Source organism: Coregonus lavaretus (assembly GCF_964263955.1).
Source record: "Coregonus lavaretus genome assembly, contig: HAP1_SCAFFOLD_1499, whole genome shotgun sequence".
Taxonomy (NCBI): domain Eukaryota; kingdom Metazoa; phylum Chordata; class Actinopteri; order Salmoniformes; family Salmonidae; genus Coregonus; species Coregonus lavaretus.
In genome coordinates, this window is record NW_028156772.1 from 2,143 (window position 1) to 74,231 (window position 72,089).

Here is a 72,089-nt window from a genome sequence, read left to right on the forward strand (position 1 = left end):
ATTCTGACATTCACTAATGTTTTCTCATCTTGGATTTGTTCTTAGCTAAGAACAAAATCCACGCCCACTCAAGAGCATTCTTACGCACATTTGAGTGATGACAGTTTGCTCCAAATAATTGGTTACTGCATTTCATTTAATTCTACAGTCGTTTACAATGATAGTATTTTACTGTAATGTATTTCTGATAATTTGTTGGAGAAAAAAAAAATCATAGTATGCAAAGAAAAACACTAACACTGCAATTTACATCAGCCATTAAGCTGATTAAATCCTGCATTATGTGGTGATTGGTCGCGCTATTTATAGGGCTTAAAATGGGCCTGTTTCTGCACATCAGTCATGCAATCCAAATGGCACATCTATTGCTGCTTGACGAACATTGCCGAGCTCTGAGAAGGGAACGCATCTTTGAGGATCACGTTGATTTATTTGCAGAGACTGACGAGTCCTTTGATCGGACGGTTTTCGGCTTCCAAGACACGTTTTAATGGAGCTGTGTGATACTTTGGAGCCAGCGCTGCGAAGCCATACCCAACGGTCCAATCCCGTTACCGCCTCATGTGCAGGCACTCTCCACCTTGGGGATTTTTAGCCACTGGGACATTTCAGCGGGAGTTAGCAGACCGGGTGGGGCATATCACAGCCATCCATCAGCCGCGCTCTCCCACGAGTTGTGGATGGAATAAATAAATCAAATCAACTGGCCACACAATATATTTTCTTCCCCTACACAGCGCAACAACAGCTGCCGGTCAAGAGAGGGTTCTACTCTATTGCGGGTCTGCACAACGTAAATCAGGGCAATAGACTGCACTCACGTGCGCATTAAGGCGCTCTCACCAGACCCGTTCCCGTACCTCAACCGCAAGCAATATCACTCAAATCAATGTACAAGTCATCAAGCGACTCCGACAACCATCTCTTGAATGTGGTCTCCCGCTTCCCAGGAGGTGCACATGACTCTTATATATTTTGCAGGACAGTTCTGTGGGAATGCGCCCGGAACAAGGAGCTGCTGGAGACGCATGGCTCATTGGGAAGCACCGTTCAGTCATTTCAAATTCAAATTGTTGGTTTTAAAAAAAGTGGGTTTCTTCATTTAATTACTTGTTTCATTAGGAGATCTGGCGGTATGCCCTGGCTAATGACGCCACTAACAAACCCTCAGACGCACCAAGAGGCCTCTTCTAACCAGAGGCACACAGGCACCCGCTCCAGCATTGAGCGAACCATTGGTATTCTGAAGGGACGCTGGATGCGTTTGGACACAGCAGGGGGGAAGCTGCTTTACAAGCCAGAGAAGGTGAGTAGGACTACTTGTTTTATTCAGGTTTGAAAAATGGAGAACATGTTGTAGGATAATCTAATTCCAACAATTCATTTTATTGAGTTTTTCTAGCTTTTGATGATCTTTTACACTGTTTTTTTTAGGTTTGCAGAATAATCATGGCCTGTTGTGTGTTCCACAACATCGCTGTGAAGCGTGGTGTTCCACTTCTACTTCCGCCACCACACCAGGATGTGCCTCCTGACCCCATTGCTGGGACCAGACAACCGACTTGGCGTGGAAGTCAGACAACAAATCATTTCTCGTTTTTGATTTGTTTTGTCCTTTTAAATACCACGAATTAAACACATGAAATGACACAGGTTTCAGTGTGCGTTCTTTATATTTTAAAAAAAATGTGTGTTTATGTCTTTGAGTGTTTCTGATATTGTGGCCAGAGTAGAAGCGATTTCACAGAGACTTCGCGCAATCCGCTCCTGGTTATCCAAGACCTCATCGGAGATGACACGTGCAGTTGGACGGAACCTGGGGGCACATACAGAGGCAGGCCTACTGCAGGAAGGCCGAATGGTGTCAGGTTCCTCTTCACAGAGGGGTTGCCTGGATTGGAGATCTGTAAATAACAAAAACCATACTGAAAGTAAAACAATCACAGTGCACTGATTTTTGTAGAAGTTTCAGTTTGTTCAATATAGGCCTACTGCAAAAGCAATAGGATTTCAAACTGAATAAACTAGGAATTCAGGTGAGGACTCATTCACAGTCACATAGGCCCACATTTGGTTTGACAAACTGGTGTAAAATTCCTTTCCAATCGTTTCACCGTTGCTTTCAGTTAAATTATGGCATGAAATTGTATAAATTCAGAAAGACTTGCTTACCGTCTGATTCACTGGTGGGAGATTTACATTTACATTTCAGTCATTTAGCAGACGCTCTTATCCAGAGCGACTTACAGGAGCAATTAGGGTTAAGTGCCTTGCTCAAGGGCACATCGACAGATTTTTCACCTAGTCGGCTCGGGGATTAGAACCAGCGACCTTTCGGTTACTGGCACTACGCTCTTAACCACTAAGCTACCTGAAGATGGCCTTGGAGGATATGAAGCTGTTGATATAGGGCCCTGGTCAGTGTCCAGTTGTTCCGATGATGTCACACCTGAGAGTGCCTTCTCACCAATAATGGCCCCAATGCGCTGGTCAATCTCAGATACCTCAGGGCCTGCATGCCCCCCCTCCAGTTTAAGCATATGTCTCTTATGTTTGCCAATGGATTTTTTGGTCTCTGATTTTAAATCAAACCATTTCTTTTTTACATCTTCAAACGAGCGACGTTGTCCAGAAACAGAGTTCACGGAATCCGGTGATCTCCTTCCATGCCTCCGTTTTGTTGGTGCCTTTAAAACCACTGGAAACACTACTAAATATTATGCCTCGTTTGGCATTTTACCTGTTGCAGTAGAATTTATATTTCAGAATTACTGAAGTTCCTTTTTTCGTTTGGTGATCGGTGGACCACCACCGTCTGTGCGTCTTTTGGACATTCTCCAACTTTTCTTGCACACCGCCCTGAAGTGTCATGTCCTTATATGGGAATAATGCTAATTAGGAACAACTGGCACACGCTTTCAATTACGAAGACGTGGGATTCATCATTCCTAAGGAGACAGGTGCGAACAATTCTGTTGTTTAAGAACATGTCATGAATCCGACTTAAACATTTCTTAGGGAGTTTATTAAAGAACAAAGTTTAGAAAATTCTTACGTAGATATTGGTGAATGAGGCCCATGGTTTGCCAGAATATAGTTTTTGTTCAACTGTGTTACCCACTACAGTCAGCAGATGGCGATGTGAGTCTTTCAGGTGATGATTATTGCGTGACGTATATTCTAGTGGACGGGACGGGACGCTTTTTCAACAACAGCAATTCGACCACTTCGGTAGCGTGCTAGCCAACATAAAACCAAAATATTGAAGGTCTTTAGACCATTTTTGTGTATATTAACATCAGTGTTTTAAACACACTGTCTGTGTATTTACCAGTTACTCCATTTGATTTCATATTTACGTTATTAGTTATCTGGCCTCCTGTAGCTCAGTTGGGAGAGCATGGCGCTTGCAACGCCAGGATTGTGGGTTCGATTCCGACGGGGTGCCAGTATGAAAAATGTATGCACTCACTAACTGTAAGTCGCTCTGGATAAGAGCGTCTGCTAAATGACTATATATGTTTTAAAAAATCTGGCTAACTAACACTAGGCTAATGCTAACTAGCTAGCTAACATCCCCAACCATGAACTCACTACGCTACTCTCCTCCTGCTAAAGAAGAGGAGGTCTGTTGGACGGAGAAAGAAGCCCTCGTGAAAGAGGAGGAGGAAGAGGAGGCTGTTACAGTTAAACAAGAAGTAGAGGATGAAGCTGTTACAGTGAAAGAAGAGGAAGAAATTACAGTGAAAGAAGAGGAAGGAGGTTTCAGAGTGAAAGAGGAAGAGGCAGTTTTTGGAGTGAAGGAGGAGGGGGAGATTACTGTCACATTGGAGGAAGAAGAGGAGACTGGAGAGCTGATTAACACCAGTAAGTAGTATTTTAAAAACAGTGGCACAAACTCTGTAGTTGTTGAACTAATGTGTAGTCTTACAGACAGTTCAGCAAAGCATTATATAGACAGAAATGATTGCATGCATGCAAGGCCCATTGCGACCCAAACGACCAAAAACCTAATCCTACTCATTTAAATATCATAAAAGCATTAAGACAAATTCAAGTTATGAAGAGTATTTTCGAAGCTATTCTAATGAAGTGTTTAATATCCTAAATTTGTAGCTTTAAATAGGAATAATTAAGAATGTCAGAGTCAATGCTATTCTCAATCACATTTATTTTGAATGACAAATATTTTAGATCACAAGAAGTTAAACTGAGCAAACAGCACATCATTTTCAAGATATCAACAGTTGCTTCGGTAAAACTCTGAAGAATACATCTCAGAATAAACTCAATGTGGTGAATGCACAAGCTAAGATCTGATGCATCAATATCCATCCCATCCACAACAGTTATGGATGTTACGGATATCGTAACGGTGAAAAACCATCCTGACAATGAAAACAGAGAAACCAATTATAGACCATATAAAACCTTGATGAAAGTTAGCTTTAGAGTGAAATGTTCAAGATGATACGATGTTTTACAAAAACTTTTACTAAAAAACGTAATGGATGTTACCTGTCTATCCCAGTGATCCCCCTATCTTTAAAAGACTGTCGAACACGCAAACAAAACTCAAGACACTTCAATATGGTCTTCATTGCTTCATTAACATCTGATCTTCATAACTAATACTGGGAGACAGCTGTAAGTGAAAGAACCAGCTCTGTAAGCCCTTTGTAAAGGCTTTGAAATATGATTGAATGAAAAGCCTTTTTCTAGACTTGGCTTCCTACTCTGTAATTCTCAGGACATTTAATCCATACCCAGGCCTCCTTTAATACTCCATAATGTTTCATCATTAGATGCTACAGGCCTCGTTTAAGACCCCATAATGTTTCATCATTAGATGCTACAGGCCTCCTTTAAGACCCCATAATGTTTCATCATTAGATGCTACAGTCCTCCTTTAAGACTCCATAATGTTTCATCATTAGATGCTACAGTCCTCCTTTAAGACTCCATAATGTTTCATCATTAGATGCTACAGGCCTCCTTTAAGGCTCCATAATGTTTCATCATTAGATGCTACAGGCCTCCTTTAAGGCTCCATAATGTTTCATCATTAGATGCTAAAGTCCTCCATTAAGACTCCATAATGTTTCATCATTAGATGCTACAGTCCTCCTTTAAGACGCCATAATGTTTCATCATTAGATGCTACAGTCCTCCTTTAAGACTCCATAATGTTTCATCATTAGATGCTACAGTCCTCCTTTAAGACTCCATAATGTTTCATCTGTTGGTGAAGCCTCCTTTAAGACTCCATAATGTTTCATCTGTTGGTGAAGCCTCCTTTAAGACTCCACAATGTTTCATCTGTAGGTGAAGCCTCCTTTAAGACTCCATAATGTTTCATCTGTAGGTGAAGCCTCCTTTAAGACTCCATAATGTTTCATCTGTAGGTGCTACAAAAGCAAAAATTGAAAGATGAGAATTGGTGTCATATTAAGCTTTGCCTCTTGCTCTGTAGTATGATTAGTATTTTGATTTCAATAAAACATTTCTTACATAAATTTATTAATATTGAAAAATATTAACATTAATATTGAAAATATACACTTTTATTAGGCTAATTTGTCAATATATTGTTGAGCATAATATACTCTATGGACATATCAAAGTTCCAGCGTGGGATCTCTGCTTCTTTTAGTGATATGATCCATTTGGTAAGCATTACCAACATAATGGAAGTAAAAATGTATTTAAATAGTTTGCCCTCTGCTGGTGATTTGCAGGTCAAAGGAGGGCTGATTTGGATTCAACCTCCTAGCAAGAGAGTTGTGGAGGTTTCATTCAGGTCTCTATTTAAATAAACACTGTCTTTGGCAGGAGAAAGACCAGACTCAGAGGAAGCAGAGACGTCCAAACCAGCAAGACGACGCCACTGCTCCCACTGTGGAAAGGTTTTTAACCAGTTAGGGGACCTGAAACAACATGAGAGAATACACACAGGCGATAAACCTTTCCAATGCTCCAAGTGTGGAAAGAGGTTTGCCCATTTAGGGCATCTGAAAGAGCATAAGAGATTACACACAGGGGAGAAGCCTTACCAATGCTCCCTGTGTGTACAGAGATTTTCCTCATCAGGGTGCCTGAAATTCCATGAGAGGACGCACACAGGCGATAAACCTTTCCAATGCTCCCAGTGTGGAAATCGTTTTTCCTTGTTAGCGAGCCTGAAAAGACATGGGAGGACACACACAGGAGATAAGCCTCATTACTGCTCCCAGTGTGGAAAGAGTTTTAACCGGAAAGGACAACTGGAACAGCATGAGAGAATACACACAGGGGAGAAGCCCTACCACTGCTCCCAATGTGAAAAGAGTTTTGCCCGGTTAGGGGACCTGAGAAGACATGAGATGATGCACACAGGAGAGAAGCCTCATCACTGCTCCCAGTGTGGAAAGAGTTTTAACCAGTTAGGTCACATGAAAAGACATGAGAATACACACAGGAGATAAGGATGTAGGCTGCTGAACAGAAGGACATAGGACAGATGTAGGCTGAACAGTAGGACATAGGACAGATGTAGGTCCAATACATGGTGGATCAGTAGGCCGTAGAGACTCTGAATGTGTCTTGTGTATTGACTTTCCAGTGTTTTCCGTACTGCATGTATTATAGTGGATTGGGTTTGTGGATTTGTTTTCTGACTTCACAAAATGAATTTCCATGTAAATGGACAAAGTATATCGTATCGTACCGCTGCTCTCCTTTTGAGAAAAGTAAAATCCAGTTAGAGGAAGGTTTCCCAAACTCTACCCCAAAGGGTAGATCAGCTTTAATGTTGCAGATAGATTGTAGCTTCCGCACTCTTGGCATTCTCTCAACCAGCTTCATGAGGTAGTCACCTGGAATGCATTTCAATTAACAGGCGTGCCTTCTTAAAAGTACATTTGTGGAATTGATTTCCTTCTTAATGCGTTTGAGCCAATCAGTTGTGTTGTGACAAGGTAGGGGGGGGTATACAGATGATAGCCCTATTTGGTAAAAGACCAAGTCCATATTATGGCAAGAATATCTCAAATAAGCAAAGAGAAACGACAGTCCATCATTACTTTAAGACACATAAGGTCAGTCAATACTGAAAATTTCAAGAACTTTGAAAGTTTCTTCAAGTGCAGTCGCAAATACCATCATGCTCTATGATGAAACTGGCTCTCATGAAGACCGCCACAGGAAAGGAAGATGCAGAGTTACCTCTGCTGCAGAGGATAAGTTCATTAGAGTTAACTGCACCTCAGATTGCAGCCTGAATAAATGCTTCACGGAGTTCATGTAACAGACACATCTCAACATCAACTGTTCAGAGCAGACTGTGTGAATCAGGCCTTAATGTTCGAATTGCTGCAAAGAAACCACTACTAAAGTACACCAATAAGAAGATCAGACTTGCTTGGGCCACGAAACACGAGCAATGGGCATTAGGCTGGTGGAAATCTGTCCTTTTGTCTGATGAGTCCAAATTTGAAATGTTTGGTTCCAACCTCTGTGTCTTTGTGAGACGCAGAGTTGGTGAATGGATGATCTCCGCATGTGGGGTTCCCACAGTGAAGCATGGAGGAAGAGGTGTGATGGTGTGGGGGTGCTTTGCTGGTTACACTGTCTGTGATTTATTTAGAATTCAAGGCACACTTAACCAGCATGGCTACCACAGCATTCTGCAGCGATACGCCATCCCATCTGGTTCACGCTTACTGGGACAATCATTTGTTTTTCAACAGGACAATGACCCACAACACACCTCCAGGCTGTGTAAGGGCTATGTTACCAAGAAGGAGAGTGATGTAGTGCTGCATCAGATGACCTGGCCTCCACAATCCCCCGACCTCAACCCAATTGAGATGGTTTGGGATGCAAGTTGCACCGCAGAGTAAAGGAAACAAAGCCAACAAGTGCTCAGCATATGTGGGAACTCCTTCAACACTGTTGGAAAATAATTCCTCATGAAGCTGGTTGAGAGAATGCCAAGAGTGTGCAAAGCTGTCATCAAGGCAAAGGGTGGCTATTTGAAGAATCTCAAATATAAAATATATATTGATTTATTTAACACTTTTTGGTTACTACATGATTTCATAAGTGTTATTTCATATTTGATGTCTTCACTATTATTCAACAATGTATAAAATAGTACAAATAAAGAAAAACCCTTGAATGAGTAGGTGTGTCCAAACATTTGACTGGTACTGTACATCTACATGATGTATCGTTACACAATGTAGGCGCAGTATAGACCCAACTGCATATCTTGATATTGTTGTAACCTTATGTTTAAAATACTCACTCATTAAAAATCTGTTCTGATCAACACATGATTCTCTTTGTACTTTTACATATCATTTTATTCTTTAATAAAATACATGAAAAACTAACGTTTTGTTTGAAAATAAAATGAAGATTTTACCTAAATTTGTTACTTTTGGGCAATATACAATATTGATTGAGGAACTATTTGCTGAGGAATGTGACTGTTTTTCTGGATTGTCTGAACTGTATTTTACTTTGTTTTGTACTTTCCGATTTTGATTAGATTTGGTCTATAAATGTTATGTGCAGGAAAGAGACCCTGGTCTCAATGGTGGCTTCCTGTTTAAATAAAGGTAAAAAATATTGATTTATTTATTCATATTTATTGTATACAGTATATCAATGTAGAGCTCATGTAAACCATGATTGACCACACACTCCAGCACATTAGGTGGCGGCAAACACCCTAAAGGTTTGTTTGCGGACCACCATTATACCATAGAAAAAGATGCTTCTTCAACAACAACAACAACAACAAAGCTACTGATTCAACCACCTCGGTAGCTTGCTAGCTAATATAAAACCGAAACATTGAAGTTCTTTAGAACATTTTGGATATATTAATCTGAGTGTTTTGAACACAATTCTGTTTACGTATCTACTAGTTAAATTCAACTTAATTTTATTGTTCTATTTGTTGAGATTGATACTCAGCCTAGCACTAATGCTAATCGCTGATGCTAGTCACTAATTAGCTAACATCCCCAACCATGAACTTAGCTACTCCCCTGCTAAAGAAGAGGAGGATATTACAGTGAAAGAAGAGGAAGAACATTTTAGAGAGGAAGAGGATGCTATCTCAATAAAGGTGAAGGAGGAAGAGGAAGGAGAGGAGGAGGAGACTGAACATGACACCACTGAGTATAGCTGCTCTTGTCAAAATAAAAGCATGGCATGTGTGCACAAAAAAAGGAAGAACTTGTGGGGGACTTTTATTTTGACATGAGGTAAGCAGAGAAAGTGGGTATGGAACAGACTGTTTAATAGATATATATTCTGTCTCATTCCTCCCGTTTTAAGTACCAACAGTCCAGCCCACTGGTACAGTAGTGTATAGTACAGCACAGCAATGTTTCTGAAACTTACAGAAGGAAAATAACTAATCAGAAACTAAGTATTGATATCAGTTGTAAAATAACTCATCAGAAACTAAGTGTTGATATCAGTTGTAAAATAACTCATCAGAAACTAAGTGTTGATATTAGTTGTAAAATAACTCATCAGAAACTAAGTGTTGATATCCGTTGTAAAATAACTCATCAGAAACTAAATTGAAGTGCTGATATCAGTTGTAAAATAACTAATCAGAAACTAAGTGTTGATATCAGTTGTAAAATAACTCATCAGAAACTAAGTGTTGATATTAGTTGTAAAATAACTCATCAGAAACTAAGTGTTGATATTAGTTCTAAAATAAATCATCAGAAACTAAGTGTTGATATTAGTTGTAAAATAACTCATCAGAAACTAAATTGAAGTGTTGATATTAGTTGTAAAATAACTCATCTGAAACTAAATTGAAGTGCTGATATCAGTTGTAAAATAACTAATCAGAAACTAAGTGTTGATATCAGTTGTAAAATAACTCATCAGAAACTAAGTGTTGATATCAGTTGTAAAATAACTCATCAGAAACTAAATTGAAGTGCTGATATCAGTTGTAAAATAACTCATCAGAAACTAAGTGTTGATATCAGTTGTAAAATAACTAATCAGAAACTAAGTGTTGATATTAGTTGTAAAATAACTCATCAGAAACTAAATTGAAGTGCTGATATCAGTTGTAAAATAACTCATCTGAAACTAAGTGTTGATATCAGTTGTAAAATAACTCATCAGAAACGAAGTGTTGATATTAGTTGTAAAATAACTCATCAGAAACTAAGTGTTGATATTAGTTGTAAAATAACTCATCAGAAACTAAATTGAAGTGCTGATATCAGTTGTAAAATAACTAATCAGAAACTAAGTGTTGATATCAGTTGTAAAATAACTCATCAGAAACTAAGTGTTGATATCAGTTGTAGAATAACTCATCAGAAACTAAATTGAAGTGCTGATATCAGTTGTAAAATAACTCATCGGAAACTAATTGTTGATATCAGTTGTAAAATAACTCATCAGAAACTAAGTGTTGATATTAGTTGTAAAATAACTCATCAGAAACTAAGTGTTGATATTAGTTGTAAAATAACTCATCAGAAACTAAATTGAAGTGCTGATATCAGTTGTAAAATAACTCATCTGAAACTAAGTGTTGATATCAGTTGTAAAATAACTCATCAGAAACGAAGTGTTGATATTAGTTGTAAAATAACTCATCAGAAACTAAGTGTTGATATTAGTTGTAAAATAACTCATCAGAAACTAAGTGTTGATATTAGTTGTAAAATAACTCATCAGAAACTAAATTGAAGTGCTGATATCAGTTGTAAAATAACTCATCAGAAACTAAGTGTTGATATCAGTTGTAAAATAACTCATCAGAAACTAAATTGAAGTGCTGATATCAGTTGTAAAAGAACTCATCAGAAACTAAGTGTTGATATCAGTTGTAAAATAACTAATCAGGAACTAAGTGTTGATATTAGTTGTAAAATAACTCATCAGAAACTAAATTGAAGTGCTGGTATCAGTTGTAAAATAACTCATCTGAAACTAAGTGTTGATATCAGTTGTAAAATAACTCATCAGAAACGAAGTGTTGATATTAGTTGTAAAATAACTCATCAGAAACTAAGTGTTGATATTAGTTGTAAAATAACTCATCAGAAACTAAATTGAAGTGCTGATATCAGTTGTAAAATAACTCATCAGAAACTAAGTGTTGATATCAGTTGTAAAATAACTCATCAGAAACTAAATTGAAGTGTTGATATTAGTTGTAAAATAACTCATCAGAAACTAAATTGAAGTGCTGATATCAGTTGTAAAATTACTAATCAGAAACTAAGTGTTGATATCAGTGGTAAAATAACTCATCAGAATCTAAGTGTTGATATCAGTTGTAAAATAACTCATCAGAAACTAAATTGAAGTGCTGATATCAGTTGTAAAATAACTCATCAGAAACTAAATTGAAGTGTTGATATTAGTTGTAAAATAACTCATCAGAAACTAAATTGAAGTGCTGATATCAGTTGTAAAATTACTAATCAGAAACTAAGTGTTGATATCAGTGGTAAAATAACTCATCAGAATCTAAGTGTTGATATCAGTTGTAAAATAACTCATCAGAAACTAAATTGAAGTGCTGATATCAGTTGTAAAATAACTCATCAGAAACTAAGTGTTAATATTAGTTGTAAAATAACTCATCAGAAACTAAGTGTTGATATTAGTTCTAAAATAACTCATCATAAACTAAGTGCTGATATCAGTTGTAAAATAACTCATCTGAAACTAAGTGTTGATATTAGTTGTAAAATAACTCATCAGAAACTAAATTGAAGTGCTGATATCAGTTGTAAAATAACTCATCTGAAACTAAGTGTTGATATCAGTTGTAAAATATCTCATCAGAAACGAAGTGTTGATATTAGTTGTAAAATAACTCATCAGAAACTAAGTGTTGATATTAGTTCTAAAATAACTCATCAGAAACTAAGTGTTCATTTGCTTTTAAAATCTCAATGGTTTTAGTAGGTCCTTAATATTTAGCTATAAGGTATAGGGAGGCGGGGCACGTAGCCCTTTCCTGCAGTCAAATGTCCAAATCGCTCTCTGGTGGCCTCAAGGGTGGAATGTTATTCATATTTTTCAGAATTTCATAATTCATAAAATCTTACGAATGTAACTCTGAAAATCTGGTATTTCTATGTTAAACAATTTTGTTCTACAGTATTTCAGTGTTCATAGCACCCTATACTATTCAGGTCTGGAATTGGCCTTTAAAACAGACCAATAACATCACACTACCGTGCTATACTATTCATAATGTGACGAGATCCTGAGGCCCATTGTCGTGCCATTCATCCACCGCCATCACCTCATGTTTCAGCAGGATAATGCACGGCCCCATGTCGCAAGGATCTGTACTCAATTCCTGGAAGCTGAAACTGTCCCAGTTTTTTCCATGGCCTGCATATTCACCAGACATGTCACCCATTGAGCATGTTTGGGATGCTCTGTAATGACGTGTACGACAGCGTGTTCCAGTTCCCACCAATATGCAGCAGCTCGAGTGGGAAAACATTCCACAGGCCACAATCAACAGCCTGATCAACTCTATGTGAAGGTGTAACGCTGCATGAGGCAAATGGTCACACCAGGTACTGACTGGTTTCCTTATATGAACTGTAACTCAGTCAAATCTTTGAAATTGTTGCATGTTGCGTTTATATTTTTGTTCAGTGGTGAAGGATGTATTGCCCGAAGGAAATAGTAAAATTGTATTATACTGGGAAAGATGGGTTAGTCTGTGGACGTCTAAGGGTTGGAATTAAGATTAGAGTGATTGGTTGATTTGAGGATGCACTTGGAGTCCAGTACAAATAGGAGGAGGCTATAGGAGAACGCTACCATAGTGCCAACTGTAAAGTTTGGTGGATGAGGAATAATGGTCTGGGGCTGTTTGTCATGGTTCGGGCTAGGCCCCTTAGTTCCAGTGAAGGGAAATCTTAACGCTACAGCATACAATGACATTCTAAACGATTCTGTGCTCCCAACTTTGTGGCAACAGTTTGGGGAAGGCCCTTTCCTGTTTCAGCATGACAATGCCCCTGTGCACAAAGCGAGGTTCATGAAGAAATTATTTGTTGAGATTGGTGTGGAAGAACTTGACTGGCCTGGACAGAGCCCTGATCTCAACCCCATCGAACACCATTGGGATGAATTGGAACGCCGACTGCGAGCCAGGCCTAATCGCCCAACATCAGTGCCCGACCTCACTAATGCTATTGTTGCTGAATGGATGCAAGTCCCCACAGCAATGTTCCAACATCCAGTGCAAAGCCTTCCCAGAAGAGTGGAGGCTGTTATAGCAGCAAAGGAGGGACCAACTCCATATTAATGCCCATGATTTTGGAATGAGATTTTTCGATGAGCAGGTGTCCACATAATTTTGGTCATGTAGTGTATTTAATGTTTGACCCCATCCCTCAGCTATATACCAAAACAGTGGCAGGGTGCCAACTTTGTTGTTGTTTGAACTGCAGATTGCCTCTTTAGGTCTAGTAGCCTATCAAATAACAATAATGTACACTTAAAGTGTATCCTATACTGACTAGTCTATTTATCCATTAGGTCTAATAAATGGATCCTATACTGACTAGTCTATTTATCCATTAGGTCTAATAAATGGATCCTATACTGACTAGTCTATTTATCCATTAGGTCTAATAAATGTATCCTATACTGACTAGTCTATTTATCCATTAGGTCTAATATATGTATCCTATACTGACTAGTCTATTTATCAATTAGGTCTAATAAATATTGCCACTCCTATTTGCCATATCTTCAATCTAAGCCTACTAGAAAGTGTGTGCCCTCAGGCCTGGAGGGAAGCAAAAGTCATTCCGCTACCAAAGAATAGTAAAGCCCCCTTTACTGGCTCAAATAGCCGACCAATCAGCCTGTTACCAACCCTTAGTAACGTTTTGGGGAAAGTTGTGTTTGGCCAGATAAAATGCTATTTTACAGTAAGCAAATTGACAACAGACTTTTCAGCACACTTATAGGGAAGGGCATTCAACAAGCACAGCACTTACACAAATGACTGATGATTGGCTGAGAGAAATTGATGTTAAAAAGATTGTGGGGGCTGTTTTGTTAGACTTCAGTGCGGCTTTTGATATTATAGATCATATAGTCTGCTGATGGAATGGAATATTACTTTACTGATTACACTGTTTGACAGGTACAGTGGGGGGGAAAGTATTTAGTCAGCCACCAATTGTGCAAGTTCTCCCACTTAAAAAGATGAGAGAGGCCTGTAATTTTCATCATAGTTACACGTCAACTATGACAGACAAATTGAGATATTTTTTCTCCAGAAAATCACATTGTAGGATTTTTAATGAATTTATTTGCAAATTATGGTGGAAAATAAGTATTTGGTCACCTACAAACAAGCAAGATTTCTGGCTCTCACAGACCTGTAACTTCTTCTTTCAGAGGCTCCTCTGTCCTCCACTCGTTACCTGTATTAATGGCACCTGTTTGAACTTGTTATCAGTATAAAAGACACCTGTCCACAACCTCAAACAGTCACACTCCAAACTCCACTATGGCCAAGACCAAAGAGCTGTCAAAGGACACCAGAAACAAAATTGTAGACCTGCACCAGGCTGGGAAGACTGAATATGCAATAGGTAAGCAGCTTGGTTTGAAGAAATCAACTGTGGGAGCAATTATTAGGAAATGGAAGACATACAAGACCACTGATAATCTCCCTCGATCTGGGGCTCCACGCAAGATCTCACCCCGTGGGGTCAAAATGATCACAAGAACAGTGAGCAAAAATCCCAGAACCACACGGGGGGACCTAGTGAATGACCTGCAGAGAGCTTGGACCAAAGTAACAAAGCCTACCATCAGTAACACACTACACCGCCAGGGACTCAAATCCTGCAGTGCGAGACGTGTCCCCCTGCTTAAGCCAGTACATGTCCAGGCCCGTCTGAAGTTTGCTAGAGTGCATTTGGATGATCCAGAAGAGGATTGGGAGAATGTCATATGGTCAGATGAAACCAAAATATAACTTTTTGGTAAAAACTCAACTCGTCGTGTTTGGAGGACAAAGAATGCTGAATTGCATCCAAAGAGTGAAAACCTCCTTCCATCAGCAAGGGCATTGAAGATGAAACGTGGCTGGGTCTTTCAGCATGACAATGATCCCAAACACACCGCCCGGGCAACGAAGGAGTGGCTTCGTAAGAAGCATTTCAAGGTCCTGGAGTGGCCTAGCCAGTCTCCAGATCTCAACCCAATAGAAAATCTTTGGAGGGAGTTGAAAGTCCGTGTTGCCCAGCGACAGCCCCAAAACATCACTGCTCTAGAGGAGATCTGTATGGAGGAATGGGCCAAAATACCAGCAACAGTGTGTGAAAACCTTGTGAAGACTTTCAGAAAACGTTTGACCTGTGTCATTGCCAACAAAGGGTATATAACAAAGTATTGAGAAACTTTTGTAATTGACCAAATACTTATTTTCCACCATAATTTGCAAATAAATTCATTAAAAATCCTACAATGTGATTTGCTGGATTTTCTCATTTTGTCTGTCATAGTTGACGTGTACCTATGATGAAAATTACAGGCCTCTCTCATCTTTTTAAGTGGGAGAACTTGCACAATTGGTGGCTGACTAAATACTTTTTTCCCCCACTGTAACTAGCAACTGTAACGGATTACATTTAGAAAGTAACCCAACCAATCAACCCTACCAAGATTATTTTAAATGATAATTTTTTTGTAAACTGGCCTCGGGTTATTGAGGGATCTGATTAGGATTAAACCTCCTAGCAAGAGAGTTGTGGAGGTTTCATTCAGGTCTCTGTTTAAATAAACGCTCTGTCTTTGGCAGGAGAAAGACCAGACTCAGAGGAAGCAGAGATGTCCAAACCAGCAAGACGATTCCACTGCTCCCACTGTGGAAAAGGTTTTAATCAGTTAAGGGACCTGAAACGACATGTGAGAATACACACAGGGGAAAAGCCTCATCACTGCTCCCAGTGTGGAAAGAGTTTTAACCGGAAAGGACAACTGAAAGAGCATGAGAGAATACACACAGGGGAGAAGCGAGATAAACCTTTCCAATGCTCCCAATGTGGAAAGAGTTTTACCCAGTTAGCGAGCCTGAAAATACATGAGAGAATACACACAGGAGAGAAGCCTCATCACTGCTCCCAGTGTGGAAAGAGTTTTAACCTGAAAGGACAACTGAAAGAGCATGAGAGAATACACACAGGGGAGAAGCCCTACCACTGCTCCCAATGTGAAAAGAGTTTTGCCTGGTTAGCTAACCTGAGAAGACATGAGATGACGCATACAGGAGAGAAGCCTCATCACTGCTCCCAGTGTGGAAAGAGTTTTAACCGGTTATGTCACCTGAGAAGTCATGAGAATACACACAGGACATAAGGATGTAGGCTGCTGAACAGAAGGACATAGAACAGATTTAGGCTGAACAGTAGGACATAGGACAGATGTAGGTCCAATACATGGTGGATCAGTAGGCCGTGGAGACTCTGAATGTGTCTTGTGTATTGACTTTCCAGTGTTTTCCGTACTGCATGTATTATAGTGGATTGGGTTTGTGGATTTGTTTTCTGACTTCACAAAATGAATTTCCATGTAAATGGACAAAGTATATCGTATCGTACCGCTGCTCTCCTTTTGAGAAAAGAAAAATCCAGTTAGAGGAAGGTTTCCCAAACTCTACCCCAAAGGGTAGATCAGCTTTAATGTTGCAGATAGATTGTATCTTCCACACTCTTGGCATCCCGTCTCTCAACCAGCTTCATGAGGTAATCACCTGGAGCTACCACAGTATTCATCTCAACATCAACTGTTCAGAGGAGACTGCGTGAATCAGGCCTTCGTGGTCGAATTGCTTCAAAGAAACCACTACTAAAGGACACCAATAAGAAGAGGCTTGGGCCACGAAACACGAGCAATGGACATTAGGCTGGTGGAAATCTGTCATTTGGTCTGATGAGTCCAAATTTGAGATTTTTGGTTCCAACCTCTGTGTCTTTGTGAGATGCAGAGCAGGTGAACGGATGATCACCACATGTGTGGTTCCCACCGTGAAGCATGGAGGAGGTGGTGTGGGGGTACTTTGCTGGTGACACTGTCAGTGATTTTATTTAGAATTCAAGGCACACTTAACCAACATGGCTACCACAGCATTCTGCAGCGATACGCCATCCCATCTGGTTTACGCTTAGTGGGACTATCATTTGTTTTTCAACAGGACAATGACCCAACACACCTCCAGGCTGTGTAAGGGCTATGTTACCAAGAAGGAGAGTGATGTAGTGCTGCATCAGATGACCTGGCCTCCACAATCCCCCGACCTAAAACAAATTAAGATGGTTTGGGATGAGTTAGACTGCAGAGTAAAGGAAAAGCAGCCAACAAGTGCTCAGCATATGTGGGAACTCCTTCAAGACTGTTGGAAAAGCATTCCAGGTGAAGCTGGTTGAGAGAATGCCAAGAGTGTGCAAAGCTGTCATCAAGGCAAAGGGTGGCTATTTGAAGAATCTCAAATATAAAATATATATTGATTTATTTAACACTTTTTGGATACTACATGATTTCATATGTGTTATTTCATAGTTTTGATGTCTTCACTATTATTCTACAATGTATAAAATAGTACAAATGAAGAAAAACCCTTGAATGAGTAGGTGTGTCCAAACATTTGACTGGTACTGTACATCTACATGATGTATCGTTACACAATGTAGGCGCAGTATAGACCCAACTGCATATCTTGATATTATTGTAACCTTATGTTTAAAATACTCACTCATTATAAATCTGTAATGATCAACACATGATTCTCTTTGTACTTTTACATATCATTTTATTCTTTAATAAAATACATGAAAAACAAACGTTTTGTTTGAAGATAAAATAAAGATTTGACCTGACGTTATTACTAACTGCAGTCAGCAGGTGGCGATGTGGGTCTTTCAGGCAATGCTGCCATTGTGACGTATAATCTAGCGGGCAGAGGCTGCTGTCAAGAAACACTGGCATGTTTTATCATCGGACCCAGCTCTGCCAGCTTATTGTACAAAGGAGAGGTCGCAATTTACGCGACATGTTGGTCGATGCCAACTGCCAAAATGAGCCAGGCTCGTTTACGCCCTCTTCCGAACGGCAGCTATAAATGCAGAGGCTGCGCACAGTGCAACGATATGCCACCCACGGAAAGGAAAACGGTTCCAAATAAATGGCATTATTAGGTGCTCCTCCACCCATGTCATCTCCATGATTAAATGTCCATGTGGGCTGTGAATTCCTGAACATAAAAGTTCAACCGGAAGAAACGACAGGGATTATCCAGTCGCAGTACATTTTAATGACCAAAAACATCACATTTCTACCTTTTTAGATTTAGTGTCAAAGAGAAAGTCAAGGTATCAGACAGACGAGGCGATATAAATAACTCTTGAGCAAAAGATAATATTTGGGGATTTTCACCCTCCAGACATTATTCCCTAAAGGTCTAAATGATGAAATGTCCATGCATGTTATGTTGTAAATGAGAACGTGAACTAATGCCGCCACTTCAGACTACTCCGATGTTTTTTCTTGCACTGTACCCAATGAGTTATGAAAACTTACTTGATAGGTCGATGTGCTCGTTGTGGTTTTACAGACGTGTTTTAATACGTTTTATGTACACACTTCAATAGAATACTTATGAAAGGCACATTGTTTTATTTAGTAAAACTTGTTTATTTTCCCTCGACTCCAACCCCATTGGATGAGAGTAATGTAGCTGAAAAAGAAATATGTAAATGCTGGTTGATTTTTGTTTTGTACACAACAATTAAGAAATTGACAAAACTCGTAAATGGTATGAAATAAAACAAAAGTTGTTCATCAAGTATAGCAGTTTGAATTGCGTTAACACAAATGACTCGTAAATAAACCTTGTAGATGATAAAAGACGGGAATTAACGGTGAACATTGACCGGTGATGATACAACGGGGAATTGATCAACATGAACAAACAAAAGGTAGCCTAAACAACTCACGCTACGTCACAATACATGCGCACTATTTGTCTGGAGACAGAGACTTGCCTATAGTGCGTTTTCGCCTCACACCATTCCCTCCTTCTTCTCTAGACATCTGTTTGTATTATACTCAATATGCATAGCCCGATCTTTACAAGCAATAAGCCTCGGGGGAACTTTAAAAACGTGTTCGGGTATAAAGCAGTAGTCATTTATGAAAAACAAAGGAACATTCAAAGGACAAATGCGGAACATCGAAACCAATTTTTTTTTTTTACCGATTCATGTTTATTCATAAAAAGCAGAAGATAGTAAATATCATTAATCACAATGGTTAGTCTTTTCAAATTAACAGGACAACATTCTGAACGTATTCATATGACTACATTTATCCTAATCGGAAACATATGCCGCGGGGAGAAGTCAAAAGATCCTAGAAGTCGGGCTATAAATGGTCAAATCCAGAATAAATATAAGCTAGCCGAATTGTTCAGTCTTGATCTATGATCAAAATAGGCTGGGACGTGTTCGGGTTCCCTTACAGAAAAAAAAAATGCAATCAGAGAGCAGTATAACTGCAATTACTGCGTCCAAAATACCACAGTCGACTAAAGTTACTGAACTTTTACAGCAGTTTAAAAAAAAATGCAATATTTAGTTGTAAGGGTTCTGTTTAGGCTATAGGTTATGGGGAAGAACGCAACTGCACTGAAACGAATAGCCTGATTCAATGCAATTCCCCACTCCTGAACATCAAAACTGTGTTTATAGGCATAACATACCACTCAATAAGAAGAGGAAGAGGTCAAATCATGACATCAGTGATTTTCAGGTCGGAAAGTCGGAGATGTAGAAAGATTTCCGAATTGGAAATAAGAGTTGAATCACCATTGAAATATAATTGTTCCTAGTCAGAGCTTGTTTTTTTCTGAGCGACTTTAAAGGGGAAATAAGCAATTTGCTACATCCAATTTCAAACTTTTAAATTAATGATTTATGTACCCATTGACTCTTTAAGAATATAAACGTATACATGCCTAATGAGCTTAGTTCAACTGCCGTACCCCATCAGAAACCAACCTGTTTAACTCCATTGGTTTGTAAACATTGTAAACACTGTTCGCCTGAAAACGTGGATAAACTAGAATTTAAAATATCATCTTGCATCCAGAGCTCTGGGAATTTGAGAGTGGTTGTATTTCTCCAGACTCAGCTTTTTACCAAAACAGTGGTGGGGTTTCCGCTTTGTTATTGTTTGAACTGCAGATCCCCTGTAAAGGAAAAGTCATAACAGGGTTAATTATAACAGGGTTTATTATAGCAGGGTTTATTTTAATTATTGATAAACATGCACCTGTTTGGTAACTGACTGTTAGAACTGTAAAGGCTCCGTGGATTGATGAGGAATTGAAAAACTGTCTGGTTGAAAGAGACGGGGCAAAAGGAGTGGCTAATAAGTCTGGCTGCACATCTGACTGGTTGACTTAATGCAAATTGAGAGATTATGTGACTAAACTCAACAAAAAGAAGAAGAAAACTGTATTATGAAGCCAAGATCAATGATATAAAGAACGATGGAAAAGAAATTTGGAGTACTTTAACTGAAATATGGGTAGAATGACATTCAACTCCATCTTTCATCGAATCAGATGGCTTATTCATCACAAAACCATTTGATGTTGCCAATTATTTTAATGATTACTTAATTGGCAAAGTGGGCAAACTTAGGCAGGAAATGCCAACAATGAACAGTGAGGCATCGTATTGATGCATAAAAAAATAATAATAATGAAAGAAAAGCATTAAAAGTTTGAATTTTGTAAAGTTAGTGTGGGAGAGGTGGAAAAAGTATTGTTATCGATCAATAATGACAAACCTCCTGGCATTGACAACTTAAATGGAAAGCTACTGAGGATGGTAGCTGACTCTATAGCCACTCCTATCTGTCATATCTTTAATCTGAGCCTAGAGGAAAGCCAAAGTCATTCTGCTACCCAAGAATGGTAAAGCAGCCTTTACTGGTTCTAACAGTAGACCTACATTTATAAGCTTGCTGCCAGCTCTTAGCAAACTGTTGGAAAAAATGGTGTTTGACCAAATACAATGCTATTTCTCTGTAAACAAATTAACAACAGACTTTCAACATGCTTATAGGGAAGGGCACTCAACATGTACTGCACTGACACAAAGGACTGATGATTGGTTGAAAGAAATTGATAATAAGAAGATTGTGGGAGCTGTACTGTTAGATTTCAGTTCAGCCTTTGATATTATTGACCATAACCTGTTTTTGAAAAAACGTATGTTTTGGAACGGGTGGCCACTAATAAACTGGTCCTGAACATCTCTAAAACTAAGAGCATTGTATTTGGTACAAATCATTCCCTAAGTTCTAAACCTCAGCTGAATCTGGTAATGAATGGTGTGGCTGTTGAACAAGTTGAGGAGACTAAATTGCTTGGCGTTACCTTAGATTGTAAACTATCATGGTCAAAACATATAGATTCAATGGGCTCCCGAGTGGCGCAGCGGTCTAAGGCACTGCATCTCAGTGCTTGCGGTGTTACTACAGACCCCCTGGTTCGATTCCAGGCTGTATCACAACCGGCCGTGATTGGGAGTCCCATAGGGTGGCGCACAATTGGCCCAGCGTCGTCCGGGTTTGGTGGTGTAGGCCGTCATTGTAAATAAGAATTTGTTCTTAACTGACTTGCCTAGTTAAATAAAGGTTAAATAAAAAAGATGGGGAGAGGTCTGTCCGTAATAAAGAGATGCTCTGCTTTTTTGACACCACACTCCAAAAAGCAAGTTCTGCAGGCTCTAGTTTTGTTATTATTACCTGTAAGACAATTGGTTATTTACCAATTATTTGTTTACATTGTTTGCCAGAATATAGTTTTTGTTCAACTGCGTCACTCCAGTCAGCAGATGGCGATGTGAGTCTTTCAGGTGATGATTCTTGCGTGACGTATATTCTAGTGGACGGGACGGGAGGCTTTTTCAACAACAACAATTCAGCCGCCTTGGTAGCTTGCTAGCCAACATAAAACCAAAATATTGAAGCTCTTTAGACCATTTTTGTGTATATTAACATCAGTGTTTTAAACACACTGTCTGTGTATTTAGCAGTTACTCCATTTGATTTCATATTTACGTTATTAGCTATCTGGCTAAGTAACACTAGGCTAATGCTAACTAGCTAGATAACATCCCCAACCATGTGCTCACTAAGCTACTCTCCTCCTCCTAAAGAAGAGGAGGTCTGCTGGACAGAGAAAGACGTTACAGTGAAAGAAGAGGAGGAAGAGGAGGATGTCACAGTTAAAACAGAAGTAGAGGGTGAAGCTGTTGCCGTGAAAGAAGAGGAAGAAGTTACAGTGAAAGAGGAGGATGCAGTTTTTGGAGTGAAGGAGGAGGGGGAGATTACTGTCACATTGGAGGAAGAAGAGGAGACGGGAGAGCTGATTAACACCAGTAAGTAGTATTTTAAAAACAGTGGCACAAACTCTGTAGTTGTTGAACTATTGAACTAATGTGTCGTCTTAAAGACTGCGGTCAAGTGATCCGTCATTCGCAAAACGTGGTCAAGCCACCCACCCTTCTGTTTCCGCCTGAATTTTCTTACCGAATAGATACCACTTAACTGTACCGCGTGTTTTCTGGGAGGGAAACTGAGTCGGATGCTCTCTAATGCTCCGACAGAAACGATAGCTACAAATCATTCTAAAAATGACTTTGATATCACGGGTAGAGTGAGGCTGCAGAGGTTGCAGTAGCCTAACGTTGGTGCTGTTTAGGAAATGTTAAATTGTCAAAGCAAGACGTGTTTACGGTCATGATACACACACAGGAAGATCTAAATGAGCTTGATATGTTTTTAGTAAATCATGAATCCAGTGTGATGACCGTTGCTTACCATACGATCTCCATATTATGCCATCTTAAAATATGGGTTAATATAATTACTTATTCTATATTACAGTTAACTTTGAAGTAAAATTGGATGGTAAACATTTTGTCATGTCTGCCACTAGTCCGTCACTAATCCATGTTCATTAACATGGCGTTATGCTGGCTTCAACATGGGGGAACACTAGTTTACTGCTCAGTGCATTAGGAAAGGATTCAGACCCCTTAACTTTCTCCACATTTTGTTACGTTGAAGCCTTATTCTAAAATGGATTAGATAGTTTTTCCCCCTCATCAATCTACACACAATACCCCTTAATGACAAAGCAAAAACAGGGTTTTTGCACATTTATACAGAAACATACTGAAATATCACATTTACATAAGTATTCAGACCCTTTACTCAGTACGTTGTTGAAGTACATTTGGCAGTGACTACAGCCTCGAGTCTTCTTGGCTATGACGCTACAAGCTTGGCACACCTGTATTTGGGGAGTTTATCCCATTCTTCTCTGCAGATCCTCTCAAGCTTTGTCAGGTTGGATGGGGAGTGTCACTGCACAGCTATTTTCAGGTCTCTCCATAGATGTTCGATCAGGTTCAAGTCCGGGCTCTGGCTGGGCCACTCAAGGACATTCAGAGACTTGTCCCGATGCCACTCCTGCGTTGTCTTGGCTGTGTGCTTAGGGTCGTTGTCCTGTTGGAAGGTGAACATTCGCACCAGTCTGAGGTCATGAGCGCTCTGGAGCAGGTTTTCATCAAGGATCTCTCTGTACTTTGCTCCGTTCATCTTTCCCTCAATCCTGACAAGTCTCCCAGTCCCTGCCTCTGAAAAACATCCCCACAGCATGATGCTCCCACAACCATGCTTCACCGTAGGGATGGTGCCAGGTTTCTTCCAGATGTGACGCTTGGCATTCAGGCCAAAGAGTTCAATCTTGGTTTCATCAGACCAAATAATCTTGTTTCTCATGGTCTGAGAGTCTTTAGGTGCCTTTTGGCAAGCTCCAAGCGGGCTGTTATGTGCCTTTTACTGAGGAGTGGCTTCCGTCTGGCCACTCTACCATAAAGGCCTGATTGGTGGAGTGCTGCAGAGATGGTTGTCCTTCTGGAATGTTCTCCCATCTCCACAGAGGAACTCTGGAGCTCTGTCAGAGTGACCATCGGGTTCTTGGTCACCTCCCTGACCAAGGCCCTTCTCCCCTGATTGCTCAGTTTGGCCGGGCGGCCAGCTCTAGGATGAGTCTTGGTGGTTCCAAACTTCTTCCATTTAAGAATGATGGAAGCCACTGTGTTCTTGGGGAACTTCAATGCTGCAGACATTTTTTGGTACCCTTCCCCAGATCTGTGCCTCGACACAATCCTGTCTCGAAGCTCTACGGACAACTCCTTCGTCCTCCTTCATGGCTGTGCTTTTGCACTGACATGCACTGTCAACTGTGGGACCTTATGTAGACAGGTGTGTGCCTTTCCAAGTCATGTCCAATCAATTGAATTTACCACAGGTGGACTCCAATTAAGTTGTAGAAACAACTCAAGTATGATCAATGAAAACAGGATGCACTGGAGATCAATTTGGATTCACTTTTTCATTATGGGGTATTGTGTGTAGATTGAGGAGGGGAAAAAAAACAATTTAATCAATTTTAGAATAAGGCTGTAATGTAACAAAATGTGGAAAAAGTCAAGGGGTCTGAATACTTTCCGAATGCGCTGTAGACAGAGCTAAGAGTCTCACCAAAGCAGTGCAAAATATCCGGTTAGAAATGATTATTTTCTCTCTTGAACATTGGATGATCTGGGCCAATAGCTGAAGTGTATTTTTATAGCGGACACTCCGGTGTCTTATTGCCCACATGTTCTATCCTCTCTATTTGATATGAATATGACTTGGCCCATTAAGACACTCAGGTTAATGCAGGTTAGATTTCCTCTCTATTTGATATGAATATGACTTGGCCCATTAAGACACTCAGGTTAATGCAGGTTAGATTTCCTCTCTATTTGATATGAATATGACTTGGCCCATTAAGACACTCAGGTTAATGCAGGTTAGATTTCTCGTGCCGCGCTATTTCATGATCAATCAATGAATGAATCTAACCGAGTTCTAGGCTATATCATAAAGTTAGAAGTTATTTTTCTATAACCTAAAACATGGGATACCTAAAGTAATAATGAGACAGAGAAGGAACAATAGCAAGATATAAAAATCACATGAGAAATTCGAACAAACCGTACAGTTCAGCAAAGCATTATATAGACAGAAATGATGCATGCATGCAAGGCCCCTTGCGAACCAAACGACGAAAAACCTAATCCTACTCAAATAAAACCTAATCCTACTTTAAATATCATAAAAGCATTAAGACAAATTCAAGTTATGAAGAGTATTCATAACTAATACTGGGAGACAGCTGTAAGTGGAAGAACCAGCTCTGTAAGCCCTTTGTAAAAGCTTTGAAATATGATTGAATGAAAAGCCTTTTTCTAGACTTGGCTTCCTACTCTGTAATTCTCAGGACATTTAATCCATACCCAGGCCTCCTTTAAGACCCCATAATGTTTCATCATTAGATGCTACAGTCCTCCTTTAAGACTCCATAATGTTTCATCATTTGATGCTACAGTCCTCCTTTAAGACTCCATAATGTTTCATCATTAGATGCTACAGTCCTCCTTTAAGACTCCATAATGTTTCATCATTAGATGCTACAGTCCTCCTTTAAGACTCCATAATGTTTCATCTGTAGGTGAAGCCTTCTTTAAGACTCCATCATGTTTCATCTGTAGGTGAAGCCTCCTTTAAGACTCCATAATGTTTCATCGTTAGATGCTACAGTCCTACTTTAAGACTCCATAATGTTTCATCTGTAGGTGAAGCCTTCTTTAAGACTCCATCATGTTTCATCTGGAGGTGAAGCCTCCTTTAAGACTCCATAATGTTTCATCATTAGATGCTACAGTCCTCCTTTAAGACTCCATAATGTTTCATCTGTAGGTGAAGCCTCTAAGACTCCATAATGTTTCATCTGTAGGTGAAGCCTTCTTTAAGACTCCATCATGTTTCATCTGTAGGTGAAGCCTCCTTTAAGACTCCATAATGTTTCATCGTTAGATGCTACAGTCCTCCTTTAAGACTCCATAATGTTTCATCTGTAGGTGAAGCCTCCTTTAAGACTCCATAATGTTTCATCTGTAGGTGAAGCCTCTAAGACTCCATAATGTTTCATCTGTAGGTGAAGCCTTCTTTAAGACTCCATCATGTTTCATCTGTAGGTGAAGCCTCCTTTAAGACTCCATAATGTTTCATCATTAGATGCTACAGTCCTCCTTTAATACTCCATAAAATGTAATCATTAGATGCTACAGTCCTCCTTTAAGACTCCATAATGTTTAATCATTAGATGCTACAGTCCTCCTTTAATACTCCATAATGTTTCATCATTAGATGCTACAGTCCTCCTTTAAGAATCCATAATGTTTCATCATTAGATGCTACAGTCCTCCTTTAAGACTCCATAATGTTTCATCATTAGATGCTCCAGTCCTCCTTTAATACTCCATAATGTTTCATCATTAGATGCTACAGTCCTCCTTTAAGACTCCATAATGTTTCATCATTAGATGCTCCAGTCCTCCTTTAATACTCCATAATGTTTCATCATTAGATGCTACAGTCCTCCTTTAAGACTCCATAATGTTTCATCATTAGATGCTACAGTCCTCCTTTAAGACTCCATAATGTTTCATCATTAGATGCTACACTCCTCCTTTAAGACTCCATAATGTTTCATCTGTAGGTGAAGCCTCCTTTAAGACTCCATAATGTTTAATCATTAGATGCTACAGTCCTCCTTTAATACTCCATAATGTTTCATCATTAGATGCTACAGTCCTCCTTTAAGAATCCATAATGTTTCATCATTAGATGCTACAGTCCTCCTTTAAGACTCCATAATGTTTCATCATTAGATGCTCCAGTCCTCCTTTAATACTCCATAATGTTTCATCATTAGATGCTACAGTCCTCCTTTAAGACTCCATAATGTTTCATCATTAGATGCTCCAGTCCTCCTTTAATACTCCATAATGTTTCATCATTAGATGCTACAGTCCTCCTTTAAGACTCCATAATGTTTCATCATTAGATGCTACAGTCCTCCTTTAAGACTCCATAATGTTTCATCATTAGATGCTACACTCCTCCTTTAAGACTCCATAATGTTTCATCTGTAGGTGAAGCCTCCTTTAAGACTCCATAATGTTTCATCTGTAGGTGAAGCCTCCTTTAAGACTCCATAATGTTTCATCTGTAGGTGAAGCCTTCTTTTAGACTCCATAATGTTTCATCTGTAGGTGAAGCCTTCTTTAAGACTCCATCATGTTTCATCTGTAGGTGAAGCCTCCTTTAAGACTCCATAATGTTTCATCATTAGATGCTACCGTCCTCCTTTAAGACTCCATAATGTTTCATCATTAGATGCTACAGTCCTCCTTTAAGACTCCATAATGTTTCATCATTAGATGCTACAGTCCTCCTTTAAGACTCCATAATGTTTCATCATTAGATGCTACAGGCCTCCTATAAGACTCCATAATGTTTCATCATTAGATGCTACAGTCCTCCTTTAAGACTCCATAATGCTTCATCATTAGATGCTACAGTCCTCCTTTAAGACTCCATAATGTTTCATCATTAGATGATACAGTCCTCCTTTAAGACTCCATAATGTTTCATCATTAGATGCTACAGGCCTCCTTTAAGACTCCATAATGTTTCATCATTAGATGCTACAGTCCTCCTTTAAGACTCCACAATGTTTCATCATTAGATACTACAGTCCTCCTTTAAGACTCCATAATGTTTCATCTGTAGGTGAAGCCTCCTTTAAGACTCCATAATGTTTCATCTGTAGGTGAAGCCTCCTTTAAGACTCCATCATGTTTCATCTGTAGGTGAAGCCTCCTTTAATACTCCATAATGTTTCATCTGTAGGTGAAGCCTCCTTTAAGACTCCATAATGTTTCATCTGTAGGTGAAGCCTCCTTTAAGACTCCATAATGTTTCATCTGTAGGTGAAGCCTCCTTTAAGACTCCATAATGTTTCATCTGTAGGTGAAGCTTCCTTTAAGACTCCATAATGTTTCATCTGTAGGTGAAGCCTCCTTTAAGACTCCATAATGTTTCATCTGTAGGTGCTACAAAAGCAAAAATTGAAAGATGAGAATTGGTTTCATATTAATTGTATGAGTATGTAATTTCCCAAATGTTTTATGGATACAATATACAGGTAACACTTGAGTCAATGAGGGATACAACGTATATTGAAAGCAGCTTCACACAGCTGTGGTTCCTGAGATAATTAAGCAATTAACATCCAGTCATGCTTAGGGTCATGTATAAAAATGCCCAGTTGACCATTATCTTGGCTACCATGGCTATAAGAAGAGATCTCAGAGACTTTGAAAGAGGTGTCTCAAAGGAGCGTAGGGGGTTTAAAGGGAGTTTGTGTCTCAGTCACTGGATCTCAACCTAATTTAACCCTTATGGGAGATTCTGGAGCGGCGCCTGAGACAGCGTTTTCCACCACCATCAACAAAACATAAAATTATTGAATTTCTCATCAAGGAATTGTGTTGCATCCCTCCAATAGAGCTCCAGAAACATGCAGAATCTATGCCAAGACACATTGAAGCTGTTGTGGGGTCCGAACGACCAAGACACTTTATGTTGGGGATTCCTTTATTTTGGCAGTTACGACACTTTATGTTGGGGATTCCTTTATCTTGGCAGGTATGACACTTTGTGTTGGGGATTCCTTACAGAGTCTGATTAACTTGTGGAAACCATTTTTCCAGATTCAGAGGAACCAGAGACGTCCAAACCAGCAAGACGATTCCACTGCTCCCACTGTGGAAAAGGTTTTAATCAGTTAAGGGTCCTGAAACGACATGAGAGAATACACACAGGCGATAAACCTTTCCAATGCTCCAAGTGTGGAAAGAGTTTTTCCTCATCATGGTGCCTGAAAAGACATGAGAGTATACACACAGGGGAAAAGCCCTACCACTGCTCCCAGTGTGGAAAGAGTTTTAACCGGAAAGAATACCTGAAAGAGCATGAGAGAATACACACAGGGGAGAAGCGAGATAAACCTTTCCAATGCTCCCAGTGTGGAAAGAGTTATACCCAGTTAGCGAGCCTGAAAATACATGAGAGAATACACACAGGAGAGAAGCCTCATCACTGCTCCCAGTGTGGAAAGAGTTTTAACCTGAAAGGACAACTGAAAGAGCATGAGAGAATACACACAGGGGAGAAGCCCTACCACTGCTCCCAATGTGAAAAGAGTTTTGCCTGCTTAGCTAACCTGAGAAGACATGAGATGACTCATACAGGAGAGAAGCCTCTTCACTGCTCCCAGTGTGGAAAGAGTTATAACCGGTTATGTCACCTGAGAAGACATGAGAGAATACACACAGGACATAAGGATGTAGGCTGCTGAACAGAAGGACATAGAACAGATGTAGGTCCAATACATTGTGGGTCAGTAGGCTGTAGAGACTCTGAATGTGTCTTGTGTATTGACTTTCCAGTGTTTTCCGTACAGCATGTATTATAGTGGATTGGGTTTGTGGATTTGTTTTCTGGGTGCGTGTTTTGGTTTTTGCTCTAGCACAACTTATTCAGTTAACCAACTCATCATCAAGCTTTTCTGATTTGAATGGGCTGTGTAGTGTTAGAGGACCTGAGATGACATGAGAGAATACAGAGGCTTTGTTCTGACTGTTGTTTTGGACTGACAACTGTTCTGATTATTCTATTTTCCTTTAAGTTGTTGAAATGTTCCGTATTGACTGACCTTCATGTCTTAAAGTAATGATGGACTTGTCAATTCTCTTTGCTTATTTGAGCTGTTCTTGCCATAGTATGGACTTGGTCTTTTACCAAATAGGGCTATCTTCTGTATATCCCCCCTTACCTTGTCACAACACAACTGATTGGCTGAAACGCATTAAGAAGGAAAGAAATTCCACAAATGAACTTTTAACAAGGCACACCTGTTAATTGAAATGCATTGAAATACCTGTTGAAAGAATGCCAAGAGTGTGCAAAGCTGTCATCAAGGCAAAGGGTGGCTACTTTGAAGAATCTCAAATATATTTTGATTTAACACTGTTTTGGTTAATACATGATTCCATATGTTATTTCATTTTTTATTTATTTTTTATTTCACCTTTATTTAACCAGGTAAGCCAGTTGAGAACAAGTTCTCATTTACAACTGTGACCTGGCCAAGATAAAGCAAAGCAGTGCGATAAAAACAACAACACCGAGTTACATATGGGGTAAAACAAAACATAAAGTCAAAAATACAACAGAAAATATATATACAGTGTGTGCAAATGTAGCAAGTTATGGAGGTAAGGCAATAGTTCATCATAGTTTTGATGTCTTCACTATTATTCTACAATGTAGAAAATAGTAAAAATTAAGAAAAACCCTTGAATAGTAGTAGGTGTTCTAAAACTTTTGACTGGTACTGTATATGAAAATGTTCTAAAATGTTTGACCGGTAGAGTGTGTGTGTGTGTGTGTGTGTGTGTGTGTATATATATATATACACACACACAGTTGAAGTCGGAAGTTTAAATACACTCCAATATATATATATATATACACAGTTGAAGTCGGAAGTTTAAATACCCTCCAATATATATATATACACAGTTGAAGTCGGAAGTTTAAATACACTCCAATATATATATATATATACACAGTTGAAGTCGGAAGTTTAAATACTCTTAGGTTGGAGTCATTAAAACTCGTTTTTCAACCTCTCCACGGTTAGGACATCTACTTTGTACATGACACAAGTAATTTTTCCAACAATTGTTTACAGACAGATTATTTCACTTATAATTAATTTGTATCACAATTCCAGTGGGTCAGAAGTTTACATACAGTAAGTTGACTGTGCCTTTAAACAGCTTGGAAAATTCCAGAAAATGATGTCATGGCTTTTGAAGCTTCTGATGGGCTAATTGACATCATTTGAGTCAATTGGAGATGTACCTGTGGATGTATTTCAAGGCCTACCTTCAAACTAAGTGCCTCTTTGCTTGTCATCATGGGAAAATGAAAATAAATCAGCCAAGACCTCAAGTCTGGTTCATCCTTGGGAGCAATTTCCAAACGCCTGAAGTTACAACATTCATCTGTACAAACAATAGTACGCAAGTATAAACACCATGGGACCATGCAGCCATCATACCACTCAGGAAGGAGACTCGTTCCGTCCTAGAGATGAACATACTTTGGTGCAAAAACTGCAAATCAATCCCAGAACAACAGCAAAGGACCTTGTGAAGATGCTGGAGGAAACAGGTACAAAAGTATCTACATCCACATTAAAACGAGTCCTATATCGACATAACCTGAAAGACCGCTCAGCAAGGAAGAAGCCACTGCTCCAAAACCGCCATTAAAAAAGCCAGACTACGGTTTGCAACTGCACATGGGGACAAAAATCATACTTTTTGGAGAAATGTCCTCTGGTCTGATGAAACAACAAACAGAACTGTTTGGCCATAATGACCATCGTTATGTTTGGAGGAAAATGGGGGAGCCTGCAAGCCGAAGAACACCATCCCAACCGTGAAACACGGGGGTGGCAGCATCATGCTGTGGGGGTGCTTTGCTGCAGGAGGGACTGGTGCACTTCACAAAACAGATGGTATCATGAGGAAGGAAAATTATGTGGATATATTGAAGCAACATCTCAAGACATCAGTAAGGAAGTTAAAGCTTGGTCACAAATGGTTCTTCCAAATGGACAATGACCCCAAGCATACTTCCAAAGTTGTTGCAAAATGGCTTAAGGACAACAAAATCAAGGTATTGGAGTGGCCATCACAAAGCCCTGACCTCAATCCTATAGAAAATGTGTGGGCAGAACTGAAAAAGCGTTTGCGAGCAAGGAGGCCTACAAACCTGACTCAGTTACACCAGCTCTGTCATGAGGAATGGGCCAAAATTCACCCAACTTATTGTGGGAAGCTTGTGGAAGGCTACCCGAAACGTTTGACCCAAGTTAAACCATTTTAAAGGCAATGCTACCAAATACTAATTGAGTGTATATAAACTTCTGACCCACTGGGAATGTGATGACATAAACAAAAGCTGAAATAAATCATTCTCTCTACTATTATCATCTATCCATCCATTGATTCTTGAAGAATATAACTTCTAAATGCCTCATGAGTTCAACTGTTACACTCCATGAGAACCCAAAATGTAAGCTTGTTTCTCATGGTCTGAGAGTCTTTAGGTGCCTTTTGGCAAACTCCAAGCGGGCTGTTATGTGCCTTTTACTGAGGAGTGGCTTTCGGTCTGGCCACTCTACCATAAAGGCCTGATTGGTGGAGTGCTGCAGAGATGGTTGTCCTTCTGGAATGTTCTCCCATCTCCAGTGAAGTACTCATTGCAACAATCATCATCTGGGGGAATTTTTTTAAAATCCAGGCGCACTTGTGCTCCTAAATTAATATTCCAGGTCGCACAGCAAAATATTTAGGCGCATATGCCAGTAAAATGGTCGCCCTGTCATGCATCATTTTGGGCATGTGCACGCAAACACAAGTGCATGCACACACACAAACACTATATAGCCTCATAACATGTTTAAAACTATAATGTTGATATCATGGATGGTCAGTCCTTGCATCCATAGCTCTGTCTATTCATCTTACATTACATTTCTCCCATCCCTCAGCTGTTTACCAAAACAGAGGCAGGGTCGACCGTTTTGTTATTGTTTCATCTGTGGATTTTGCCCTTTAAACAGCTGCATATTATCAAGATATCAAAGTGTCCCCAACACAAAGGTAAACAATAGGCCTGTAGTAAATGCAGCATTTCGTCTTTCACATGTAAATAGTACTTTTTCAGTAGTGCTCAAAAGCATGCAGCGTTCTAAGGCGTCACTACAGATCCCGGTTCGATCCCAGCCGGCCGTGAACCGGGATGACCCATGATGCGGCGCCCAGTTGGCCCAGCGTCGTCCGGCTCAGGGGAGGGTTTGGCCGGCCCGGGTTTGTCCTTGTCCCAGCGCGCTCTAGCTACTCCTGTGGCAGGCCGGGCGCAAGATGTACAGTGTTTCCTCCGACACATTGGTGCTGCTGGCTTCCGGGTTAAGCGAGCATTGTGTCAAGAAGCAGTGCGGCTCTCGACCTTCGTGGTCTGTGAGAGCCAGAAATCTTGCTTGTTTGTAGGTGACCAAATACTTATTTTCCACCATAATTTGCAAATAAATTCATTAAAAATCCTACAATGTGATTTTCTGGATTTTTTTCTCATTTTGTCTGTCATAGTTGACGTGTACCTATAATGAAAATTACAGGCCTCTCTCATCTTTTTAAGTGGGAGCACTTGCACAATTGGTGGCTGACTAAATAATTTTTTTCCCCACTGTATGTATTGGCAATAATTCATTTCCAATAGGGAGGCATGGAATAATTACAAATGTATATTTTGTCAGGCTGGATGTTTGAAATATGAGTAGGTGATTTGAGTCATGCTTCTTCAGTAGTGGAATAAAGACAATTAGAGCACTTGAATATTGTCAAGAAATACTGGAGTGATGTAAGATTGTTAATACAATTGTTCATAGACGATGCGTCAATGTTTATAGGCTGCAAGTACGTTGAATGAAGTTGTTTTCAAGTCGTTGAAACAACGACCTGAGAAATCTCTTCAACTTTCACTTTCAACCAAAACCGAACATAGATTGGACCTCGAGCATAGTCTTCTTTTCAACAACATTTTGCAAGGTGGGATAGCCCAATGTCAAAACACAGTTTTAACGTGTCCAAATCAATAACCAATATGCAGAGTTGTGGAGGTTTCATTCAGGTCTCTGTTTAAATAAACGCTCTGTCTTTGGCAGGAGAAAGACCAGATTCAGAGGAACCAGAGACGTCCAAACCAGCAAGACGATTCCACTGCTCCCACTGTGGAAAAGGTTTTAATCAGTTAAGGGACCTGAAACGACATGAGAGAATACACACAGGGGAGAAGCCTTTCCAATGCTCCCAGTGTGGAAAGAGTTTTAACCAGAAAGAATACCTGAAAGAGCATGAGAGAATACACACAGGGAGAAGCGAGAAAAGACATACCGCTGCTCCCACTGTGGAAAGGGTTTTAACCAGTTAGGGGACCTCAAACGACATGAGACAATACACACAGGAGATAAGCCTCATCACTGCTCCCACTGTGGAAAAGGTTTTAACCAGTTAAGGGACCTGAAACGACATGAGAGAATACACACAGGGGAGAAGCCTTTCCAATGCTCCCAGTGTGGAAAGAGTTTTTCCTTGTTAGCGAGCCTGAAAATACATGAGAGGACACACACAGGAGATAAACCTCATCACTGCTCCCAGTGTGGAAAGAGTTTTACCCAGTTAGGACACCTGAAAGTGCATGAGAGAATACACACAGGGGAAAAGCCTCATCACTGCTCCCAGTGTAGAAAGAGTTTTAACCGGAAAGAATACCTGAAAGTGCATGAGAGAATACACACAGGGGAAAAGCCTCATCACTGCTCCCAGTGTAGAAAGAGTTTTAACCGGAAAGAATACCTGAAAGAGCATGAGAGAATACACACAGGGGAGAAGCGAGATAAACCTTTCCAATGCTCCCAGTGTGGAAAGAGTTTTTCACAGTTAGGGAACATGAAACAACATGAGAGGACACACACAGGAGAGAAGCCTCATCACTGCTCCCATTGTGGAAAGAGTTTTACCCAGTTAGGACACCTGAAAGTGCATGAGAGAATACACACAGGGGAGAAGTGCTACCACTGCTCCCAATGTGAAAAGAGTTTTGCCTGGTTAGGGTACCTGAAAATACATGAGAGAATACACACAGGAGAGAAGCCTCATCACTGCTCCCGGTGTGGAAAGAGTTTTACCCAGTTAGGTCACCTGAAACAGCATGAGAGAATACACACAGGGGAGAAGCCGTACCACTGCTCCCAGTGTGAAAAGAGTTTTGCCTGGTTAGGTCACATGAGAAGACATGAGAGGACGCACACAGGAGATAAGGATGTAGGCTGCTGAACAGTGGGACATAGGACAGATGTAGGCTGAACAGTAGGACATAGGACAGATGTAGGCTGAACAGTAGGACATAGGACAGATGTAGGCTGAACAGTAGGACATAGGACAGATGTCGACTGAACAGTAGGACATAGGACAGATGTAGGCTGAACAGTAGGACATAGGACAGATGTAGACTGAACAGTAGGACATAGGACAGATGTAGGTCCAATACATGGTGGGTCAGTAGGCCGTAGAGACTCTGAATGTGTCTTGTGTATTGACTTTCCAGTGTTTTCCGTACTGCATGTATTATAGTGGATTGGGTTTGTGGATTTGTTTTCTGACTTCACAAAATGAATTTCCATGTAAATGGACAAAGTATATCGTATCGTACCACTGCTCTCCTTTTGAGAAAAGACAAATCCAGTTAGAGGAAGGTTTCCCAAACTCTACCCCAAAGGGTAGATCAGCTTTAATGTTGCAGATAGATTGTATCTTCCACACTCTTGGCATCCCGTCTCTCAACCAGCTTCATGAGGTAGTCACCTGGAGCTACCACAGTATTCATCTCAACATCAACTGTTCAGAGGAGACTGCGTGAATCAGGCCTTCATGGTCGAATTGCTTCAAAGAAACCACTACTAAAGGACACCAATAAGAAGAGGCTTGGGCCACGAAACACGAGCAATGGACATTAGGCTGGTGGAAATCTGTAATTTGGTCTGATGAGTCCAAATTTGAGATGTTTGGTTCCAACCTCTGTGTCTTTGTGAGATGCAGAGCAGGTGAACGGATGATCACCACATATGTGGATCCCACCGTGAAGCATGGAGGAGGTGGTGTGGGGGTACTTTGCTGGTGACACTGTCAGTGATTTTATTTAGAATTCAAGGCACACTTAACCAACATGGCTACCACAGCATTCTGCAGCAATACAGCATTCTGCAGCAATACGCCATCCCATCTGGTTTACGCTTACTGGGACAATCATTTGTTTTTCAACAGGACAATGACCCAACACACCTCCAGGCTGTGTAAGGGCTATTTGACCAAGAAGGAGAGTGATGTAGTGCTGCATCAGATGACCTGGCCTCCACAATCCCCCGTCCTCAACCCAATTGAGATGGTTTGGGATGAGTTGGACTGCAGAGTAAAGGAAAAGCAGCCAACAAGTGCTCAGCATATGTGGGAACTTCTTCAAGACTGTTGGAAAAGCATTCCAGGTGAAGCTGGTTGAGAGAATGCCAAGAGCTGTCATCAAGGCAAAGGGTGGCTATTTGAAGAATCTGAAATATAAAATATATATTGATTTATTTAACACTTTTTGGTTACTACATGATTTCATATGTGTTATTTCATAGTTTTGATGTCTTCACTATTATTCTACAATGTATAAAATAGTACAAATGAAGAAAAACCCTTGAATGAGTAGGTGTGTCCAAACATTTGACTGGTACTGTACATCTACATGATGTATCGTTACACAATGTAGGCGCAGTATAGACCCAACTGCATAGACCCCACTCCTGAGTGGCGCAGTGGTCTAAGGCACTACATCGCAGTGCTAACTTTGCCACTAGAGATCCTGGTTCGAATCCAGGCTCTGTCGCAGCCGGCCGCGACCGGGAGACTCATGGGCGGCGCACAATTGGCCCAGCACCGTCCAGGGTAGGGGAGGAAACAGACGTGTTTTAATACGTTTTATGTACACACTTAAGTAGAATACTTATGAAAGGCACATTGTTTTATTTAGTAAAACTTGTTTATTTTCCCTCGACTTCAACCCCATTGGATGCATTGGGTGGCGCAGTGGTGCAGTGGCGCAGTGGTCTAACGCACTGCATCGCAGTGCTAACTGTTCGAATCCAGGCTCTGTCGCAGCCGGCCGCGACCGGGAGACTCATGGGCGGCGCACAATTGGCCCAGCACCGTCCAGGGTAGGGGAGGGAATGGCCGGCAGGGATGTAGCTCAGTTGATAGAGCATGGCGTTTGCAACGCCAGGGTTGTGTGTTCGATTCCCACGGGGGGCCAGTATAAAAAATAAATAATGTAATCACTAACTGTAAGTCGCTCTGGATAAGAGCGTCTGCTAAAATGACTAAAATGTAAAAAAAAAAAATGCATTGAACGGATGTGGGTGGAGCAACGTCTACATAAAGGTGCAAATTCAAAACACTCACAGAAGCTCTGACGAAGGCCTCGAGGCGGATACCTAAAGATAATAAAGAGCAGTGATACTATCAGGAGCAGTGGGCGGGTTTCTTCTTGTTTCTCTCTTGTCATTGCTGATTAAAATTGATGTCAATGATGAGAGTAATGTAGCTGAAAAAGAAATATGTAAATGCTGGTTGATTTTTGTTTTGTACACAACAATTAAGAAATTGACAAAACTCGTAAATGGTATGAAATAAAACAAAAGTTTGTTCATCAAGTATAGCAGTTTGAATTGCGTTAACACAAATGAATCGTAAATAAACCTTGTAGATGATAAAAGACAGAAATTAACGGTGAACATTTACCGGTGATGATACAACGGGGAATTGATCAACATGAACAAACAAAAGGTGGCCTAAACAACTCACGCTACGTCACAATACATGCGCACTATTTGAAAAAAGTATGGCACAGCCCCACCGAGAATATTTTTCACCAGCCGCCACTGCCTATAGTGCGTTTTTGCCTCACACCGTTCCCTTCTTCTTGTCTAGACATTTGTTTTCATTATACTCAATATGCATATCCCGATCTTTACAAGGAATAAGCCTCGGGGGAACTTTAAAATGTGTTCGGGTATAAAGCAGTAGTCATTTATGAAAAACAAAGGAACATTCAAAGGACAAATGCGAAACATCGAAACCATTTTTTTTTTTTTACCGATTCATGTTTATTCATAAAAAGCAGAAGATAGTCAATATCATTAATCACAATGGTTAGTCTTTTCAAATTAACAGGACAACATTCTGAACGTATTCATATGACTACATTTATCCTAATCGGAAACATAACAAACAGCCGCGGGGAGAAGTCAAAAGATCCTAGAAGTCGGGCTATAAATGGTCAAATCCAGAATAAATATAAGCTAGCCGAATTGTTCAGTCTTGATCTATGATCAAAATAGGCTGGGACGTGTTCGGGTTCCCTTACAGAAAAAAAAAATGCAATCAGAGAGCAGTATAACTGCAATTACTGCGTCCAAAATACCACAGTCGACTAAAGTTACTGAACTTTTACAGCAGTTTAAAAAAAAATTCAATATTTAGTTGTAAGGGTTCTGTTTAGGCTATAGGTTATGGGGAAGAACGCAACTGCACTGAAACGAATAGCCTGATTCAATGCAATTCCCCACTCCTGAACATCAAAACTGTGTTTATAGGCATAACATACCACTCAATAAGAAGAGGAAGAGGTCAAATCATGACATCAGTGATTTTCAGGTCGGAAAGTCGGAGATGTAGAAAGATTTCCGAATTGGAAATAAGAGTTGAATCACCATTGAAATATAATTGTTCCTAGTCAGAGCTTGTTTTTTTCTGAGCGACTTTAAAGGGGAAATAAGCAATTTGCTACATCCAATTTCAAACTTTTAAATTAATGATTTATGTACCCATTGACTCTTTAAGAATATAAATGTATACATGCCTAATGAGCTTAGTTCAACTGCCGTACCCCATCAGAAACCAACCTGTTTAACTCCATTGGTTTGTAAACATTGTAAACACTGTTCGCCTGAAAACGTGGATAAACTAGAATTTAAAATATCATCTTGCATCCATAGCTCTGTGAATTTGAGAGTGGTTGTATTTCTCCAGACTCAGCTTTTTACCAAAACAGTGGTGGGGTATCCGCTTTGTTATTGTTTGAACTGCAGATCCCCTGTAAAGGAAAAGTCATAACAGGGTTCATTATAACAGGGTTTATTATAGCAGGGTTTATTTTAATTATTGATAAACATGCACCTGTTTGGTAACTGACTGTTAGAACTGTAAAGGCTCCGTGGATTGATGAGGAATTGAAAAACTGTCTGGTTGAAAGAGACGGGGCAAAAGGAGTGGCTAATAAGTCTGGCTGCACATCTGACTGGTTGACTTACTGCAAATTGAGAGATTATGTGACTAAACTCAACAAAAAGAAGAATAAACTGTATTATGAAGCCAAGATCAATGATATAAAGAATGATGGAAAACTAATTTGGAGCACTTTAACTGAAATATGGGTAGGATGACATTCAACTCCATCTTTCATCGAATCAGATGGCTTATTCATCACAAAACCATTTGACGTTGCCAATTATTTTAATGATTACTTAATTGGCAAAGTGGTTAAACTTAGGCAGGAAATGCCAACAAGGAACAGTGAGCCATCGTATTCATGCATAAAAAAACAAATAATGAAAGAAAAGCATTGAAAGTTTGAATTTTGTAAAGTTAGTGTGGGAGAGGTGGAAAAAGTATTGTTATCGATCAATAATGACAAACCTCCTGGCATTGACAACTTAAATGGAAAGCTACTGAGTCTTTCAGGTGATGCTTCTTCCCACTCCAGTCAGCAGATGGCGATGTGTGTCTTTCAGGTGATGCTTCTTCCCACTCCAGTCAGCAGATGGCGATGTGTGTCTTTCAGGTGATGCTTCTTCCCACTCCAGTCAGCAGATGGCGATGTGTGTCTTTCAGGTGATGCTTCTTCCCACTCCAGTCAGCAGATGGCGATGTGAGTCTTTCAGGTGATGCTTCTTCCCACTCCAGTCAGCAGATGGCGATGTGAGTCTTTCAGGTGATGATTCTTGCGTGACGTATATTCTAGTGGACGGGACGGGATGCTTTTTCAAAAACAACAACTCAGCCGCCTTGGTACCTTGCTAGCCAACATAAAACCAAAATATTGAAGCTCTTTAGACCATATTTGTGTATATTAACATCAGTGTTTTAAACACACTGTCTGTGTATTTAGCAGTTACTCCATTTGATTTCACATTTACGTTATTAGCTATCTGGCTAAGTAACACTAGGCTAATGCTAACTAGCTAGATAACATCCCCGACCATGAGCTCACTAAGCTACTCTCCTCCTGCTAAAGAAGAGGTCTGCTGGACAGAGAAAGACGTTACAGTGAAAGAGGAGATGGAAGAGGAGGATGTCACAGTTAAAACAGAAGTAGAGGGTGAAGCTGTTACCGTGAAAGAAGAGGAAGAAGTTACAGTGAAAGAAGAGGAAGAAGGTTTCAGAGTGAAAGAGGAGGATGCAGTTTTTGGAGTGAAGGAGGGGGGGAAGATTACTGTCACATTGGAGGAAGAAGAGGAGACTGGAGAGCTGATTAACACCAGTAAGTAGTATTTTAAAAACAGTGGCACAAACTCTGTAGTTGTTGAACTATTGAACTAATGTGTCGTCTTAAAGACTGCGGTCAAGTGATCCGTCATTCGCAAAACGTGGTCAAGCCACCCACCCTTCTGTTTCCGCCTGAATTTTCTTACCGAATAGATACCATTTAACTGTACCGCGTGTTTTCTGGGAGGGAAACTGAGTCGGATGCTCTCTAATGCTCCGACAGAAACGATAGCTACAAATCATTCTAAAAATGACTTTGATATCACGGGTAGAGTGAGGCTGCAGAGGTTGCAGTAGCCTAACGTTGGTGCTGTTTAGGAAATGTTAAATTGTCAAAGCAAGACGTGTTTACGGTCATGATACACACACAGGACGATCTAAATGAGCTTGATATGTTTTTAGTAAATCATGAATCCAGTGTGATGACCGTTGCTTACCATACGATCTCCATATTAAAATATGGGTTAATATAATTACTTATTCTATATTACATTTAACTTTGAAGTAAAATTGGATTGTAAACATTTTGTCATGTCTGCCACTAGTACGTCACTAATCCATTTTCATTAACATTAGACTGTAAACTCTCCTTCCAGACTCACATTAAGCATCTCCAATCCAATGTTAAATCTAGAATCGGTTTCCTATTTCGCAACAAAGCCTCCTTCACTCATGCTGCCAAACATGCCCTCGTAAAACTGACTATCCTACCGATCCTTGACTTTGGCGATGTCATTTACAAAATAGCCTCCAACACTCTACTCAGCAAATTGGATGTAGTCTATCACAGTGCCATCCGTTTTGTCTCCAAAGCCCCATACACTACCCACCACTGTGACCTGTACGCTCTTGTTGGCTGGTCCTCACTACATATTCGTCGCCAAACCCACTGGCTCCAGGCCATCTATAAATCACTGCTAGGCAAATCCCCGCCTTATCTTAGCTCATTGGTCACCATAGCAACACCCACCCGTAGTCTGCGCTCCAGCAGGTATATCTCACTGGTCATCCCCAAAGCCAACATCTCCTTTGGCCGCAATTCCTTCCAGTTCTCTGCTGCCAATGACTGGAACAAATTGCAAAAATCTCTGAAGCTGGAGACTCTTATCTCCCTCACTAACTTTAAGCATCAGTTGTCAGAGCACCTTACCAATCACTGCACCTGTACACAGCCCATCTGAAATTAGCCCACCCAACTACCTCATCCCCATATTGTTATTTATTTTGCTCATTTGCACCCCAGTATCTCTATTTGCACATCATCTCTTGCACATCTATCATTCCAGTGTTAATACTAATTGTAATTATTTTGCACTATGGCCTATTTATTGCCTTATCTCCATAACTTATTACATTTGCACACACTGTATATATATTTTCTGTTGTATTTTTGACTTTATGTTTTGTTTTACCCCATATGTAACTCTGGGTTATTGTTTTTATCGCACTGCTTTGCTTTATCTTGGCCAGGTCGCAGTTGTAAATGAGAACTTGTTCTCAACTGGCTTACCTGGTTAAATAAACGTTAAATAAAATAAAAAAATAAAAATGAATTGTATGTTGGCCGAATCCCAACGTTTCAGTTGAACGGAAGTGAAGGCGGAGCCTGGCTCTTTTCTCTTGTGACTTTACGCTCCTTGCAGAGTAGAACACCAGACAACATGATTGAACAAAGGAGGAATGTTAAAATGATGTCAGACGGTAACTTTTGAAAATGAGCTAAACAGAAGCCTCCTGCTGTATTATTATTTGTATGTTGGCGGAAGTCCCATTTTTCAGTCGAACGGAAGTGAAGGTGGAGTCACATGTTCTCTATTCTCCATTTTGTCTTCTGACTTTAGGCAGAGAGTCAAATGTTGAAATATAACGTCTCGGTCCTCTACCTCCCTGATCTAAAAGGTCCGTAGACTAGAGATAAACATCTAGTTAACTTCGCCTGAACTCTGCAATCGACCATAAACACACGTTTCTACAATGAATCAGGTGAGTTTAGATTAATTTAATAATTTTTATAACGGGTCTTTGTGGCCTACTTTCTGCTTTTACACTGCGCGTATTTAATGGTCCTTGACTTTTGGAAAATCATTTTTGTAGTTTAGCTGGTTACTCGTAGCCAGGCCCGGCGGCAGGATGAACTCGGCAAAGGGGCATCAGAAATGACTAAGGGGGCACAACTATTTTCGCTTGCTGATAACACAGGATCGATAATAATCGATAGTACATTTACCCACAATGTATTTGCAGCCACGCACGGCCGTCTTGCAGCAAGAATACAGGCTACTGCACCGCTTTACAAACATGGACAATTCATAAATAGCAAGTCATGACAACGCTACACAGCTACATGCACAATACCCAACAATCCAATGCAAAACTGTTGCTAATTACCGTAATAACACTTCCTCATGCAATACAATGCATTTCCAATCGTGGAAAGCAAACAATAATGCACTACCAATGACTTATCGGTACAATGCAGTTAGTTGGAGCTTGCCAGTTGGCTGTAGGCTACTCCACTAGCAGCTTACCAGTTGGCTGTAGGCTACTCCACTAGCAGCTTACCAGTTGGCTGTAGGCTACTCCACTAGCAGCTTGCCAGTTGGCTGTAGGCTACTCCACTAGCAGCTTACCAGTTGGCTGTAGGCTACTCCACTAGCAGCTTGGCAGTTGGCTGTAGGCTACTCCACTAGCAGCTTGCTAAAAACTAAGCAAGCTATCCTTTTCCTTCAAACAAGATCTGAAATATTTATATTCTCCTTTCACTCTGTCATTTAGGTCATTATTATGGATTACTGTGAATAGTCACATGTACAGGGTTGCAGGTGGTCACTGTGGTCTAAGGCACTGCATCGCACTGCACTGCACAGCGTCGTCCAGGGTAGGGGAGGGAATGGCCAGCAGGGATGTAGCTCAGTTGGTAGAGCATGGCGTTTGCAACGGCAGGGTTGTGGGTTCGATTCCCATGGGGGACCAGTATGAAAAACTAGTCACATGTACAGGGTTGCAGGTCATTATTGTGGATTATTGCGAATAGTCAAATGTACAGGGTTACAGGTGGTCATTATTGTGAATAGTCACATGTACAGGGTTGTAGGTAGTCATTATTGGGGATTATTGTGAATAGTCACATGTACAGGGTTGCAGGTGGTCATTATTGTGGATTATTGTGAACATCTTTGACGTGTCTGGGTGGCTTAATACACCATACACAACATCATTATTAACAGAGGAAAGGTTAGTCATTCATATCACACAATTACTATTTTAGTTATTGTTTTGTATTTGTTTGTACAAATTTGCAGAATTTTGTTTTTACTTTCACATTATTTTGTGTAGATGATTTACGAAAAATTATAATCAAATCTATTTCAATCCCACTTTTTAAAGCAACAAAATGTGAAAAAAGTTCTAGTGGGTGTAGACTTTCCATAGGAACTGTATAGCCTAATAATATTTAGGAAGTTCATTTCCTTGGGAAGATAACTGCTCTGCTTTTCCGTCCATTCATATATAGACTACTCTATTTAATTGAGACCAAACGCTCACCTGATCTGGCACGCCCAACTAGGAGAGGAGATATAGACTACTCTATTTAATTGAGACCAAACGCTCACCTGATCTGGCACGCCCAACTAGGAGAGGAGAGGTATGGCTGCTGAACTAGGACAGGAGAGGAGAGGTATGGCTGCTGAACTAGGAGAGGAGAGGTATGGCTGCTGAACTAGGAGAGGAGAGGTATGGCTGCTGAACTAGGAGAGGAGAGGTATGGCTGCTGAACTAGGACAGGAGAGGTATGGCTGCTGAACTAGGACAGGAGAGGAGAGGTATGGCTGCTGAACTAGGACAGGAGAGGTATGGCTGCTGAACTAGGAGAGGAGAGGTATGGCTGCTGAACTAGGAGAGGAGAGGTATAGCTGCTGAACTGGGAGAGGAGAGGTATGGCTGCTGAACTAGGAGAGGAGAGGTATGGCTGCTGAACTAGGAGAGGAGAGGAGAGGTATGGCTGCTGAACTAGGAGAGGAGAGGAGAGGTATGGCTGCTGAACTAGGAGAGGAGAGGTATGGCTGCTGAACTAGGACAGGAGAGGTATGGCTGCTGAACTAGGAGAGGAGAGGAGAGGCTGCTGAACTTGAAACAGCAAGAAAGATGAGCGGTCCGTTGCACTTTCTCTTGACCTACGTTTTGCGCGTAGGATATAGCCTGTCTTTTAGGAGCGGGAATATTTTCAGTCAGAGACAAATGGATAATTAATATATATTGAGAAGGAGAAGACTCAATGCTCGATCCCCATGTTGCGCCTTTTGCTTTATATTGATAATCACATTTTGGGATTTCACCTCGACTCACGTTGGTTGAGCGTCCCCAACTTCTTTCTTTTAACAGACACTGTAGTAAACTATAGCCTAATTATATTTAAGTGAATTTCCTTGGAAAGATAACTGCCACGTGATTTATTCGCCCATTCATAGGTAGCCTTGTAGGCTAGTGTGTGAATAATGTGACAGAGGTAATTTTAGTACAATAGCTAGGCTAACGCATACACAGCAGAAAGACACCGTTTCCAAATAATCTGCGGAACAAGTATATTTATCACAACGTTTTCTGTCTGACCACCCTCAACATGAAAAATACGGGCCGTGCTGCAATGATCTCTGTCGGAGCCCGCAGCCCTCTACCTCCAAACATCTTTGTTGTACCATTTGAAAGTGGAAAGAAATATATACAGTACCAGTCAAAAGTTTGGACACACCTGCTCATTCAAGGGTTTTTATTTATTTTTAATATTTTTTACATTGTAGAATAATAGTTAAGACATCTAAACTATGAAATAACATATATTTTATATTTGAGGTTCTTCAAATAGCCACCCTTTGCCTTGATGACAGCTTTGCACACTCTTGGCATTCTCTCAACCATCTTCATGAGGTAGTCACCTGGAATATATTTTGATTAGTTTAACACTTTGTTGGTTACAACATGATTCCATATGTGTTATTTCATAGTTTTGATGTCTTCATTATTATTCTACAATGTAGAAAATAGTGAAAATAAAAACCTTGAATGTGAAGGTGTCCAAACTTTTGACTGGTACTGGATGTTATTACATTTTAGTACATTTGTCAGCCAAAACATGACACCCACCCTTTTTTTCATGTGTTCTATCGCAAACTGTCATAAACATAAAGCTTTCCAACGTTGCATCAACTATCCAATCAAAGCCACATCGACAATTTGAAATTAGCACATCAATTACAAAAAAATACAATTTAATAAATGTAAATCACACTTTGTAACGTAACAAAATGTGAAAAAGGTTCAAGGGAGTGCAGACATTCTAAAGGCAATGTATTATATTAGGTTAACATTTCAAAATAGTCTGATGCATATCCTGAAGATCAGATCAAATAGCCTGTAGATCAGATCAAGGAACGCTTTCTATACTTCCATCCCTTTGGTTATTGGCTGATTCCATCGCCAGCAATGGCCAAAAATATTATTGGAATTCTCACATAGAAACGTAATTGGTGTCTAAAATAAAAATAAGCTAAATCAATTTGCCCTTTTTCCCGATAGGGAATGTCCTATTGGTCTGAAGTGTAATATATTGGTTTCTCCCGTGGGAGCCCCGGGTTCATATCGTGCGTGTTACATACAGTTACAATATTTGAGCGCTGCAAATCTGCGTAGCAAGCAAACAGACAATGTGTATTATTTTTAACATGCTGTGAAAGTGGTACTCACTTTTAGGAATGGGTAATCGTTTACAAGTTGCAAGCTATATCATAAACCCATCGTTGAAAACCACATTTTTCATCTTCTGTGGTTTGGTAACTTCCTGTTGTTCAACGGACCGGAATGAAGAAGCAGAGTTTGGGAAAAAATGTATTTGGTGTCCATTAAGTCTTAAACAGCAAGGGGGCATTGTTTCCACTCCGTTGTGGCGTCCCCATTTAAATGCAAGACCTCATCATACCATTGTTGTGTTGTTTTACCCTCAGTGTACTAACTTGAACTCCACTACCCTCTTTTTGGGATTTACAGGAACACCTATCCCACCCCCCTCCCCCCTCTCCCTCCAACCCTCCTCCCCCCTCCCCCTCTTGGGGTCCCCAGGTCGTGCCTCTCCTGGTAACTTACTGCTGGGTCTGAAGAGGGTGTCTGTGCTGCTGGTCGACTGCAGGAAAACACCGGGACAGAGTGGGTTTATGCTCTTAGATACATTTATTAAAATGTAGACTCATTAGAAGCACTCCTACCCCATTGGTTACATTGATGATTTTAACGCATCCAAAATGCTCAAATCTGATCACAAGAGTTGGAAAGCTGGGCCTTGAACTAACTTCGATATGAAGAAGGAACCCTAACTGTCTGTCTTTGTTTCACAGGGGACAGCCCTAACCGTCGCTCTTTCAGTAGAAGGGGCTTATCATCTGGGGAGGCTAACCAACATCATGATGCTGATGAGGCAGAGAAGAGTCTCTCCAGATCAGAACACCTCAAGAAACACCAGCAGAGACTTACAGGGAAGAAACCTCACTGCTGCTTTGACTGTGGAAAGAGTTTTACCTCTTCAACAAATCTTAATACACACAAGAGAATACACACAGGAGAGAAACCTTATAGCTGTGATCAGTGTGGGAAGAGTTTCACTCAGTCAGGACACCTGGCTTTACACAAGAGAATACACACAGGAGAGAAACCTTCTAGCTGTGATCAATGTGGGAAGAGATTCACTAAGTCAGGAAATCTGGCTGTACACAAGATAATACACACAGGAGAGAAGCCTTTTGGTTGTGATCAGTGTGGGAAGAGATTCACTCATTCAGGAAGCCTGGAGTTACACAAGAGAATACACACAGGAGAGAAACCTTACCACTGCTCAGACTGTGGAATGAGCTTAACCACTTCAAACGGACTTCTAGTACACAGGAGAATACACACAGGAGAGAAGCCTTATCACTGCTCACACTGTGGAATGAGTTGGACTACTTCAGGGGATTTAAAAGATCACCAGCGAACACACACTGGAGAGAAGCCTTATAGCTGTGATCAGTGTGGGAAGAGATTCACTCAGTCAGGAAGCCTGGCTGTACACAAGAGAATACACACAGGAGAGAAGCCTTTTGGTTGTGATCAATGTGGGAAGAGATTCACTAAGTCAGGAAGCCTGGCTGAACACAAGAGAATACACACAGGAGAGAAGCCTTACCACTGCTCAGACTGTGGGCATAGTTGTACTACTTCAGGGGATTTAAAAGTTCACCAGAGAATACACACTGGAGAGAAGCCTTATAGCTGTTATCAGTGTGGGAAGAGATTCACTAAGTCAGGAAACCTGGCTGAACACAAGAGAATACACACAGGAGAGAAGCCTTTTGGTTGTGATCAGTGTGGGAAGAGATTCACTCTGTCAGGAAACCTGGCTGTACACAAGAGAATACACACAGGAGAGAAGCCTTAACACTGCTCAGACTGTGGAATGAGCTTAACCACTTCACGTGGACTTGTACTACACAGGAGAATACACACAAGCCTTACCACTGACTGTGGGCTGAGATTCACTCAGTCAGGAAGCCTGGCTTTACACAAGAGAAAACACCACACTGTTGGGTAACCTTTCCACTTTTGGTAGCTCAATCCAGTTAATGGTAGACTAGTGTACACACACCGGAGAGAAGCCCTACAGGGTGAGTTTTGCCACCTCAAGCGTTCTTAATGTGGCCTTCCTTAGTGTAATTTGATGTACTGTCATCAAATCAAATCAAATTTTATTGGTCACATGCGCCGAATACAACAGGTGCAGACATTACAGTGAAATGCTTACTTACAGCCCTTAACCAACAGTGCATTTATTTTAAACAAAAAAAGTAAGAATAAAACAACAAAAAAGTGTTAAGAAAAAAAGAGCAGAAGTAAAATAAAGTGACAGTAGGGAGGCTATATATACAGTAAAATAAAGTGACAGTAGGGAGGCTATATATACAGGGGGGTACCGTTGCAGAGTCAATGTGCGGGGGCACCGGCTAGTTGAGGTAGTTGAGGTAATATGTACATGTGGGTAGAGTTAAAGTGACTATGCATAAATACTTAACAGAGTAGCAGCAGCGTAAAAAGGATGGGGTGGGGGGGCAGTGCAAATAGTCCGGGTAGCCATGATTAGCTGTTCAGGAGTCTTATGGCTTGGGGGTAGAAGCTGTTGAGAAGTCTTTTGGACCTAGACTTGGCACTCCGGTACCGCTTGCCGTGCGGTAGCAGAGAGAACAGTCTATGACTAGGGTGACTGGAGTCTTTGACAATTTTGAGGGCCTTCCTCTGACACCGCCTGGTATAGAGGTCCTGGATGGCAGGGAGCTTTGCCCCAGTGATGTACTGGGCCGTACGCACTACCCTCTGTAGTGCCTTGCGGTCAGAGGCCAGGCAGTTGCCATACCAGGCGGTGATGCAACCAGTCAGGATGCTCTCGATGGTGCAGCTGTAGAATTTTTTGAGGATCTGAGGACCCATGCCAAATCTTTTTAGTCTCCTGAGGGGGAATAGGCTTTGTCGTGCCCTCTTCACGACTGTCTTGGTGTGTTTGGACCATGATAGTTCGTTGGTGATGTGGACACCAAGGAACTTGAAGCTCTCAACCTGTTCCACTACAGCCCCGTCGATGAGAATGGGGGCGTGCTCAGTCCTCTTTTTTTTCCTGTAGTCCACAATCATCTCCTTTGTCTTGGTCACGTTGAGGGAGAGGTTGTTGTCCTGGCACCACACGGCCAGATCTCTGACCTCCTCCCTATAGGCTGTCTCATCGTTGTCGGTGATCAGGCCTACCACTGTTGTGTCGTCGGCAAACTTAATGATGGTGTTGGAGTCGTGCCTGGCCATGCAGTCATGGGTGAACAGAGAGTACAGGAGGGGACTGAGCACGCACCCCTGAGGGGCCCCCGTGTTGAGGATCAGTGTGGCAGATGTGTTGTTACCTACCCTTACCACCTGGGGGCGGCCCGTAAGGAAGTCCAGGATCCAGTTGCAGAGGGAGGTGTTTAGTCCCAGGATCCTTAGCTTAGTGATGAGCTTTGAGGGCACTATGGTGTTGAATGCTGAGCTGTAGTCAATGAATAGCATTCTCACGTAGGTGTTCCTCTTGTCCAGGTGGGAAAGGGCAGTGTGGAGTGCGATAGAGATTGCATCATCTGTGGATCTGTTGGGGCGGTATGCAAATTGGAGTGGGTCTAGGGTTTCTGGGATTATGCTGTTGATGTGAGCCATGACCAGTCTTTCAAAGCACTTCATGGCTACAGACGTCAGTGCCACGGGTCGGTAGTCATTTAGGCAGGTTATTTTAGAGTTCTTGGGCACAGGGACTATGGTGGTCTGCTTGAAACATGTTGGTATTACAGACTCAGTCAGGGATATGTTGAAAATGTCAGTGAAGACACTTGCCAGTTGGTCAGCACATGCTCGGAGTACACGTCCTGGTAATCCGTCTGGCCCTGCGGCCTTGTGAATGTTGACCTGCTTAAAAGTCTTACTCACATCGGCTACGGAGAGCGTGATCACATAGTCGTCCGGAACAGCTGGTGCTCTCATGCATGCTTCAGTGTTGCTTGCCTCGAAGCGAGCATAGAAGTGGTTTAGCTCGTCTGGTAGGCTTGTGTCACTGGGCAGCTCGCGGCTGTGCTTCCCTTTGTAGTCTGTAATAGTTTTCAAGCCCTGCCACATCCGACGAGCGTCAGAGCCAGTGTAGTATGATTCAATCTTAGACCTGTATTGACTCTTTGCCTGTTTGATGGTTCGTCGGAGGTCATAGCGGGATTTCTTATAAGCGTCCGGGTTAGAGTCCCGTTCCTTGAAAGCGGCAGCTCTACCCTTTAGCTCAGTGCGGATGTTTCCTGTAATCCATGGCTTCTGGTTGGGGTATGTACGTACGGTCACTGTGGGGACGACATCATCGATGCACTTATTGATGAAGCCAGTGACTGATGTGGTGTACTCCTCAATGCTGTCTGAAGAATCCCGGAACATGTTCCAGTCTGTGCTAGCAAAACAGTCCTGTAGCTTAGCATCTGCGTCATCTGACCACTTTTTTATTAGCCGAATCACTGGTGCTTCCTGCTTCAGTTTTTGCTTATAAGCAGGAATCAGGAGGATAGAGTTATGGTCAGATTTGCCAAATGGAGGGCGAGGGAGAGCTTTGTATGCGTCTCTGTGTGTGGAGTAAAGGTGGTCTAGAGTTTTTTCCCCTCTGGTTGCACATTTAACATGCTGGTAGAAATGAGGTAGAACGGATTTAAGTTTCCCTGCATTAAAGTCCCCTGCTACTAGGAGCGCTGCATCTGGATGAGTGTTTTCCTGTTGATTAATGGCCTTGTACAACTCATTCAGTGCAATCTTAATGCCAGCATTGGTTTGTGGTGGTAAATAGACAGCTATGAAAAGTATAGATGAAAACTCTCTTGGTAAATAGTGTGGTCTACAGCTTATCATAAGATACTCTACCTCAGGCGAGCAAAACCTTGAGACTTCCTTAGTATTTGATTTTGTGCACCAGCTGTTGTTTACAAAAATACAGAGACCGCCACCCCTCGTCTTACCCGAGTCTGCCGTTCTGTCCTGCCGATGTAGCGTATAGCCTGCTAGCTGAATGTTGTCATTGTTGTCATTCAGCCACGACTCGGTGAAACATAAGATATTACAGTTTTTAATGTCCCGTTGGTAGGATAACCGTAATCTTAAATCGTCCATTTTATTATCCAAAGCTTGAACGTTGGCTAATAGGATTGATGGGAGAGGCAGTTTACTCGTTCGCCGTCGGATCTTTACAAGGCACCCCGACCTACGTCCACGATATCTCCGTCTCTTCCTCACGCGAATGACGGGGATCTGGGCCTTGTCCGGTGTCTGTAGAATATCCTTCGCGAACGCCTCGTTGAAGAAAAAGTGTTCGTCCAACGCGAGGTGAGTAATCGCTGTCCTGATATCCAGAAGCTCTCTTTGGTTATAAGAGACGATGGCATAAACATTATGTACAAAATAAATTACAAATAACGCGGAAAAACACACATAATAGTACAATTGGTTAGAGGGCTGTAAAACGGCAGCCATCTTCTTCCGGCGCTGTTCTTCAAGGGGTCCACCCTCTGATAACTGTAACTATCCATTATTTCCAGATTTCTATTAATTGCAATGTGAGTGAAATAGTCTGTGTTTGAATGGTGTGGGCGTACGTACCCCAACAACAGAATGGTGTGGGTGTTTCCCAACAACAGGATTGGTCAGCTCAGAGAAAGCAGTGCGGTAGCTCCTCCCCCTCTCTCTGCAAGTCTATCGTTAGGGTTAAGGCAAGGGTCCGTTTAACATGTTGACTAGTTGGGATGTGGTCAGAAAAGTCCCTTAAGTCGCTGCCGTCCCACAGTCTGTTGACAGATGCTATGATACCAGGAGTTTACAGAAATGTTGGCAAGTCGATTTATTTGGTTTGCTTAGCGAGCAAGCTAGAGGGATCTAATGACTGATAACTATGTCTGAGGACAATTCACCATCCTCATGATCAACCCTGTCTACCAGCCAACTCACCATCACCATGATCAACCCTGTCTACCAGCCAATTCACCATCCTCATGATCAACCCTGTCTACCATCCAACTCACCATGATCAACCCTGTCTACCAGCCAACTCACCATGATCAACCCTGTGCTACCAGCCAACTCACCATCACCATGATCAACCCTGTCTACCATCCAACTCACCATCACCATGATCAACCCCGTCTACCATCCAACTCACCATGATCAACCCTGTCTACCATCCAACTCACCATCACCATGATCAACCCTGTCTACCATCCAACTCACCATGATCAACCCTGTCTACCAGCCAACTCACCATGATCAACCCTGTCTACCAGCCAACTCACCATGATCAACCCTGTCTACCAGCCAACTCACCATGATCAACCCTGTCTACCAGCCAACTCACCATGATCAACCCCGTCTACCATCCAACTCACCTTATTTTGAAATGACATGATATTGTTTGGCAGATTGAACACAGTGTAGTGAATATTTTCCCAAACTGCGTTACCCACTCCAGTCAGCAGATGACAATGTGAGTCTTTCAAGAGCTGTTTCCTCCAGTGGACAGGACGCTTTTTCAACAACAACACGGACTCATCAGCCGCCTCAGTAGCTTGCTAGCAAACAAACAAACAAACCACAAAGTTTGCTGCTTCAGTGTTTTTAGATATTTTTCTCAGATGTTACTATGGTATACTGAAGTATAATTACAAGCATTCCATAAGTGTCAAAGGCTTTTATTGACAATTACATTAAGTTTATGCAATGAGTTAATATTTGCAGTGTTGACCCTTCTATTTCAAGACCTCTGCAATGGCATGCTGTCAATTAACTTCTGGGCCACATCCTGACTGATGGCAGCCAATTGTTGCCTAGTCAATGCTTGGAGTTTGTCAGAATTGGTGGGTTTTTGTTTGTCCACCCGCCTCTTGAGGATTGACCACAAGTTCTCAATGGGATTATGGTCTGGGGAGTTTCCTGGCCCATGGACCCAACATTTCGAATATTTTGTTCCCCGAGCCACTTAGTTATCACTTTTGCCTTATGGCAAGGTGCTCCATCATGCTGGAAAAGGCATTGTTCGTCACCAAACTGTTATTGGATGGTTGGGAGAAGTTGCTCTCTGAGGATGTGTTGGTACCATTCTTTATTCATGGCTGTGTTCTTAGGCAAAATTGTGAGTGAGCCCACTCCCTTGGCTGAGAAGCAACCCCACACATGAATGGTCTCAGGATGCTTTACTGTTGGCATGACACAGGACTGATGGTAGCGCTCACCTTGTCTTCCTTGCAGGTAACCATGGTTAACAGAGGAAGAACAATGATTTCAAGCACCACCCTCCTTTTTAAAGCTTCCAGTCTGTTATTCTAACTCAATCAGCATGACAGGGTGATCTCCAGCCTTGTCCTCGTCAACACTCTCACCTGTGTTAACGAGAGAATCACTGACATGATGTCAGCTGGTCCTTTTGTGGCAGGGCTGAAATGCAGTGGAAATGTTTTTTGGGGATTAAGTTCATTTTCATGGCAAAATGCAATTAATTGCAATTCATCTGATCACTCTTCATAACAGTCTGGAGTATAAGCAAATTGCCATCATAAAAACTGAGGCAGCAGACTTTGTGAAAATTAATATTTGTGTCATTCTCAAAACTTTGACCACGACTGTATATTAACAGCAGGGTTTTAAACACAGTCTGTGTGCTTACTAGTTATTACATGTCATATACATTTGAAGTCGGAAGTTTACATACACTTAGGTTGGAGTCATTAAAACTCGTTTTTCAACCACTCCACAAATGTCTTGTTAACAAACTATAGTTTTGGCAAGTCGGTTAGGACATCTACTTTGTGCATGACAACAATTCTTTACAAACAGATTATTTCATTTATAATTCACTATACTGTATCACAATTCCAGTGGGTCAGAAGTTACATACACTTAGTTGACTGTGCCTTTAAACAGCTTGGAAAATTCCAGAAAATGATTTTAGATGCTTCTGATAGGCTAATTGACATCATTTGAGTCAATTGGAGGTGTACCTGTGGATGTATTTCCAGGCCTACCTTCAAACTCAGTGCCTCTTTGCTTGACATCATGGGAAATGGAAAGGAAATCAGCCAAGACCTCAGAAAACAAATTGTAGACCTCCACAAGTCTGGTTCATCCTTAGGATAAATTTCCAAACACCTGAAGGTACCACGTTCCTCTGTACAAACAATAGTACGCAAGTATAAACACCATGGGACCACGCAGCCGTCATACCGCTCAGGAAGTAGACGCGTTCTGTCTCCTAGAGATGAACGTACTTTGGTGCAAAAAGTGCAAATCAATCCCAGAAAAACGGCAAAGGACCTTGTGAAGATGCTGGAAGAAACAGGTACAAAAGTATCTATATCCACAGTAAAACGAGTCCTATATCAACATAACCTGAAAGATAGCTCAGCAATGAAGAAGCCACTGCTCCAAAACCGCCATAAAAAAGCCAGACTACGGTTTTGCAACTGCACATGGGGACAAAGATCATACTTTTTGGAGAAATGTCCTCTGCTCTGATGAAACAAAAATATAACTGTTTGGCCATAATGACCATTGTTATGTTTGGAGAGAAAAAAGGGGGAGGGGGGGGGGGTCGCTTGCAAGCCGAAGAACACCATCCCAACCGTTAAGCACGGGGGTGACAGCATCATGCTGTGAGGGTGATTTGCTGCAGGAGGGACTGGTGCACTTCACAAAATAGATGGCTTCATGAGGAAGGAAAATTATGTGGATATATTGAAGTAACATCTCAAAATATCAGTCAGGAAGTTAAAGCTTGGTCGCAAATAGGTCTTCCAAATGGACAATGACCCCAAGCATACTTCCAAAGTTGTGGTAAAATGGCTTGAGGACAACAAAGTCAAGGTATTGGAGTGGTCATCACAAAGCCCTGACCTCAATCCTATAGAACATTTGTGGGCAGAACTGAAAAAGCATGTTCGAGCAAGGAGGCCTACAAACCTGACTCAGTTACACCAGCTCTGTCAGGAGGAATGAGCCAAAATTCACCCAACTTATTGTGGGAAGCTTGTGGAAGTCTACCCGTAACGTTTGACCCAAGTTAAACAATTTAAAGGCAATGCTACCAAATACTAATTGAGTGTATGTAAACTTCTTCATTTTAACATTGTATGCACTCACTAACTGTAAGTCGCTCTGAATATGACTAAAAAGAAAAAAAATTAAAATGTAATGTAAATGTTAGTCAGCTAGCTTGTTAAGATAGCATTAGCGTAGTGCTAGGCTAGTTTTAAACACAACAAACAAACAAACCAAAACTTTGGCGCTATTTAGACCATTTTGTGTATATTAACAGCAGGGTTATAAACACACAGTCTGTGTGCTTACTAGTTATTACATTTCATATACAGTTGAAGTCGGAAGTTTTAACAACTGCAAAGTTTGTTCCCCTGTTTTTAAGATAATAATCACTGCTGTTAAACAGATCTCCATTCTCCTCCTCCTCACCCTCCTTCTCCTCTTTCACTGTGACAGTCATCTCCCCCTCCTCCTCTTTCACTGTGACAGTCATCTCCCCCTCCTCCCCTTTCACTGTGACAGTCATCTCCCCCTCCTCCCCTTTCACTGTGACAGTCATCTCCCCCTCCTCCCCTTTCACTGTGATATCCTCTTCCTCTTTCACGACAATGTTCAGCCCCAGAGCTTCTTTCTCCAACCAGCAGACCTCTTCTTTTGTACGGGGCGAGTAGCTTATTGAGCTCCTGGTTGTGGATGTTAGTTGGCTAGCTAGTTAATTAGCCTAGCACTACGCTAATGCTATCTTAACAAGCTAGCTGAATAACAACATATACAGTGGGGAGAACAAGTATTTGATACACTGCCGATTTTGCAGGTTTTCTTACTTACAAAGCATGTAGAGGTCTGTAATTTTTATCATAGGTACACTTCAACTGTGAGAGACGGAATCTAAAACAAAAATCCAGAAAATCACATTGTATGATTTTTAAATAATTAATTTGCATTTTATTGCATGACATAAGTATTTGATCACCTACCAACCAGTAAGAATTCCAGCTCTCACAGACCTGTTAGTTTTTATTTAAGAAGCCTTACTGTTCTCCACTCATTACCTGTATTAACTGCACCTTTTTGAACTCGTTACCTATATAAAAGACACCTGTCCACACACTCAATCAAACAGACTCCAACCTCTCCACAATGGCCAAGACCAGAGAGCTGTGTAAGGACATCAGGGATAAAATTGTAGACCTGCACAAGGCTGGGATGGGCTACAGGACAATAGGCAAGCAGCTTGGTGAGAAGGCAACAACTGTTGGCACAATTATTAGAAAATGGAAGAAGTTCAAGATGACAGTCAATCACCCTCGGTCTGGGGCTCCATGCAAGATCTCACCTCGTGGGGCATCAATGATCATGAGGAAGGTGAGGGATCAGCCCAGAACTACACGGCAGGACCTGGTCAATGACCTGAAGAGAGCTGGGACCACAGTCTCAAAGAAAACCATTAGTAACACACTACGTCGTCATGGATTAAAATCCTGCAGCGCACGCAAGGTCCCCCTGCTCAAGCCAGCGCATGTCCAGGCCCGTCTGACGTTTGCCAATGACCATCTGGATGATCCAGAGGAGGAGTGGGAGAAGGTCATGTGGTCTGATGAGACAAAAATAGAGCTTTTTGGTCTAAACTCCACTCGCCGTGTTTGGAGGAAGAAGAAGGATGAGTACAACCCCAAGAACACCATCCCAACCGTGAAGCATGGATGTGGAAACATCATTCTTTGGGGATGCTTTTCTGCAAAGGGGACAGGACGACTGCACCGTATTGAGGGGAGGATGGATGGGGCCATGTATCGCGAGATCTTGGCCAACAACCTCCTTCCCTCAGTAAGAGCATTGAAGATGGGTCGTGGCTGGGTCTTTCAGCATGACAACGACCCGAAACACACAGTCAGGGCAACTAAGGAGTGGCTCCGTAAGAAGCATCTCAAGGTCCTGGAGTGGCCTAGCCAGTCTCCAGACCTGAACCCAATAGAACATCTTTGGAGGGAGCTGAAAGTCCGTATTGCCCAGCGACAGCCCCGAAACCTGAAGGATCTGGAGAAGGTCTGAATGGAGGAGTGGGCCAAAATCACTACTGCAGTGTGTGCAAACCTGGTCAAGACCTACAGGAAACGTATGATCTCTGTAATTGCAAACAAAGGTTTCTGTACCAAATATTAAGTTCTGCTTTTCTGATGTATCAAATACTTATGTCATGCAATAAAATGCAAATTAATTACTTAAAAATCATACAATGTGATTTTCTGGAATTTTTTTTTAGATTCCGTCTCTCACAGTTGAAGTGTACCTATGATATAAATTACAGACCTCTACATGCTTTGTAAGTAGGAAAACCTGCAAAATCGGCAGTGTATCAAATACTTGTTCTCCCCACTGTATATGTTGTTATTCAGCTAGCTTGTTAAGATAGCCTAGCACTACGCTAATGCTTATTAACTAGCTAGCCAACTAACGTGAACTAACTGAACATTGTCGTGAAAGAGGAAGAGGAGGATATCACAGTGAAAGGGGAGGAGGGGGAGATGACTGTCACAGTGAAAGGGGAGGAGGGGGAGATGACTGTCACAGTGAAAGAGGAGAAGGGGGAGATGACTGTCACAGTGAAAGAGGAGAAGGAGGGTGACAAGGAGGAGGAGGAGGATGGATATCTGATTAATAGCAGTGAGTTTTGTCTTGGGGAGAGGCAGAAAGCTCTGATTAGAGAAAAGGCCTGCAGTGTCACTGGCCTTTTTAACTATCCCAAAGCCTAGGACCAAGAGGCATGGAGAGGCAGCCTTTAGTTACTATGCCTCCAGCCTCTGGAATAGCCAGAGAATCTGAGGGGGAACGAAACTGTGGCATTTTAAAAACGAGATCTTAAAACACAGCTTTTTAGTTGTGCTTTTCCTCAGGGTGCTTTTTAGTCGTGCATTTTTTATTGTAATTCTTTAGTTTTTTATCCTCTTATATTTGTGTAGTAAATATTTAGTTTTATTTTAATTGTTTTTATTAGTTTTTTTCCTGTGAAGCACATTGTGTTCCATTCCATGTCTGGAATGTGCTGTATAAATAAAGCTTGATTTGATTCTCTATGGTGTTATTAAATCCCTAATATGTTAGTTAGGCCTATAAGGTAAGATAGACTGATATGATTGAAATCTCTATGGTGTTATTGAATTTAAACAACAAGGCACTCAACCCCGTGGATTATTGTGAACAACTAAGAGCTGTTGTCTAACATGACGTGAAAAGGTGTGAATAACACAACTAAGAGCTGTTTGTATTGGAGATTTTTAGTTAACTACTTAGACAACGTAACAAACCAATTATATGATTTATAAAATGTTGTAGAATGAAACACCTATATGCCCTATATGCCTATGGATTAAGAACCAATTAAAGGGTTTAAAAAGAGCCATGATGAAATGGCTTTATAGGTATTTTTTCCATTACATATATTATAATATGCTTAGCAATAGTAGAGACATTTCTTTAGTGCAAATGCTGTGCTTCTGATAAATGATGGTTCCCTCTAGCTCCCTGCATCTGGTCTGGGCCTGTAGTCAAGGACATGGGATGTAGATAAACTTCAGGAACAGATACACCGGTATTGTAGTAACGGAACTAACGTTATCACTTGTTTGTGCGCTATGACCCAATACACATAGCCACAAGAAGAAACCATAGTGGCTCAAGGTCAAGGGAGGGTGGCTGTTTGGATAAAGAGGGGGTTCCGATATGATATGAAAAGGAGACCAAGCAGACATGGGGATAGACAGGAAAGAAGCTAGACAAAGAAACCATAGTGGCTCCGATATGATATGAAATGATGAAGCTGTATAAAAAGAGAGCTCCAAGTCTGGGACGGCAGTTGCTCTGCAGACCAGCTCGGCTGTATTGCTTGTGAAATAAAGTCTATCTTGATTCTACAAAAACTCTGAAAGTACTTTGTTTTAATAAGTATAGAGATAATTTACTACAACAATAGCAGCTAAATAGCCGCTAAATACTGTATATACAGTGCCTTCAGAAAGTATTTATACCCCTTCCACTTTTTCAATTTTTTTTGTTACAACCCTGAATTTAAAATGGATTTAGTCACTGGCATACACACAATACCCCAAAATGTCAAAGTGGAATCATGTTTTTCGAAACAAATTAATTAAAAATGAAAAGCTGAAATGTCTTGAGTTAATAAGAATTCAACCTATTTGTTATTACAAGCCTCAGAAAGTTCAGGAGTAACATTTTTCTCAACAAGTCACATAATAAGTTGCATGGACTCACTCTGTGTGCAATAATAGTGTTTAACATGATTTTTAAATGACTACCTCATCTCCGTAACCCAATTATCTGTAATGTCTCTCAGTCGAGCAGTGAATTTCAAACACAGATTCAACCACAAAGACCAGGGAAGTTTTCCAATGCCTCGCAAAGAAGGACACCTACGGGTAGACGACATTTAATATCCCTTCATTCATTACACTTTGGATGGTGTATCAATATACCCAGCCTCTACAAAGATAGAGACATCCTTCCTAACTCAGTTGCCGGAGAGGAAGGAAACCATTCAGGGATTTCACCATGAGGCTAATTTTGACTTTTAAACAGTTACAGAGTTTAATGGCTGTGATAGGAGAAAACTGAGAATGGATCAACAACATTGTAGTTAATCCACAATACTAACCTAAATGACAGAGTGAAAAGAAGGAAGCCTGTACAGAATAAAGTTATTCCAAAACATGCATCCTGTTTGCAACAAGGAACTAAAGTAATAATGCAAAAAAATTTGGCAAAGCAATTAAGTTTTTGTCCTGAATACAAAGTGTTATGTTAGGGACAAATCCAATCCAACACAGTACTGAGTACCACTCTTCAAATGTTCAACCTTAGTGGTGGCTGCATCATGTTATGGGTATGCTTGTAATCGTTAAGGATATATTCACCTGTCACCAAATAATTGATTAAAACACACTGTTTTGCAATGAAGGTCTACAGTAGCCTCAACAGCACTGTACGATAGCAAAACTCTCTTCCATAGACTACACAGTAATTATGACAACTTCCGGAGGAAGTCCTCCAAGCTATCAGAGCTCTTGCAGCATGAACTGACATGTTTTCCACCCAATCAAAGGATCAGATAATTCATCTAGTACTGAAAAAACAAGCTAAAGCTAGCTAGCTAACACTGCAGTGCGTAAAATGTGGTGAGTAGTTGACTCAAAGAGAGAGAAAGACAATAGTTTAGCAGTTTTCAACAAACTAATTTATTCAAAAATGAAGGAGAAGGAAGAGAGAGAGAATTCATCATTTCTTTTCACTTTCAGTTTCACTTACTTAGCTAGCAAATGCAGCTGGCTAGTTTAGTTACTCAAACACCCTGCTCCAACAGAGGGATGCTAGGTTAGCTAACTGGCTAGTTTAGTTACTCAAACACCCTGCTCCAACAGAGGGATGCTATGTTAGCTAGCTGGCTAGTTTAGTTACTCAAACACCCTGCTCCAACAGAGGGATGCTATGTTAGCTAGCTGGCTAGTTTAGTTACTCAAACACCCTGCTCCAACAGAGAGATGCTATGTTAGCTAGCTGGCTAGTTTAGTTACTCAAACACCCTGCTCCAACAGAGGGATGCTATGTTAGCTAGCTGGCTAGTTTAGTTACTCAAACACCCTGCTCCAACAGAGGGATGCTATGTTAGCTAGCTGGCTAGTTTAGTTACTCAAACACCCGGCTCAAACAGAGGGATGCTATGTTAGCTAGCTGGCTAGTTTAGTTACTCAAACACCCTGCTCAAACATATAAACATATCTGAATTTGACCATTAGAAACTCTTGTTTGCAACTGTTGGACAAATGATTATACCCTAGATAAGCTATTTGCAGGCAAGAGAGTGCAAGGCGGTATTGAGTCACTGTCCGTATGTCACCTACGTTGTAAACTTTCATTCATAGACTAGGTTGTAGCAACCTCATGATGGGTATTGGGAAATGTTGAGTATCATGTAGTACCCTAAACCTATCGATGTTACATTGAACTGGGTGAATGGAATATGAATGACAGTCATCCAACATGCTGTAATAGAAATAAGGCCATGCTCATTAAAAAATAAATAATGGTCCTCCCTCATCTTAAACGGCACTTACGGCCACTGTTGTCTAGCAATGATCAACAACCAATTTGACGGAGCGTGAAGAAGTTGTAAAATAATAATGGGGAAATGTTGCACAATCCAGGTTTAGAAAGCTCTTAGAGACTTACCCAGAAAGACTCAACTGTAACCGCTTCTAAAAGGTGCTTCTATAAAGTATTGACTCGGGTGTGAATACATTCACTACCGGTCAACATATTTAGAACACCTAATCATTTAAGGGTTTTTCTTTAATTTGACTATTTTCTACATTGTAGACTAATAGTGAAGACATCAAAACTATGAAATAACACATATGGAATCATGTAGTAACCAAAAAAGTGTTAAACAAATCAAAATATGTTTTATATTTGAGATTCTTCAAATAGCCACCCTTTGCCTTGATGACAGCTTTGCACACTCTTGTCATTCTCTCAACCAGCTTCACCTAGAATGCTTTTCCAACAGTCTTGAAGGAGTTCCCACATATGATGAGCACTTGTTGGCTGCTTTTCCTTCACTCTGCGGTCCGACTCATCCCAAACCATCTCAATTTGGTTGAGGTTGGGGGATTGTGGAGGCCTGGTTATCTGATGCAGCAGTTACATCACTTTCCTTGGTAAATTAGCCCTTACACAGCCTGGAAGTGGGTCATTGTCCTGTTGAAAAACAAATGATAGTCCAACTAAGTTCAAACCAGATGGGATGGTGTATTGCTGCAGAATGCTGTGGTAGCCATGCTGGTTAAGTGTGCCTTGAATTCTAAATAAATCACAGACAGTGTCACCAGCAAAGCACCCCCACACCATAACACCTCCTCCTCCATGCTTTACGGTGGGAAATACATATGCGGAGATCATCCGCCAAAGCCTATTCTCCCTCAGGAGACTGAAAATATTTGGCATGGGTCCTCAGATCCTCAAAAAATTACACAGCTGCACAATCGAGAGCATACTGACTGGTTGCATCTCAGACTGTTATGGCAACTGCTTGGCCTCCGACCGCAAGGCACGACAGAGGGTAGTGCGTACGGCCCAGTACATCACTGGGGCCAAGCTTCCTGCCATCCAGGACCTCTTTACCAGGCGGTGTCAGAGGAAGGCCCTCAAAATTCTCAAAGACTCCAGCCACCCTAGTCATAGACTGTTCTCTCTGCTACCGCACGGCAAGCGGTACCGGAGTGCCAAGTCTAGGTCCAAAATACTTCTCAACAGCTTCTACCCCCAAGCCATAAGACTCCTGAACAGCTAATCATGGCTACCCGGACTATTTACACTGCCCCCCCCACCCCAGCTTTTTACGCTGCTGCTACTCTGTTAATTATTTATGCATAGTTACTTTAACTCTACCCACATGTACATATTACTTCAACTACCTCAACTAGCCGGTGCCCCAGCACATTGACTCTGCACCTGTTCCCCCTGTATATAAAGCCTCCCTACTATTATCTTATTTTACTTCTGCTCTTTCACTTTTTTCTCAACACTTTTTTGTTATTTTATTTATTCTACTTTTTTTTAAATTAAATGCACTGTTGGTTAAGGGCTGTAAGTAAGCATTTCACTGTAATGTCTGCACCTGTTGTATTCGGTGCATTTGGCCAATAAGATTTGATTTGATTTGATCTGTTCACCCACACTGCGTCTCACACAGACACAGCGGTTTGAACCAAAAATCTCCAATTTGGACTACAAACCAAAGGACACATTTCCACCGGTCTAATGTCCATTGCTTGTGTTTCTTGGCCCAAGCAAGTCTCTTCTTCTTATTGGTGTCCTTTAGTAGTGGTTTCTTTGCAGCAGTTCGACCATGAAGGACTGATTCACACAGTCCCCTCTGAACAGTTGATGTTGAGGTGTGTCTGTGACTTGAACTCTGAAGCATTTATTTGGGCTGCAATTTCTGAGGCTGGTAACTCTAATGAACTTATCCTCTGCAGCAGAGGTAACTCTGGGTCTTCCATTCCTGTGGCGGTCCTCATGAGAGCCAGTTTCATCATAGAGCTTGATGGTTTTTGCGACTGCACTTTAAGAAACTTTCAAAGTTCTTGAAATTTTCCGGAGTGACTGATCTTCATGTCTTAAAGTAATGATGGACTGTCGTTTCTCTTTGCTTATGTGAGCTGTTCTTGCCATAATATGGACTTGGTCTTTTACCAAATATGGCTATCTTCTGTGTACCCCCCCTTACCTTGTCACAACAAAACTGATTGAATCAAACGCATTAAGAAGGAAAGAAATTCCACAAATTAACTTTGAAGAAGGCACATCTGTTTATTGAAATGCATTCCAGGTGACTACCTCATGAAGCTGGTTGAGAGAATGTCAAGAGTGTGCAAAGCTGTCATCAAGGCAAAGGGTGGCTATTTGAAGAATCACAAATATTTTTTAGACACCAGGAAGAGTAGCTGCTGCCTTGGGAGCAGCTAATGGGGATCCCTAATGAATACAAATACTTTTTTGGTTACTACATGATTCCATATGTGTTATTTCATAGTTTTGATGTCTTCACTATTATTCTACAATGTAGAGCATATTACCAATTAAGAAAAACCCTTGAATGAGTAGGTGTTCTAAAACTTTTGACCGGTAGTGTATGTAAATGAGATTTTTCTTTATTTAATTTAAATAGATTTGAGCACAACAGCATTCTATCCAAGCTTGGAGAGAGCACGAGGAGGGTTCATGTCATGCTGGTTCAGGTAGCAGCTACAGGACAGTTGTATATTATTTTTTTAAATCTATTAGTAGCTGATTAGTATGCATGGAACATTTATTTTAAAATCTGCAATGTTTGAATGTCCAGTTTTAATTACTGAACAATAAATGACATTATTACCACCAGCCAGCAGGCTATAAAATTGCAGCATTACGACACCGTGTATAGATTTCGTGAAATGTTAGGCCCCGTGTAGCACAGTTGGTAGAGCATGTCGTTTGCAACACCAGGGTTGTGGGTTCGATTCCCACGGGGGCCAGTATGAAAAAATAAATAAAAAATATGCACTCACTAACTGTAAGTCGCTCTGGATAAGAGCGTCTGCTAAATTAATAAAATGTTTAACATGAGAAAATGACGACCAAATAGAGGCCTACCAATAAAGCAAAGCTTTACATTCTCTTGCACCACAGGAACACTATCATCGATTAATTAGGCATGAAGCCGCATAGACATGTCTCTATTTCAGCACGATGTACAGCGATCGGTTTGTGAGTGGATATCTGGCTGAAACATTCTATTTTATTTCATATATAGAGGCCCAAAGTCCAACCTTGCGGGGTCCAGAGAAACTGCGTTAACTTTAGAAAATGAGTTACTAAAAGCAGAAGGCTTCCTACGACTGGAGTATTATTTGTATGTTGGCCGAATCCCAACGTTTCAGTTGAACGGAAGTGAAGGCAGAGCCTGGCTCTTTTCTCTCGTGACTTTATGCTCCGTGCAGAGTAGAACACCAGACAACATGATTGAACAAAGGAGGAATGTTAAAATGATATCGGACGGTAACTTTTGAAAATGAGCTAAGCAGACTACTGCTGTATTATTATTTGTATGTTGGCGGAAGTCCTTTTTTTCAGTCGAACGGAAGTGAAGGTGGAGTCACATGTTCTCTATTCTCCATTTTGTCTTTTGACTTTAGGCAGAGAGTCACATGTTGAAATATAATGTCTCGGTCCTCTACCTCCCTGATCTAAAAGGTCCGTAGACTACAGATAAACATTGTGTAACTGCCTCTGTCGCCAGTTTATTTCATGTATTAGCACTTTAGTTTATTTCATGTATTTGCTTAATGTATTAATTTGTATTAATTTGTATTAATTAATGTATTAATTTCTTCTGAATTGTACGTTTACAGCAAGACGGAACTAATTATTGGTTCCGCCCGAGGGTTGTCACCCGAGCGCCTTTAGCGACGCACCGAGGAAACTTTACCGCAAAAATCGAATTATTTTTCCACTGTTATCGTGTTTAAGTGCATACTTACAAAGAAAGTATACAGTAGAAGATAAAGGACATTTAAAAGGATGTTTAGCACCTCTGTGTGATAAGCAGCAATTAGGTTTGTTGACTAATTATTTTGCTATGAGGGTGTTTGTGTTTACGTGCGTCATTTTTTGGTGTAAAATATACATAAAGTGTTTAGCTGTATGAGCTTGATTATAACGCCAGATGTGTGAGACATGCATATGGCATTATTTTGTTAATGTATTTTTTCTTTCTTTAAACCAGTTCTCACGGGTTGACCAGCATTAAAGCCCTGTATTCAAATCAAGACCTCTTGCCTCATGCCTGTCACTGGAGGAGCTACAGTGAGAGCTCATCTGCTCTGCATGAGTAGACGAGGAAGACAGTACCAAAGAGCCGTGATCCATGGACAAGAAGGGACATCTCTACATCCAAGAGTGTCCATCTGCTCCTGACATTTACACAGCCGTAGCATCCACAGAAGAATCCAGGCGCCTTACCATGAATCCAGCTGATGCAAAGAAGCTTAAACTATTTCCCACAAGAGACTGACACATTTTTGCCTTCATATTCATACGGTATAGTTGTGTGTATGTTTAAGTGTTAACTAAGCTGCAACCAAGAGACTGAATTTTGCATTTCATAGAACAACGTGATATTGATTTGTGTGAAGTAGATGTGAATATGTTCTAAAAAATAATATTAGTGGTAAAAATAGTATAAATGTGAATAGCTAATGGGAGCTGAATCACTTAGCATGACACACGTTGCAGAATTGACACCTGTGATGCAGTAACCAGGAAGATCATCCAAACTGCAAAAGATCGTTTGGAGACAGCAGATAACGGTGGAGGAGATGAACAACGAGGCAACAGGGCGACATCGTCTATATTCAAGTCTGTAGCCTCAGACAAGATAAGTATCAAATCCCAATGCACTAAGTCCTCTCATGCTCAAAGCAGCTCCAGACATTCAAGTCGGATTTCTGTTAGCAGACAAGATGCCGCTGCTGAAGTTGCTGCCAATGAAGCTACTCTAGAAGTACTACTAGAACAAGAGTGTTGCATTGAGGAATTGGAAAGGCTTGAAGCTGAAGCTGCAGAGAGACAAAAGGTGCTAGATGCAAAGCGGAGACAACTGGAGCGACTAGAGACAGTTAAAAAGTTAAAGGCTGCTAAGGCACGTCAGCGAGTGTATGATCAGAGTGAGTGCTCAGATAAAGAAATAAGCAGTCTACTCCATCAAAGTGTCTGTATGAAGGAAAAGGAAGAAGTTAAACATGAAAATAATCTGTTGCAGCACCATTCTTCACCACAAGACCGGGCACATTCAAAGCAGGATGACAGCACAGCAGCTCTTGTTAGAGCACTTGCAGAGTCCATCAGTGCAGGTCGTCTTCCTATACCTGAACCAACAATATTCAATGGCGACCCACTCAGATTCAATGACTGGAAGGTTTCATTTCAGACACTCATTGATCGGAAAAACATTCCAGCCGAAGAAAATATATATTACTTGCGAAAGTATGTGGGTGGACCTGCTAAAAAGGCTATAGAGAGCTACTTCCTGCTTAGTTCAGAGTCAGCCTATCACGCAGCATGGAGGATTCTCCAGGAAAGATATGGAAATCCATTCCTCATAGCCAAAGCATTCAGAGATAAGCTGGAGGCATGGCCCAAGATAAGCTCCAAAGGCAGTATCGAACTTCAAGAGTTTGCTGATTTTCTTCGGAGCTGTGAGGCTGCTATGACTCAGATCAGAGGCCTCGAAGTACTTAATGACTGCAATGAGAACCAGAAGTTACTTGCAAAGCTTCCAGACTGGCTGACCTCGAGATGGAACAGAAAGGTCATAGAAGTGGAGGAAGAAAGTCACACATTCCCAAGCTTCCAGCAGTTTGTAAAGTTTCTCACACGTGAAGCTAAGATTGCTAATAACCCAATAACATCTCTCCATGCTCTGAAACCTGCTGAAGGTGAGCAGATCAAGGTTTTAAAGAACAGAGCTCTCGGAGCAAAGGTACTAGCAACTAACTCAGATGAAAAAGCTTCCTCCACAAGCTGTGTTTTTTGTGAGAAGTCATGTCACAGTCTACACAAGTGTTGGAAATTTATGAATAAAACCATCTCTGAGCGAGTCAAGTTTGTTCAAGGGATGAAGTTGTGCTTTGGCTGTCTGAAGCCTGGCCATCGCTCAAAGGAGTGTGAAAATAGAAGGATCTGTGATACTTGTGAGAAAGGACATCCAACCTGCCTACACGATAATCGCAGCAAAGAAAGAGGAATGTCAACAAGGACTGATGGAGAAATGGAGAGTGACAAGTCAAGAGAAGGAACGACAGATCGTTCACAAGAGAGGGGTGACAAAACCACCACGCGAGGTAACATCTAACAGAGTTATCCAGAATGTTAAAGGCACCCATACATCCTCAGTCATTCCTGTGTGGTTGTCCACTACAAGTAAGCCAAATCATGAAGTTCTTGTGTACGCTCTTCTCGATACACAGAGTGACACGACCTTCATCCTTGAAGAGACAGCAAAGGTGCTTCACACTAAAAATGAACCAGTCCAGTTAAAGCTCTCCACAATGGCTTCAAGAAATACAGTGGTGCCTAGCAGAAGGCTGACTGATCTACAAATAAGAGGATTCTACTCCGATAAGATAATCTACCTGCCAGTAACTTACTCAAGAGAATTCATCCCTGCAAACAGAGATCATATTCCCACACCAGAGACTGCCAAGGCATGGTCTCATCTTGAGCACATTGCAGATGAAATTGCTCCTCTGCAGAGCTGTGACATCGGCCTACTAATTGGCTACAACTGTCCTCAAGCTCTTGTACCAAGACAAGTGGTTGCTGGAGAAGAAACTGAGCCCTTTGCTCAGAGAACAGACTTGGGTTGGAGTGTAGTCGGCTATGGCAACCCATGTCTTGACTTTGGAGATGCCTTTGAAATAAGCCATCAAGTCATTGTGAAGCAAGTGACATCAGTTCTTCCAAATCTCCCAAACGAAGTGCACTATGTCTGTAGAACACAGATCAAAGAAGTAGTCCTTCCAACAGACGTCATCAAGGTGTTGGAATCTGATTTTGTAGAAAGGGCTTCAGAAGATGAACACCTTTCTCAAGAGGATCTCCAGTTCATGTCAATTATGGAGAGTGGCATCAGACTCAAGGATGATGGGCACTATGAAATGCCACTTCCCTTCAAGAAAGGAAGACCAAACTTACCAGATAACAAGGTATGTGGCATCCACCGTCTCAGATGTCTGGAGAAGAAGTTAAAGGGAAATGAGCAGTCCTGCAGAGACTATAAGACCTTTATGGATGAGACAATAGCTTGTGGAGACGCCGAGCTTGTCCCTGAAGAGGATATTAGCAAGACCCCAGCGTGGTACATCCCCCACCATGCGGTGTATCATCCCCAAAAGCCCGGTAAGATCCGTGTCGTTTTTGACTGCTCTGTAAGGTTTCAAGGGACAGCCTTGAATGACCATCTCCTGACTGGCCCAGAGTTAACAAACACCTTGGTGAGAGTTTTGTGTCGGGTCAGAAAGGGTCGTGTGGCAGTTATGTGTGACATAGAACGTATGTTTCACCAGTTCCATGTTAAGCCAGAGGACCAAGATTACCTCAGATTCTTGTGGTGGAAGGATGGAGATCTTAAAGCCCAGCCCTCCATCTATCGAATGAAGGTCCACTTGTTCGGTGCAGCTTCATCACCTGGATGTGCTAACTATGGCCTGAAGCACCTTGCCGCTCAAGGACAAGGACGCTTTAGAGAAGAAACCATCAGGTTCATCCAGAAGAACTTCTACGTCGATGATGGATTGGCAAGTGTAGAATCTGAAAACCAAGCAATCCAACTAGTGAAGGAAGCAAGAGAGCTTTGTCGCACAGGCAAACTTTGATTGCACAAGTTCATCTCCAACAGCAAAGCAGTCTTAGCCACAATTCCTGAGGAAGAGTGTGCTAAAGCCGTCAAGGACCTGACCATGATGTTGGGAGAACCACACATGGAAAGAGCACTAGGAGTACAGTGGTGTGTGAGTTCTGATGAGCTGCAGTTCAGCGTGGTTGTCAAAGAAAATCCACTTACCCGCAGAGGGGTCTTGTCCACAGTTGCCTCGGTGTACGACCCACTTGGATTTGTGGCACCCTTCATCCTGGTAGGAAAGCAGATCCTGCAGCAGATGTGTCGTGACAAGCTCAGTTGGGATGATCCTTTGCCTGATGACCTTCGACCCCTGTGGGAGTCTTGGTTGCAAGATCTAAAAAACTTGGCTGGTGTGAGAATCCAAAGATACTATCCAGACAGGTCCAGACCTTCTTTGGCAAAAAGAGCTACCAACTGGAGTTGTCATGGTGGGAGAGATCGAGAGCAGTGACCCAGAGGTCAAGAAAGCTCAGGTTCATGACACTCAGGCAGAAGAAGCAAAAACAATTTTAGATCATCTACACAAGTTCTCAGACTGGGCAAGAATGGTGAAGGCTGTTGCCAGACTCAAGCGCCGTGCTAAGGAAATCAAAGGTCTCAAGCCAAAGTCCTGTGAGGCCTCGAACTTGGAGGAAAGGAAAGAGGCGGAGCTGACCATAATCAAGATGGTCCAGGAAGCAACTCTCTCTCAAGAAATTCAACGCCTTAGACATCATAAGGAGGCAAAGGTCAAAGACAAAGCCAACCAGTTGCACAAACTATGTCCGTTCCTGGATGATCAAGGTGTAATCAGAGTAGGAGGCCGCTTAGCTAATGCTGCCCTACATCCACATGTGAGGCATCCAGCAGTACTTCCTAGAGACAGTCATGTTTCTGCATTGCTCGTCAAGCACTATCATGAGAGAGTGTACCAAAGATCGCAGAAATGCAAAGGTCGGTGACATTGTTCTGTTACAAGATGCTGCCACACCACGAAACCAATGGAAGCTAGAAAGAGTCATCGAGGTGTATCGTGGAAGTGATGAAAGAGTGAGGAGACTCAAGTTACTCATCAGTGACTCCTCCCTGGATGGAAGAGGAAAGCGTACAGCCAAACCTGTTTACCTGGAGAGACCCATTCAGAAAACAGTTACATTGCTAGAAGCAGACTGATGGTTCTATCATACACTCACACACAGTTTATTAGTTGTTTATTAGGACAGAGTTTCATTTAATTTATTCATGCAGTAGGTTTGTCTCCAAGTTTTAAGAAATCACTTGTGATTTGGTGGGAGTGTAACTGCCTCTGTCGCCAGTTTATTTCATGTATTAGCACTTTAGTTTATTTCATGTATTTGCACTTTTTCTTATTTAATTTCTTCTGAATTGTACGTTTACAGCAAGACGGAACTAATTATTGGTTCCGCCCGAGTGTTGTCACCCGAGTGACTTTAGCGACGCACCGAGAAAACTTTACCGCAAAAAAGCGAATTATTTTTCCACTTTTATCGTGTTTAAGTGCATACTTACAAAGAAAGTATACAGAAGAAGATAAAGGACATTTAAAAGGATGTTTAGCACCTCTGTGTGATAAGCAGCAATGAGGTTTGTTGACTATTTATTTTGCTATGAGGGTGTTTGTGTTTACGTGCGTCATTTTTTGGTGTAAAATATACATAAAGTGTCTAGCTGTATGAGCTTGATTATAACGCCAGATGTGTGAGACATGCTTATGGCATTATTTTGTTAATGTATTTTTTCTTTCTTTAAACCAGTTCTCACGGGTTGACCAGCATTAAAGCCCTGTATTCAAATCAAGACCTCTTGCCTCATGCCTGTCACTGGAGGAGCTACAATATTTATGCACAACAGTGTTCTATCCAAGCTGGGAGAGACACAACAAAATGTGGAATAAGTCAAGGGGTATGGATCCATTCTGAAGGCACAGTAGCTATAGATAGTACACTGAATAATGAAACAATCCCTAGTAAGCTAATGTTTCGAGGGCGTGCTGACAGTATTATTTGGCATGTATTATTTGAATGTTGAATGATTTGTATGTTGGAATGGAAGTGAAGGCGGAGCCTGGCTCTTTTCTCTTGTGACTTTACGCTCCGTGCAGAGTAGAACACCAGACAACATGATTGAACAAAGGAGGAATGTTAAAATGATATCGGACTGTAACTTTTGAAAATGAGCTAAGAAGCCTACTGCTGTATTATTATTTGTATGTTGGCGGAGGTCCTATTTTTCAGTCGAACGGAAGTGAAGATGGAGTCACATGTTCTCTATTCTCCATTTTGTCTTGTCATGTTGAAATATAACGTCTCGGTCCTCTACCTCCCTGATCTAAAAGGTCCGTAGACTAGAGATAAACATCTAGTTAACTTCGCCTGAACTCTGCAATCGACCATAAACACACGTTTCTACAATGAATCAGGTGAGTTTTGATTAATTTAATCATTTTTATAACGGGTCTTTGTAGCCTGCCTCATGCTTTTACACTGCGCGCATTTAATGGTCCTTGACTTTTGGAAAATCATTTGTGTAGTTTAGCTGGTTACTCGTAGCCAGGCCCGGCGGCAGGATGAACTCGGCAAGGGGGCATCAGAAATGACTAAGGGGGCACAACTATTTTCGCTTGCTGATAACACAAGATTAATAATAATCGATAGTACAAATAGACACAATGTATTTGCAGCCACGCACGGCTGTCTTGCAGCAAGAATACAGGCTACTGCACCGCTTTACAAACATGGACAATCCATAAATAGCAAGTTATGACAACGCTACACAGCTACATGCACAATACCCAACAATCCAATGCAAAACAGTTGCTAATTACCGTAATAACACGTCCTCATGCCAATACAATGCATTTCCAATCGAGGAAAGCAAACAATAATGTACAATGCACTACCAACGACTTATCGGTACAATGCAGCTTGGACGCAGCTACCAAGCTGTCTTCCCACAAGAGTGCCGTCCTACGCTGCGTGTGATAACAGAGGAATTACTATTCCATACCTACGAGTTGTTTATTTAACATTTTTTTTAGTCATTTAGTAGATGCTGTTATCCAGAACGACAATGCTGCCGTTGTGCCCCGT

The 72,089-nt window shown here is 41.2% G+C and overlaps 2 protein-coding genes across 2 annotated transcripts; both read left to right on the plus strand.

Moving 5' to 3' along the window:
* The first annotated feature begins 3,226 nt into the window (after positions 1 to 3,226).
* Positions 3,227 to 8,309, plus strand: LOC311119689 (uncharacterized protein). Its single transcript, XM_084194355.1, has 3 exons — positions 3,227 to 3,867; positions 5,833 to 6,803; positions 7,967 to 8,309. The coding sequence occupies exons 1-2, from the start codon at positions 3,585 to 3,587 to the stop codon at positions 6,462 to 6,464; spliced, it is 915 nt and encodes a 304-aa protein (XP_084050481.1). The 5' UTR covers positions 3,227 to 3,584; the 3' UTR covers positions 6,465 to 6,803; positions 7,967 to 8,309.
* A 13,681-nt stretch (positions 8,310 to 21,990) lies between these two features.
* Positions 21,991 to 35,374, plus strand: LOC311119690 (uncharacterized protein). The gene is made up of 2 exons (XM_084194356.1): positions 21,991 to 22,484; positions 33,872 to 35,374. The coding sequence occupies exons 1-2, from the start codon at positions 22,229 to 22,231 to the stop codon at positions 34,135 to 34,137; spliced, it is 522 nt and encodes a 173-aa protein (XP_084050482.1). The 5' UTR covers positions 21,991 to 22,228; the 3' UTR covers positions 34,138 to 35,374.
* Positions 35,375 to 72,089: the final 36,715 nt, after the last annotated feature.

Coding starts and splice junctions, on each gene's coding strand:
- LOC311119690 (XM_084194356.1), top strand. CDS start 22,229: ATGTGCTCACTAAGCTACTCTCCTCCTCCTAAAGAAGAGGAGGTCTGC. Junction 22,485..33,871: donor GGGAGAGCTGATTAACACCA/GTAAGTAGTATT, acceptor TGTCTTTGGCAG/GAGAAAGACCAGATTCAGAG.
- LOC311119689 (XM_084194355.1), top strand. CDS start 3,585: ATGAACTCACTACGCTACTCTCCTCCTGCTAAAGAAGAGGAGGTCTGT. Junction 3,868..5,832: donor TGGAGAGCTGATTAACACCA/GTAAGTAGTATT, acceptor TGTCTTTGGCAG/GAGAAAGACCAGACTCAGAG.